Here is a 72,089-nt window from a genome sequence, read left to right as displayed (position 1 = left end):
TTTATAGCACTTTTTTCAAGTTGGAATTGTGTATTTGTACACACAAATTACCCAGCCCCTTTCTGTCTAGTACCATGCCCTGTGAATTCCAGCTGCCTCAGTGGCCTTGAATTCTGATCTATTTCCTCCCACTCCACACTGAGATCTGCAAAGTACTTCCAGGCTCGCCTTGTTCATTTCCCATCTTTCAGGGATCATATTTTGTCTGTTGTCCAACATCTGAAAACAGTTATTTCATATGTCTTGTCAAGTTTAATAATTTTAAGAGGAAAAGTTTCTCTGTGGTGACCAGAAGCATTAGTTGCTCTGTTGTGTCTGACTCTTTGCGACCCCATAGACTGTAGCCCGCCTCTGTCCATGGGATTTTCCAGGCAAGAATACTGCAGTGGGTTGCCATTTTCTTCTCCAGGTGGCCAGAAGTGGGAGTCCTTTTCCATTTTTAGTCCTCATTGCTTTACCACAGGGTCTCTACAATGAAGAATCTCACCTCAGTGCTGCAGTGGTGAGAAATTTGCTTTCACACCATATGCTTTGATCAAGTCTCTCTTATGACTAAGGGTCTGAGCAGGACAGGTGTTGGGTATGGATCAGAGAATAAGTCTGTCATTGAGAATAGAACGAAATTAACTCATCAGTAGCTGAAGGAGTACATGTAGCTGTGTGCTTGATATATTTAAGATTCCAGATCATATAGATGATAGCCTATGTGATGGGTTCATTTCTGAACTCTTTTCTAATAAACCTTTATTAAAAACAACTTACTGATTATATTGGTGGTAATTGAAATCATTGTAATCTATGCTTATTTCCATGCTCTACAGCTAGAAAGGCTTGAATCTTTCGGAAAGGACAGGGCTTTCCTATGAGCAAAGAACCTGCAAGGCACAGAGTCATGCAAGAAGGCTTATTTTCTTTAGTCGTCATAAGCACATTAATTATAACGAAATAAGCTAATAATATGGGGCTTCCCTGGTGGCTCAGTTGGTCAAGAATTCCCCTGCAATGCAGGAAACCACCTGCAATGTAGGAGACCAGGGTTTGATCCCTGGGTCAGGAAGATTCTCTGGAAAAGGAGATGGCAACCCACTCCAGTATTCTTGCCTGGAAAATTCCATGGACAGGGGAGCCTGGTGGGCTACATTCCATAGCGTCACAAGAATCGGACACAACTTAGTGACTAAACCAACCAATCAACAAAGCTAATAATATATTTCTATGCCAGTTTCTTCATGTATTAACTTGAGTGAAACAATCACATATCGATATCTTTCATAAAGGCGTATGAATAAGAATGGGCTATTTCTTCCCACAGTATGACTAGGTAAAGAAAACTGCAATAAAATATGATTTAAAGGGCCTAGAGTCTTTCAGTCATCTTTTTGCTTAATATATAAAAAAATAATATAAAAATTGAAAAAACTCAGGAAAGATAATTAGTTTGTTTTTCTTCTTGGTAGGTGGTAGGGACCCACTGGTGAGAAAATGTTCATTAGTAGATTTTTGCTGCAAAGAATGTTTGCTGGCATCAGTGTAGAATGTTTATCTTTGCTTGCAAGTGATATTGCCTGTATCATGAATAACTTTGAGGAAAACACAAAAGGAAAATTCCTAAATTTAAATTTGCGTATATATTGCAGTTCTGTGTTTCAAGTGTCTAATGCTATTAATTCAAATGCCATGATTTTCTTTTCTTCTCCATGATCATTTTGACTTGGATGAGTTTGGAAAAACATTTGCAAGAAGATAAAACATCTTTGTTTTATGACTGGTCTGTGGGTCTACTGACTCTAGCCTTCTTAGGGCCCTGAACTCTGAGAATTTCCTATCTATTTGGAACTTTAAATAATCTTTAAAAAGGAAACCGCTTTGATGTTTGCCTTTTCATTTTTTTGAGTGTGTAACTTTCTTATGGTAATCGTCTATATAATAATGTGCAATCATCTAATGAAGACGATGGAGTAGTTGGTATTATCCTCCTTTTACAGAGGAGGAATCAGAGGTATGGATGGAAGGATTTTGGGATTTGCCCATTGTCACCTACAGACAATTAAGTGTCCTGATCAGAACTGGGACTAAAGAGTGGGTCTAGTAGAATGAGCACTGGTTGAATAGGAGGAAAGGACTTCATTGTAGTTCTTTCCCTGTCCTCAATTTAGGCTAATTCCTTATCTGTGCCTTATTTTCCTCATTTACAAAATACTGGGATAGGATAGGCAAGCTCCCAGGGCCTTTCAGCTCTGACATGTTATGGTCATTTGACTCCCTTTGACTTTTCTCCAGAGTACATTACTTCCTTTGCCTTTTATCTGTAAATGTCTGAATCATGTTTGATTTGCATTTCTCCACTCTGCCTGTGCCCCAGTGATACATTTTTTTTGACTGTAAGTAGTTTTTCTGACAGAGAAGCAATGGCAACCCACTCCAGTACTCTTGCCTGGAAAATCCCATGGATGGAGGAGCCTGGTAGGCTGCAGTCCATGGGGTTGTGAAGAGTCGGACACGACTGAGCAAGCAACTTCACTTTCACTTTTCACTTTCATGCATTGGAGAAGGAAATGGCAACCCACTCCAGTGTTCTTGTCTGGAGAATCCCAGCGACGGCAGAGCCTGGTGAACTGCCATCTATGGGGTTGCAGAGTCGGACACGACTGGAGTGAACTTAGCAGCAGCAGTTTTTCTGAAGAGCTTAAAAGAAAAAAACATTTAGTCACATAGCCTGTGTTAACTGTGTGATTTAGAAGCTGTCTGGTTGACTTTCTCATTGCTCTTTTAATATTTTACTATTGTAATATATGGTATTTTTATTACAAATTTACCTATGCCTATGTAGTTCAACTAAAGTATGGGAGAAGCCATCACTGTATTTTCAGATACGGTCACCTGCAAATCCGTAAGGATTCACCATTGTTTTCATTACTAATCACTTTTGTGATCATGGGTCTCATACTAGCCTTATTAAAATGTAACAAGGGAAGGTAATCAATAACTTACCTTCCTTACAAAAATGAGGCTAGAACAGAAAACTAAAGAATGGTTATTTCCATGCTGTTTTTTTTTTACTCCTGAACTTAAGGACATTATGTTGAAGTATTTCAAGATAAAATATGTGCTTCAAAGTCTTCAAAATAATTAAAAACTATAATTGCAAAATAATGAAGAACTGCTAAGACTATTGGACCTTTCAACTAGGTTATGAAATGCATACCAAAGTTTGGCCTTTTTGGAGCCCATTTCCGGACTTTTCTGTGACTGATAAGTCTCTACTTTGCTATTAAAATTGTGATTTCAGTTTCAGACAGTTGAGCCATAAATTGCTGAGATCTGGGATAAATGGCCAATTATATTAGAACAAATGTCTATTGTTTTATTCGGGGAAGGGGAGAGTTCACTGTACCACTTACTTAGAGTGATTATTTCAAATTTTCCTCCTGAAGAAAACGTCCGTGCCATATTTGTGGAAATGGTTAAGTGACCACAGGAACGAAGAATTCGGGATGATTTAGTGCAGATCGTCTTGCAGGTTCCCCGGCATGTGCATTTTAAACAGTCCTATGTCATGTCCAAGTTTGCCAAAGTGTAATCTGTGAGCAATTGAGGCAAAATCAAAATCAGAAACCTAGGAGAGTAATATTGTTTTGGAATTGTATGCAGAAGACCTTGGTTTAGGTTGTTACGTCTGGAACCAAAATGTCACATGTGGCATACATCACTTGAAGTTTATTATTTTAACCTTTAGGCCTCCTTGTTGAAAATTTATGCTATTCAGTGCCTTGCATCCCGGTATAAGCATTTCTAGTCTATTGTATGTGAGTCTGTGCCAGCTACATGGTGAGCATGGTGAAACCATAGCTTGGATGGCTAGAAGGGCCCCTCTGTGGTTCCACCCTTTTACTGGAACTGCCAAACCCAATAGGTTCGAGGGGGTGCTTAAAAATGAAAGCATGGCACCAGGTAATTGAAACCATTCCCTGCACATCTGGGGAAAAACCCAATCTAGTCACACTCTCTCCTGAAAAAGAAATCATCCCACGCTATTGACAGGAGTTGTAGGAAAGTAAAAGTGGTGTCATTTTACGTTTACAGAAGCATTTAGCATTTTCTCGGACGGACTCAAAAGCTTGTGGTTACAAAGTGTGAAATTCTTATTAAAATTCCTCATGAAATCAACAGAACCCATATCTGGCAATTGTTCCAAGGCCTCCTTTCTTTCCATTTGTACATTGTGGCAGTTATCCTACTGATCCATTCTCTTCTCCGTAGCAAAGAAACCTACCCCGCTTTGCCATTCATTTGCTGATTTGTCCTAGTCAGGAAAATTTTAATTTGTCGTTCATGGTAAGTTCACCCTCAATGCCATGGCCTCCTTCAAGCTGGCAAGAGGCAGATTGCCCTCTGGGATTAATCAATGGTTGTTACCCCAACAGAAGAGCTAGGTATGATGATAGGGAGTGTGTGTTTTGCTTTTAAATCTAAATAAAGATTTACAGATTCAGAATTTGATATCCTTGTGCAGAATTGTGAACCTTCCACCTGCGGTCCAAAGTTACTTGCCAGCAATGGACTTCTCTGTCCTCCAACATTTCATGTCACTTTCAGTGAGAATAGTGATATGACGCTCTACTGTTTCTGAGCTTCTTTCACTCTCATGGTTATTCTTACAGTAATAGCTTTGGGGACAGATGGGGTAGGAATTATTTCTTTGAATTATTTCACTTTGAAGATGAAGATCTTGAGGCTCAGAAAAGTTAAAAGCTTACTCAAGTTTGCACAGCTTGTGAAAGTAGGACTTGGCTGTCAAACAGGCCTTCTCGCTTTGAATCCTATGTTCCTTCCATTAGCATGTGGTACCTCTTAGGTTTCTTACATCTTCTCACCAAAGAAAATTTTATTTTGGACAAGTTTCCAAAGCAGTTTTGATGGAATGTGTTCAAATGCTGTTTACATGGAACCGATAGCATGGAAATGTGCGATTTCTCAATCAGGATGGTGCTTGTTATCTTGGAATCCTGAAACTGTCGAGGATCAGTGTGAAATGGTTTCACACTGTCTAAGTGCAATGATTTGCCTGTTCTTTTGCTCTTGTACATCCTTCTATTTTATAATATAGGTAGTCTTGTATCTGTATATTTCTACATCTCAAATGTAAGCACCCGATGCCCAGTTATCATCGTATTCATCTTTGTATGCTTCATTGAACTTTTTTCCAGTGTCTTGCATGACGTAAATACTCAGTGAATATTTAGTGAAAAGAATCAAAGATGAGATAGCAGGGTTTCAAGAGTCCAGATGTACTTCTGTGTACCATTTATATCAGTCCTGCCCAGTATAGCTTTCTGCAGTGATGGAAGTGCTTCATATTTGAGCTGTCCAACACAAGAGCCGTTAGTGGCTAATGTGATTCGGGAACATAATTCTTTAATTAATATAAAGTAATTTAAATTTAAATAGCTGCATGTGGCTGATGGTTACTGTATTAGACAGTGTAGTTCTAAATTTTCATGTATTTGAATGTTGTTGGAGCTCTCAAATCTGACTGTATTTAGATCCCTCCATATATACAGGTGGTTTTCATTATGTTTTTGGTGGGGTTGCCAAGCCAGTAAGGTGATGAAGGGTGCACAGAGATTTTCTCTTGCACCTGAGCTGGAGGTCCTCCCTGCCCTTTGAGCCTCCCCACCGCCCCTCCCTGTCCTGGAGTGTTTTCTGGAAAGCGGGAGTGACTTGTCTCTTGGAGTTGCAAAGTGTTGGAATGGGCTCAAGGAGATGATGGTGGGGATTTCTTAGTTCTTAAGGGTCAATGTTACTTTGTCTGGATCTGTAGGAAAGAAAATGTCCATCATTTCAAAAAAAGAAAAAGCAAATCTGCAGTCAGAAGAAAGAGGAGGGTAGGCAGCTAACATTTATCGAACAGATTTCCTCATACATAATCTGGGTGGCGCACCACTTGGGCTAAGAATCTTTAGGCTTTGCCTCTCTCCTTAACACAGAAGGAGGTATACATCACCTGTAAGCATTAATCTCCATTTCTTCTTGTTATGAAACTTTTAAATTTCTGCTCTGAAGATGTCAGCTAGGAATTAATAGAAAAATCTCCCCCCATTACCCTTCCCCAGCAGTAGCAGAGACTGCCAGGAAGAGAGAGATGCTGTTCATGCAGGGTGGACCCTTTTGATCTCCCTGGCTTCTGAGAACCTCCATTCCTCATCCTGCGGCTTCAGCTAACTGCTCTGGAGGAGGCAAAAGGTTAAACAGAGAGAGGCAAGAGCGAAATGGCAGCCAAATGGGAGCGCCCAAGTGGGTCATTGAATAGGCATCTATGAGTTATGATGTGATTCTGGTGAGGAGTCCTTTCTCAGGATGTAAACAGGGTTATAAAAACAGAGTTTTGAGATCTGTGTGCTCTGTTAGAAGTAAAACAAATATTTAGGAAATGGCAATAGGTGCATTGTTAGTAGCTACTATCAGTGAATCCTAAATTTCAGAATTAAAACTTGAGATTTAAGGACTGGCATCATTATTTGTGAAAGGACTCAAGAGTAGCTACTGAGATTCAAAAAGCAGGATCTGCCCTGAAGTGCTTACTAGCTCAGGCTGACAAAACCAGTAGATATTAATATTCTGTATTGTATATGAAACTGGCACTGAAAACAGTTTTTCCTTTTAAAAAATATGTTCAGATTAACATTTTAACATTTTTCCTTTTTCTGGTGGAGGTGGGAGGTAAGCATTATCTGTCCCTTTAGGCATAAGACAAAAGCAAATCATAGAAAGGGAAGTGACCTGGCTAAGCTCTCAGAGTAGTCATGTCTCTATCTACACTGGCATTTGAACAGGGAACTTCAAACCCAGCAGCCACCAAGCTGGCCTTTCTCCTCAGGAGTAAGACGACAGCTCCAGTCTCTTAGCAGATGTAAAGGATCTTGTATAGATAGAATACATGAGTAAATGCGCGGAGGAGGGAAAGAGACTCAGTCTGGTAAAGCTGATGGAGGGAAGACAAATTACCTGGGCTCGGTTCTGATTCACTGAACTTTTTTAAAAATAAGCTTTTGGTTTTGAAATAATTTTAAATCTATAGAAAAGCTCCAAAGATAATGCAGATGGTTCCCATATAAATGTCATAGTTTCCCCTGATATTAGCATTTTATATTTGATTTCTTTAATTTTGCAGTCATTTTGAATGCGTGCACGCATGCCTGTATGCTCAGTCTCTCAGTCGTGTCTGACTCTTTGCGACCCCATGGACCTGCCAGGCTCCTCTGTCCACAGACTCCTCCAGGCAAGAATACTGGAGTGGTTTGCCCGTGTCCAGGGGATCTTCCCTACCCAGGAATCGAACCTGTTCCCCCTAAAGGCATGAATACCCCTTAAATAGAGCCTTGTCTACAAGTGGGTTTGTTTCTATCACTTTCCTATAACATTTTCCAAAAATTTACTGCCAAGAGAGACTAACCTACATATCTGATAAGGATTCAATAAATGAACACTAAAATTGCTATTATAAAGTCACTGGAGTGTTTTACCCACAGCTACCATTGCTACGAAAGAGGAAGGAAGAGAAGAAAGAAGAATATTTGATAGCGTAACAGGAGAAATAACTTTCAACTAAAAGGAGAGCCTTTTCTGGTAACTTTCAGTCCAGAAGGCACTTCTTCCGCTCAGGAACCATTGAGGCTTTATCGCAATGTGGCAATGACAGACAGTTTTTCAAATAGCATTTTACTAAATAAACATCAAAGAAGATGTACATTTCCCCAAATCCTTGGATTTGTTGAACTATAAATAGAAACAGAATTAACTAGGACTAGAAAACTGTGGTTGATGGTGAGGGTTCAGGAGGGAGGAGCCGTGGGTGTACCTATGGCTGATTCTTGTTGATGTTTGACAGAAAACCACAAAATTCTGTAAAGCAATTATCCTTCAATTAGAAAATAGTGTGGCAGAAAAAGTTAAAAAAAATTGTTTGATAGTGATGCTCTACTTTCAAGTTGGGACTGAGCAATTGCAGATTGAGTGAGGAATTTCTACAATGCTTGCAAGGAGGTGAATCGTAGATGAGTGGAGGATATGGAAGTGCGTGGGACCCAAGAAGATCAGAATGCCGCAGAGAGGTGCCGCTGATGAAGAGTACACAGGAAGGACCCAGCCTGAGTTTATCTGTCATTCAGTGAGGAGCAACCGGCACTACGTATTGGACTGATACAACAATTATATTTGTTTGTTTTTTGAGTTCCTTAAATTTGCATTTCTGCTGAAGCAAAAAAACTATACAAGAAAGGATATGACATTTCTAATATTCGACCATTTTTATCCCTCAAACTGGGGCTTCCAAATTGTTTCCCCTCAGTTCAGTTCAGGCGCTCAGTCGTGTCTGACTCTTTGCGACCCCATGAACCACAGCACGCCAGGCCTCCCTGTCCATCACCAACTCCCGGAGTTTACCAATACCCAAGTCCATCGAGTCAGTGATGCCATCCAACCATCTCATCCTCTGTCATCCCCTTCTCCTCCTGCCCTCAATCTTTCCCAGTATCAGGGTCTTTTCAGATGAGTCAGCTGTTCACATCAGGTGGCCAAAGTACTGGATTTTCAGCTTCAGCATGAGTCCTTCCTATGCACACCCAGGACTGATCTCCTTTAGGATGGACTGGTTGGATCTCCTTGCAACCCAAGGGACTCTCAAGAATCTTCTCCAACACCACAGTTCAAAAGCAGAAGTTCTTTGGTACTCACCTTTCTTTATAGTCCAACTCTCACATCCATACATGACCACTGGAAAACCATAGCCTTGACTAGATGGACCTTTGTTGGCAAAGGTCTGCTTTTGAATATGCTGTCTGGGTTGGTCATAACTTTCCTTCCAAAGAGTAAGCGTCTTTTAATTTCATGGCTGCAATCACCATCTGCAGTGATTTTGGAGCCCCCAGAAACTAAAGCCTGACACGGTTTCCACTGTTTCCCCATCTATTTGCCATGAAGTGATGGGATTGGATGCCATAATCTTAATTTTCTGAATGTTGAGCTTTAAGCCAACTTTTTTCACTGTCCTCTTTCACTTTCATCAAGAGGTTCTTTAGTTCTTCTTCACTTTCTGCCATAAGGGTGGTATCATCTGCATATCTGAGGTCATTGATATTTCTCCCAGCAATCTTGATTCCCGCTTGTGCTTCTTCTAGCCCAGTGTTTCTCATGATGTACTCTGCATATAAGTTAAATAAGCAGGGTGACAGTATACAGCCTTGATGTACTGCTTTTCCTATTTGGAACCAGTCTGTTGTTCCGTTTTTCAAGAGGCAGGTCAGGTGGTCTGGTATTCCCATCTCTTTCAGAATTTTCCACAGTTTATTGTGATCCACACAGTCAAAGGCTTTGGCATAGTCAATAAAGCAGACATAAATGTTTTTCTGGAACTCTCTTGCTTTTTCGATGATCCAGTGGATGTTGGCAGTTTGATCCCTGGTTCCTCTGCCTTTTCTAAAACCAGCTTGAACATCTGGAAGTTCACGGGTCACCTATTGTTGAAGCCTGGCTTGGAGAATTTTGAGCATAATTGTGCTAGCATGTGAGATGAGTGCAATTGTGCAGTAGTTTGAGCATTCTTTGGCATTGCCTTTCTTTGGAATTGGAATGAAAACTGACCTTTTCCAGTCCTGTGGCCACTGCTGAGTTTTCCAAATTTGCTGGCATATTGAGTGCCGCACTTTGACAGCCTCCTCTTTTAGGATTTGAAATAGCTCACCTGGAATTCCATCGTCTCCACTAGCTTTGTTCATAGTGATGCTTCCTAAGGCCCACTTGACTTCACATTCCAGGATGTCTGGCTCTAGATTAGTGATCACATCATCATGATTATCTGGGTTGTGAAGATCTTTTTTGGATAGTTCTTCAGTGTATTCTTGTTACCTCTTCTTAATATCCTCTGCTTCTGTTAGGTCCACACCATTTCTGTCCTTTATTGAGCCCATCTTTGCATGAAATGTTCCCTTGATATCTCTAATTTTCTTGAAGAGATCTCTAGTCTTTCCCATTTTAGTGTTTTCCTCTATTTCTTTGCATTGATCGCTGAGGAGGGTTTTCTTATCTCTCCTTGCTATTCTTTGGAACTCTGCATTCAAATGGATATATCTTTCCTTTTCTCCTTTGCTTTTCACTTCTCTTCTTTTCACAGTTATTTGTAAGGCCTCCTTAGACAGCCATTTTGCTTTTTTTGCATTTCTTTTTCTTGGGGATGGTCATGTTCCCCCTAATGCCTAGTAAATTAAAACTGGTTAATTAAAAGATTTTTCACTTGTTTTCACTTTATGTTTTTGTTCGTTTCTTTTAACTTGAGAGTAAAGAGCAGTTATTTGAGCTGGAAAAATCCAACTGATATTTGCAATGAGAATACCTAGAATAGGCAGACAAATGAGCAGACCCTTTGACCAAATGCAGTCTTCCTGTGTGTCATACCATTGATATTAATTTTATATTTTCTTCCCAGGATTAAATTGGTTGTGTGTATTTAGATTTGTGAATTTTACTGATTTAGCAGTATGTACCATTTCCCCCACCCCCAGGGGTCTAAGAAAGTGTATCTGAAAAAATGATTACTTATCATTACATTTAATTCTCAACCATAAGGTGGCATCACATCACATGTTATGTCAAAGAAACCGACTTCTTCTGTTCACTTAAATGACTAATGCTCTGCACATGCCTTCAAGTTATAGGTGTAACATATGGTTGAATTTTGAAGTTTAGAAGCAACTATTGGAAGCTGGCATCTTCATATAGGTGTTTAGCATTTTTGTCCTTATATTTGATCTTTTTATATTATGTCTGAGAAGTTAGTAATAGAATAAGCTATTACTATATTAGCTAATGCTATGTTTTGCCTCATTAAAACATGTAAGGCAGTTTCTTGCATATATAGAAGCTTCTCAAAAATGTTCACTGCATGATTAAATTAAAATATTCCTTTAATAGGCCTTACCCTCAGGAATTCGTTTTCTCATTTGTCAAGTTGAATTTACAGCACACTTTTATTGCTATGACCCATTTCTTATCAGAATAAGAAGCTTATTTTCATGAAGAAGTTAAACCCAACTGAACACATTTAATTTCCCTACTACCCTTTAAAAACACATTGCTTTTTCAAAACCATGCCACTTTCTTTGCTTAATTAGAAATGTCCAGGATTTGCAAATTATATAAATATGCTGGTTAACTTGCTCTAGTTGGTTCATTGAGAATTATAGTTTAGTTTTGAAAAACTGAATAGAAATTTTCATTTTCCTCTGTAAAACATCTTGTACCTTTATAGAAAACATTATAAACACTTTCTATATAAAACCTCTCTTTCTTCAGATGGAGTGATTTTGTTCTTGGAACTCGTGTGTGTGTGTGTGTGACAGAAGTTTTATTACAGTGAAAAAGGACAGAGAAACCTGACACAATCATCAGAAGAGGAGAGTGCCCCCCACCACGCTAGTCTTGTCGGTTCAGTTCAGTCACTCAGTCGTGTCTGACTCTTTGCGACGCCATGGACTGTAGCACACTTCCCTGTCCATCAGGTTTCCCTGAGTGTCACCAACTTCCGGAGCTTGCTCATACCCATGTCCATTGAGTCGGTGATGCCATCCAACCATCTCACCCTCTGTTGTCGCCTTGTCCCCCTGCCTTCAATCTTTACCAGCATCAGGGTCTTTCCCAATGAGTCAGTTCTTTGCATCAAGTGGTCAAAGTATTAGTTTCAGCTTCAGCATCAGCCCTTCCGATGAATATTCAGGACTGATCTCCTTTAGGATGAGCTGGTTGGATCTCCTTGCAGTCCAAGGGACTCTCAAGAGTCTTCTCCAACACCACAGTTCAAAAGCATCAATTCTTCAGTGCTCAGCTTTCTTTATAGTCAAACTCTCACATCCATATATGACCACTGGAAAGACCATAGCCTTGACTAGATGGATGTTTGTTGGCAAAGTAATGTCTCTGCTTTTGAGTATACTGTCTAGGTTGGTCATAGCTTTTCTTCCAAGGAGTAAGCGTCTTTTAATTTCATGACTGCAGTCAGCATCTGCAGTGATTTTGGAGCCCCAAAATAAAGTCTTTATTCCCATGGCTAAAGTTGGTAGTCTTATCAAGGCCTTATATACTTTTACCAGATCCACTCCCACAACATACATCTTAAAGCAAGATTAGTCAGAAGGTTCTTGTTAAGAAGGAGAAAGGTCCTCAAGCAAGTTACATTGTTATATAATCATTAGTACAGAGCTTAAGGAGAAACATACCCTTGAGCAAGATGAGTTGTTTTGTTGTCTGATCATTAGCTCTGGACTTAGAGAAAAAGTGTCTTTTCTGACTAAGACAAAGGGATGTAGAAAGAAAAGTTTGTCCTTCTCCCCTTTCTCCTCCTTGAGAACCCTGTACCCATTCCTCCTTCAGGGCCTCAGACTCCTTATCAGCCTACTTAAGAATTTTTCTTGGAACTCTTTGTTTCTGGTTTTGTGGGAAGTTAGTGCCACTTGGTTTGCATTGAATGCTCCCACAAGGTGTGTTGCAAGGCACCTTACAAGTTTAGTTAGGAATTTGGAGGTTGCAATAATGAGAAAGTGAAGTTGCTCAGTCGTGTCTGACTCTTTGCAATCCCATGGACTGTAGCCCACCAGGCTCCTCCATCCGTGGAATTTTCTAGGCAAGAGTACTGGAGTGGGTTGCCATTTCCTTCTCCAGGGGATCTTCCCAACCCAGGGATTGAACTCGGGTCTCCCGCATTGCAGGCAGACGCTTTTACTGTTTGAGGCACCAGGGAATCCCAGCAATAATGAGACATCTCTCTAAATGAGTGAGAACAATGTTTCTATTACATTGATTGAATTGATTCCAAGAATTGAGGTTTGACTGTAACCATTCCAGGTGGCCCTAGTGATAAAGAATTCACCTGCCAATGCAGGAGATGCAAGAGATGTGGGTTTGTTTCTGAGATCGAGAAGATCCTCTGGAAAAGGAAATACTGCAACCCTCTCCAGTGTTCTTGCCTGGAAAATTCCATGGACAGAGGAGCCTGGTGGACCACACTCCATGGGGCTGCAAAGAATAGGACACAAATGAGCACACACTGGATATTAAATCTCCCTTTTCCCCCCTCATTGGAGCTATGATTTTAAAATAACTATTTCTCTCTTCTGTAAATAAAAGGCATTATATCCATACTATTTTTTGTTCAGAGCTTAAGTGAAAAGTCAAAGTGAAACAAACAAGGTAGTGTAAAATAGACTGAGGAGGTATTTGTAGGAAGAGGTTAAGGTTAGAGAAGGCATGTTTGAAAAGATGAACTTGGTATAAGCTGAGTTAGAGCCAGCCCTGTATTTGGCCTTGATTTGGTTGGGTGGGCATCCGGTCCCATCACTCCACGGCAAATAGATGGGGAAACAGTGGAAACAGTGTCAGATTTTATTTTTTTGGGCTCCAAAATCACTGCAGATGGTGATTGCAGCCATGGAATTAAAAGACGCTTATTCCTTGGAAGAAAAGTTATGACCAACCTAGACAGCATATTCAAAAGCAGAGACATTACTTTGCCGACTAAGGTCCATCTAGTCAAGGCTATGGTTTTCCAGTAGTCATGTATGGATGTGAGAGTTGGACTGTGAAGAAGGCTGAGTGCCGAAGAATTGAAGCTTTGAACTGTGGTGTTGGAGAAGACTCTTGAGAGTCCCTTGGACTGCAAGGAGATCTAACCAGTCCATTCTGAAGGAGATCAACCCCGGGATTTCTTTGGAAGGAATGATGCTAAAGCTGAAACTCCAGTACTTTGGCCACCTCATGCGAAGAGTTGACTCATTGGAAGAGACTTTGATGCTGGGAGGGATTGGGGGCAGGAGGAGAAGGGGACGACTGAGGATGAAATGGCTGGATGGCATCACTGACTCAATGGACGCAAGTCTGAGTGGACTCTGGGAGTCGGTGATGGACGGGGAGGCCTGGTGTGCTGCAATTCATGGGGTCGTAAAGAGTCGGACACGACTGAGCGACTGAACTGAACTGAACTGGTTGGGTGGAGGATGCAATGGTTTTGGTCAAGGAGAACATTCCAGAAAGTGACTAGCCTGTATGAAGGCTGTGTGTTGGGAAAGAGCTTAGTATGTAACAGAGAGAAGAAACAAAAATAAGGACTGTGTGGCTAGAGCCATGGAATTACAGAAGCTGGGATTGTAGGAAGGTGAGTGGGTGGGATGGGTTAGTACCATGGTAAGAACTTCAGTTCAGTTCAGTTCAGTTGCTCAGTCGTGTCCAACTCTTTGCAACCCCATGAATTGCAGCATGCCAGGCTTCCCTGTCCATCACCAACTTCTGGAGTTCACCCAAACTCACGTCCATCGAGTCAGTGATGCCATCCAGCCATCTCATCCTCTGTCATCCCCTTCTCCTCCTGCTCCCAATCCCTCCCAGCATCAGGGTTTTTACCAGTGAGTCAACACTTCTCTTGAGGTGGCCACAGTACTGGAGTTTCAGCTATAGCATCATTCCTTCCAAAGAAATCCCAGGGCTAATCTCCTTCAGAATCGACTGGTTAGATCTCCTTGCAGTCCAAGGGACTCTCAAGAGTCTTCTCCAACACCACAGTTCAAAAGCATCAATTCTTCGATGCTCAGCCTTCTTCACAATCCAACTCTCACATCCATACATGACCACTGGAAAAACGATAGCCTTGACTAGATGGACCTTTGTTGGCAAAGTAATGTCTCTGCTTTTGAATATGCTATCTAGGTTGATCATAACTTTCCTTCCAAAGAGTAAGCGTCTTTTAATTGCATGGCTGCAATCACCATCTGCAGTGATTTTGGAGCCCCCCCCAAATAAAGTCTGACACTGTTTCCACTGTTTACTCATCTATTTGCCATGAAGTGATGGGACCAGATGCCATGAGCTTAGTTTTCTGAATGTTGAGTTTTAAGCCAAGAACTTAGAATCTTTTAAATGCAATAGAAAGCAGGTGAAGAGTTTTACTTAGGGACGTTACCTGATCTTATCTACATTTTTAAAAGATCGCTCTGGTTCATCCAACAGTGGAATAGATAAAGAAGTTGTGAGACTCATACAATGATATACTCTCTGATATACTCATAGCAAGAGAATGAACGGTTGCTGCTACACACAATAGCATGAAGCAACAAGCCAACCCAAGTGCACTGTCGAGTGAAAAAAATCAAATACAGTAAGGAGTGCACTGTATGGCATTATCAAGGTCTTTTCCAATGAGTCAGTTCTTTGCTTATTACTGTTTCTCTATTAAAAATGCCAACTCTTGGTTTTATATATCTTTCTTTATGATATTAATAGTAAAAACTTGAGATTTTACCTGGGGACAGATACTGAATCCCTTCTATTCAAATAATCACATTACTTTTTCTATGATGAGTTATATTATTTTTCTATTTTACCTATTCTAGGATTCATGTCAAAACTAGGAGTAGTAGGAGTATCTGACTATTTAATTAACATAATAGTATTATATTCTGCTGTGCTGTAAAGGTGGTGAAAACAGGTAAAAAAGAGCTGTTTAAAAATCTGCGATGTTTTCAAAGTCAAGACTTAAGTCTTTGTGTCATCATATAAAGTATAAATTGCATTTGATCATTTGGATGTTAAATAACAAGTTTATCAGCCCCCCTCACTGCCCTGCTTAAGAAATAAGGTAAGTTTTATGTCTGTTTAGGTAACCTTGCATGGCTTGTCAGATTTCTGAAGAGAGGCATGGGATGAAGAGGCCCCTGACTGGTACAGTAGGGGTTCTTTAAGTTGTGAGCACTGAAGTGTCTTAGCTGGGCTGCTGAGATGTACAAAGACGGCTGCACAGTGAATTCTGACCCTGTAACCTTTTCTATTGAAATTGAATCTTCAGATTCATATCAATCAAATTGACGTGTGATAGTCTGAGGAGAAAACAATGTTGGAAATGGTCTATTGAAAGTAATTTACTCCCTTGTCTATCCTGTTCTCAGATGGTCTACATTTGAGCAAAGCAGTAGGCATATAATACCCATATTCTAAAAGTTGCGAAGGCCTAGGGAAGGGGACTTTCATTTTATTCTTTCTTTCTCTCTCTCTATATATATTCACACAAACATATAAAGTAAAAGTAGAAGGGTAAATGACATTTTAAATTTATGTTAAATTTATATTTAAGTTTATATATATGTATATATAAGCGCACACACACACACACACACACACACACACACACATATGTTTTAACCAGACTTGAATTCACTTCCACATATCAGAAAAGGAGAAAATTATGCCTCCTGGTCAGTATTAGGTTTTCAGAATGTACAGATGGAAAATAGTTAATGGAAACCACCCCAATCAGATTTATTTTGCATCATGCTTCACTGAGTACAGAAGTCATTTAGAACGCATTAATTTTTTTCCTTTGAGACTATCATAAAACATAACCCCCCAAACAGGGGTGGGGTGGATGCGGGGAAAATGATCTGCAAATGTTTGCTTGAAAGATGCACTTTCCTGCTTATAGAGTGAAATCAATACCAACCTCCAGATTTGTTGACCTGTTCGTGAGATGAAAACTAAAATGTGATAGAAAATGGAAGTACTCCCCAATGATAGATTTTTTCCTCTTTCACATGCAGCTAGTGTGAACAATCTAATGACTTGCAAGATCCACAGACCTCTATATAGTGCTGAGGAATGTCGTGTGGAGAGAGGGCATGCCTTACCTATATCACTGTGCCTTAATCTTCTTAGATTTTTCTACAAAGAAATCATATTAATCAAATCGCCTTTCTGCTGTATGAAAGGTGAAGACTGACTAATACTTGACTTTGGGTGAAATTGGATATAGAAGAAAATCCTGACTTGAAATAATACCAGACTTTTTATAATCCTGTGTTATTGGAGTCTTAGTTCAGGATTGCAATTTTCACCTCAGGTTTTGTGAAATTGCAGAGTCCTGCCAGCGAGCCAGATAGATACTGCACACTTTTTAGAGGCAAAGCAAAACAAGACAAAACAATAACAAAACTCGAAACAAAAAGAACAAAACAAAACACTAAATGTATTGAAACATAAAAAGAAATATTTGTTTGAAAATGTTTAGGTTTCATTATGTATCTTCAAATCAAATAAAGAACAGCAATTGTATGCTGTCAGTACAAAAAGGCAGAAACTGCTGTTCATCTGGTTCATAAAATTTACTGTTTACAACTGAGATACAAAATGTCTCAATTCTGAGTTTTGAAAAACTTAATTCATAATCTATATATGTAAAATATGGTTGCTTCAAAGTGCTTTTCCTGGGAAACTATCTGCTTATTTCAATAATTCACTTTTTATTTTTGGAAGGCTGTGAAATTTTTTTTAAATCTGTTAGCATATCTGAATAACTTTTGAGGGGAGGCTGACTTTTTGAAAAAGCATGAAGTCATTAAGAATTGAGAGCCCAGTATTGCTGAGAGTGAAGTAAGTCAGAAGAGAAAAAAACAAACATTGCATATTAAAGCATATATATGGAATCTAGAAAAATGGTACTGATGAACCCATCTGCAGGGCAGGAATAGAGACGCAGGCATAGAGAACAGACTTGGGACACAGTGGGGCATGGAGAGGGTGGGACAAATTAAAAAAGTAGCGTTGAAACATATATATCACCATAGATTAAACTGATAGCTAGCAGGAAGTTGCTGTATAACACAGGGAGCCCAGCCTAGTATGCTGTGACAACCTAGGGAGGTGGGAGTGGGTGGGGAGTGGAGGGGGATTCAGAAGGGAAGGGACATATGTGTACTTACGGCTGATTCACTTTGTTGTATGGCAGAAGCCAACACAACATTGTAAAGCAGTTATCCTCCAAATAAAAATAAGAATTAAAAAATAAAGAATTGAGAGCCCAGGAATAAACCCAGGCATATATTATCAACTTATCTTAGATAAGGGTGCCAAGAATACACAATGGGAAAAGGAGAGTCTCTTCAATAAATGGTGTTAGGAAAATTGGATATCCATATGCCAAAAATGAAATCAAATCCTTATTTTACAAAATACACAAACATTAACTCAAGGTGAATTAAAGACATAAACATAAGCCTCGAAAGCATAAAACTCCTAGAAGATAACATAGGTGAGAGTGTTTCTTACCATTGGTCTTAGTAATGAGTTCTTGGATATAACACACAAAAAATTGGCAACAAAAACAAAAGTAGACAGTTTGGACTACATCAAACTAAAAAACTTCTGCACAGCAAAAGAAACAATCAAAAAATAAAATAGATAAAAATGTAACCATTTGAGTGGGAAAAAATATTTGCAAGCTATCTATCTGATAAGGAGTTACTATCCAAAAAATATAAGGAACTCACACAATTCAATACCAAAACACCAAATAAACAATTAAAAATTGGGCATAGGAACTGAATAGACATTTTCCCATGTGGCTTGCAGGTGAAAAAGTGTTCAATATCGCTGATCAGGGAAATGCAAATCAAAACCGCAATGAAATATCACTTCATAATAGTTGGAATGGTTTTATCAAAAAGGACAAGAGATAACAAATGTTGGCAAGGATGCAGAGAAAAGGAATCCTTGTACACTGTTGGTGGGAATATAAGTTGGTGCAGTCACTCTGCGATACAGTATGCAGAGCCCTCAAAAAAACTAAAAAATAGAGCTATCATTTGATCCAGCAATCCCACTTGTGTGTATATATCCTAAAGAAATGAAATCAATATCTCAAAGAGGTATCTGTATTCCCATGTTCATTGCAGCATGATAGCCAAGTTGTGGCAGCAACTTAACTCCATCGGCTATGGGAATAGATAAAGAGAATATGGTGTGTTTGTGTGTGTGTACACATCGTTGTTGTTTAGTCATTAAGTCGTGTCCAACTCTTTGAGACCCCGTGAACTGCAGCATGCCAGGCTTCCTTGTCCTTCATTGTCTCCCACAGTTTGCTCAAATTCATGTCCATTGAGTCGGTGATGCTATCTAACCATCTCATTCTCTACTGCTCCCTTCTCCTTTTGCCTTCAGTCTTTCCCAGCATCAGGGTCTTTTCCAATGAGTTGGCCTCTTTGCATCAGGCCAAAGTATTGGAGCTTGCACTTTAGCATCAGTCCTTCCAATGAATATTCAGGATTGATTTCCTTTCAGTTGGCTGGTTTGATCTCCTTGCAGTCCAAGGAATTCTTCAAGATTCTTCTCCAACACCACAATTTGAAAACATCAATTCTGCAGCTCTCAGCCTTCTTTATGGTTCAACTCTCACATCCATACATGACTATTGGAAAAACCATAGCTTTGACTAGACAGACCTTTTTTGGAAAGTTACGTCTTTGCCTTTTAATATACTGTTTAGGTTTGTCATATCTTTCCTTACAAGGAGTAAACATCTTTAATTTCATGGCTGTAGTCACTATCTACAGTGATTTTAGCCCAAGGAAACAAAATCTGTCACTGTTTCCACTTTTTCCCCTTCTATTTGCCATAAAGTGATGGGACTGGATGCCATGATCTTAGTTTTTTGAATGTTGAATTTTAAGCCAACTTTTTCACTCTTGTCTTTCACAGTCATCAGGAGGCTCTTTAGTTCCTCTTCACTTTCAGCCATGAGAGTAATATCATCTGCATATCTGAGGCTGTTGATATTTCTACTGGCCATATACACATGTTATTCTGCCATGAGAAAGAAGGAAATCCTGCCATTTGCAACAACATATATGAAACTGGAGGATATTAGGCTAAGTGAAATAAACCAGACACAGAAAGATAAATGCTGCAGGATAACCACTTATATGAAGAATCTTAACAGTCAAACTCACTCAAGCATTTAGTTGTAGTGTTTCTTCCAATCTAGGAAGTTCCTGATACCCTCCCTTTTTTTTTTTTGGTCTTTTATGCTCATGATACTTTTTAAGAGTACTGGCCAATTATTTCATTGAATGACCTTCAGTTGGGTTTGTCTAATATTTCCTCGTGATTAAATTCAGGGTTTGCTTCTTCTTCTTCTTCTTCTTCTTTTTTTTTTTGCCAAAATGCTATACAAGTGATGTTGTAAATCATATCAGAGGTACATGATTTTGATTTGCCTATCACTGGTGATGTTTGATCATTTGGCAAATGTGGTGTCTGCCATATTTGAAAATAGACCATTTTTGCCTTTGACATTTGAAAGAGTAGTTCAAAAAAGTGTAACAAGAGTATACACAGTCTTTCAAGGCAATATTACAGGACCACTCACTGAAGGTAGAGTTTTATTTGTTAAAGAAATCTCATTCTTTGCTGTCAAATTACATTTTGAGACAAATTTTCTATTTCTCATCATACTCTTGCCTTGCATTTTGGCATCTGTTAGCGATAGTTGCCTGAAACAGTAAAATAGTGGTGCTTGCTGTCTGGTGACTTTTCCACCATTTCTTCTACAATTATTAGTGGAATGCCATTGCAAGAAAGTGCTGTCATTATTTATATCAGCAGAGACTACATGACTTCTTATTTTATTCTATGGGTTATATCTATTACTGTATTTTGTTGCTCAAGTATTCCCCATGTTAGCCAAAGGGAGACCTTTTAAGTTCAGAGTCCTTATTCTGAACCCTTGCTCTAAACTCCTCCTCTATATTTGTACCCATTTACTTCAGAAAGGCTCCATGCAGTCCAATGTGAATAGACTGTCATTCACATGGATAACAGGATGTTTATATTGGCTTCTAAATATAATAGTGTGTCCTTCCTAAGGAAAAAGAAAGCAATTTCTAATCTGTCATTCTCCTGTCTCATTTGTTACTCTCACAATTTTTGCTACAGACTTTGCATGTGGACATTTTTCAACCTCGTAATAAATATCCTATATAGGCAATAGGGATTCAACTGTTTTCAGTACTTTTAATTATCTTCAATATGATTTTAATCCAACAAACGTTTATTTCAAATGGCAACATTTGAAATAAACATTTCAAATAAATAAACGTTTATTTCTTACACTGGCAAGAAAAATTGGAAAATGAAACCTATTCTCTGATCTCAACCAATTTGCTCTCCAGCGAGGGAGATCAGGGGCTTCCCAGGTGGCGCTAGTGGAAAAGAACCTGGGGCTGCCAATGCAGGAGATGTAAGAGACGTGGGTTCGATATCTGTGTCAGGAAGATGCCCTGGAGGAGGGCACGGCAACCCAGTCCAGTATTCTTGCCTGGAGAATCCCGTGGACGGAGCAGCCTGGTGGGCTGTAGTCCGTAGGGTCACAAAGAGTCGGACATGACTGAAGTGACTTAACATGCACAGGGGAGGTCAGACATACATGCAATTATGGTATAGCTATAGCAGGATATGATAAGTATTTGAGCAAAATGTTATGGGAACATAAAGAAGGACAGGATTTATTCCAACTTGAGGGTAGGGTAGGGTGATGGAAAAGGGTTGGGCAAGGAAGAGGGGACATGTGAGATCTTTGAGGTTTAGTAAAGAAGACAAAGACATTAATGTTAAGCTGAAGAAAGTATCTGTCACATAACTTATTTCATTTGCCATTTGGTCTTTATCTTCATTCTTTCTAGAGTAAGTTGCTTTTTAGTTTCAAAAATTCCGAAAAGCAAAAGTCAGAGAGGTTTACATTTTTACAACTATTGCTGAGACATGCCACCGATGGTGACCGAGATGTGATAACCTAGGAGTATAATGAGAATAGCTAAAGTCTGTGTCACTTTGCATTGTCTAGTCTTGAGAATGGAGAATCAGAGCAAACCTGGGTTACAAATGTCTTATATAACCCCTGAATTATTCCCCTTTGCTCTTCAGTTCTTTTGGCAGAAGTAGAACCACCTCTCATTCTATCTAACTGGGTTCAGAAAGAGGTCCTGTCATGATAGCCCTTTAGATGTTATCCAAGTAGGGAAAAGAATGATGAATTCCAAGACAGTGATTGCAGTTTTGAGTAATAAGCGAACATGAAGAGACAGTCTTTGGAAGGTGATGGTAATGGTAGTGAGGGAGTCTCATTGTGCTTTATGTAAACGGTTGTTTTGAAGGGGCTTTTCTCTTTTAGCCTGCAGTGCATCCGTTGTTGGTATTCCCTTTCCTGTGCTGTTTCTGGCACCCCAAAACACTAGTGCTTCTGAACACCAGGGGTGAGGCTGTTTGACTCCTAGAGGTTCTCATCTCAAGTTTTTGATGCCCTAAATTTCTTCAGGTCTGAGACCTGCCAGAGAGAAAGGCAGAAAGCAGAGCAGCCTGGATGAATGAACACTCATGTGAGCTGTAGAAGGAGAAAACGTCCTCTCACAATCTGGTGGAAAGTAAAATAGGAAATGCTATGTGCTTTTGTGTAGAAAATAATAGTGAAGCGACTTAGCATCACGGAAAACTTTTCTTGGTGGGGTGTGCATTTCCTAATTCATAGCTGAATGACAGGAGAACTTAATACACATCAAGTACTGGAAAACAGTTGGTTCTGAAAAACTTCTGAAGGTTATTTATTGCTAAATGCTTTCAATGCTGCTGCCACCTAATGATATGAGAATTGTCCCTTCTTATACTCATTTTATGAAGAATGTAAACACCCAGAAATGTGCATATATGTAAATAATGGTTTTTCTATGTATAATTTATGTCCAAAACTATAATTTATATTCCAACTAAGACTGTCTGGATGGGAATTTATTCTGATCCTCTACTGTTTGCCTTCTTCCATCTAAGCTTATTCAATAAACATAGAGAATTAAATGTGTACTTTGTGGAACAAAAGAAAGACAAAATTTTCTCAAACTTTCCCTCAAGTGGTTTAAAAGTTGTCACTGACATTAAGTCCTGAGTTAAAGTTTTTGTTATACATATGTGGGTATATGTACGCACATAAATACAGACTCATCTGAAAGGTGAGGTATAAATGAGCCTACAAGAAAATAACAAAACTGGTAATACAATGATTATCAAAGCTAGAGTTGCCTCTGTGGAGTAGTTTTACATTCTATTTGTATCACAATTACCTCTGGGAACTCCTTTCTACTTGGATACATCAGGAACAAGAGGCTGCTTGCTTCTTAGTTCCTTAGAGAGTTAGACTGTTTGGCCAGAGTTATGGAAAAGGGATTGTGTCGCAAGTCAAGTTATGGTTTCAGGACTGCTTCCAAATATTCCTGCTTTGGTTACAGGAGTAAAGAGCTGCGGATTCTTGAAGCAGTCTTTTTGGTCAAACAGTTTAACAGACTGTGGGTCTAGTGCCAGTGATTCCATTTCTAAAGGATTTTCCTTTGAAGTGTTTGTTCCTCAATGTGTTTTTCCAGCCAAACATATGCCTATGATTTGAAATCAGCTTAAGAATTTTCTTTCACACTTTAGTGTTCATGTTTAGTTTGCTGGCATTAAATGATGCGAAATAAACTTGTTTGGCTCCTCAAATCCCTCCAGTGATTTTGCCACTCATGGTTATTTTAAGAGGTGGCATTTTGTTTTCTCTGACTCTAGATGACACTTGAGAGTTACTTTTTCAGTTAATTTATTTCTGGGAAAGGGTTAAAGGAAAATATGCTCAAGCTGTATATACTTTGCATTTCTTTTCTAGAGTTTCTTAGAAAATTATTTCTTATTTGTTAACAAATATCTTAAAGGATTTCACTCCATCATTTATGTAGGTGTTCTTCTTGACCTGTATTATGTTTGGCTTATGATGTGAAATTGGGCTCACTGGATTAGATTTAAGATTCATTGAACAGTTCCATTCAGTTCAGTCCCTCGGTCATGTCCAGCTCACTGTGAACCAATGAACTGCAGCATGCCAGGCCTCCTTGTCCATCACCAACTCCTCGAGTCCACTCAAACCTATTTCCATTGAGTTGGTGACGCCATCCAATCCTCTGTCATCCCCTTTTCTTCTGCCCTCAATCTTTCCCAGCATCAGGGTCTTTTCAGATGACTCGGTTCTTCACATCAGGTGGCCAAAGTATTGGAGTTTCAGCTTCAACATCAGTCCTTCCAATGAACACTCAGGACTGATTTCCTTTAGGATGGACTGGTTGGATCTCCTTGCAGTCCAAGGGACTCTCAAGAGTCTTCTCCAACACCACAGTTTAAAAGTATCAATTCTTTGGTACTCAGCTTTCTTTATAGTCCAACTCTCACATCCATACATGACCACTGAAAAAACCTTGACTAGATGGACCTTTGTTGGCAAAGTAATATCTCTGCTTTTTAATGTGCTGTCTAGGTTGGTCATAACTTTTCTTTCAAGGAGTAACCGTCTTTTAATCTCATTGCTGCAATCACCATCTGCAGTGATTTTGGAGCCCCCCAAAATAAAGTTTGCAACTGTTTCCCCATGTATTTGCCATGAAGGGATGGGACTGGGTGCCATGATCTTAGTTTTCTGAATGTTGAGCTTTAAGCCAACTTTTTTCACTCTGCTCTTTCACTGTCATCAAGAGGCTCTTTAGTTCTTCTTTGCTTTCTGTCATAAGGGTGGTGTCATCTGCATATCTGAGGTTATTGATATTTCTCCCAGCAATCTTGATTCCAGCTTGTGCTTCATTCAGCCCAGCATTTCTCATGATGTACTCTGCATAGAAGTTAAATAAGCAGGGTGACAATATACACCTTTGACATACTCCTTTTCCTATTTGGAACCAGTCTGTTGTTCCATGTCCAGTTCTAACTGTTGCTTCCTGACCTTCATACAGATTTCTCAAGAAGCAGATCAGGTGGTCTGTATTCCCATCTCTTGAAGAATTTTCCACAATTTGTGGTGATTTACACAGTCAAATGCTTTGGCATAGTCAATAAAGCAGAAATAGATGTTTTTCTGGAACTCTCTTGCTTTTTCCATGATCCAGCGAATGTTGGCAATTTGATCTCTGGTTCCTCTGCCTTTTCTAAAACCAGCTTGAACATCAGGAAGTTCACGGTTCACATATTGCTGAAGCCTGGCTTGGAGAATTTTGAGCATGACTTTACTAGCGTGTGAGATGAATGCAATTGTGTGGTAGTTTGAGCATTCTTTGGCATTGCCTTTCTTTGGGATTGTAATGAAAATGGACCTTTTCCAGTCCTGTGGCCACTGCTGAGTTTTCCAAATTTGCTGGCATATTGAGTGCAGCACTTTTACAGCATCATCTTTCAGGATTTGAAATAGCTCAACTGGAATTCCATCACCTCTACTAGCTTTGTTCGTAGTGATGCTTTCTAAGGCCCACTTGACTTCACATTCCAGGGTGTCTAGCTCTAGGTGAGTGATCACACCATCGTGATTATCTGGGTCATAAAGATCTTTTTTGTATAGTTCTCCTGTGTATTCTTGCCACCTCTTCTTAATATCTTCTGCTTCTGTTAGGTCTATACCATTTCTGTCCTTTATTGAGCCCATCTTTGCATGAAATGTTCTCTTGGTATCTCTAGTCTTTCCCATTCTATTGTTTTCCTCTATTTCTTTGCATTGATCGCTGAGGAAGGCTTTCTTATCTGTCCTTGCTATTCTTTGGAACTCAGCCTTCAGATGCTTATATCTTTCCTTTTCTCCTTTGCTTTTCATTTCTTTTCTTTTCACAGCTATTTGTAAGGCCTCCCCAGACAGCCATTTTGCTTTTTTGCATTTCTTTTTCTTGGGGATGTTCTTGATCCTTGTCTCCTGTATAGTATCATGAACCTGTGTTTACAGTTCATCAGGCACTCTGGGCAAAAGCTAATAGAGTTATGCCAAGAGAATGCACTGGTCATAGCAAAATCCTCTTCTAACAACACAAGAAAAAACTCTACACATGGAGATCACCAGATGGTCAACACCGAAATTAGATTGATTATATTCTTTGCAGCCAAAGGTGGAGAAGCTCTATATAGTCAGCAAAATCAAGACTGGGAGATGACTATGGCTCAGATCATGAATTCCTTATTGCCAAATTTAGACTTAAATTGAAGAAAGTAGGGAAAACCACTAAACCTTTCAGGTATGACCTAAATCAAATCCCTTACTATTATACAGTGGAAGTAAGAAATAGATTTAAGGGACTCGATCTGATAGAGTGCCTGATGAACTATGGACAGAAGATTGTGACATTGTACAGGAGACAGGGATCAAGACCATCCCCAAGAAAAAGTTCCTTTTACATGGGCCAGCAAAAGATTGAAAATATTGAGATTCATATGTTTCCTGTCTTATTTGGGAGAGGAGACATTTGTGTGCAATAAAGCATTGTGTTCAGGGAGGATAAATTACCTATGATTCCGTTGGTTTTGTGAATGGTCACTGAAATTCAAATATTGAAGGGTGGAGAAAGAGGCCAAAGTCAGAGTGTTATTTCATTTTCTAATTATTTGTAATTGTTTATTAATTATTCTTAAGTGTGGTCAGATCTCCTGGGAAGGAACAAAGGAAGGCTTATGTTCTCTACTCTTGGCTTGTTCCAGTGAACTGATTTTCAGATCATGAAGGACCAGTTTTGAGCAGTAGCTGCTGCTGCTGCTGCTAAGTCACTTCAGTCGTGTCTGACTCTGTGTGACCCCATAGATGGCAGCCCACCAGGCCCCTCTGTCCCTGGGATTCTCCAGGCAAGAGTACTGGAGTAGGTTGCCATTTCCTTCTCCAAAGCATGAAAGTGAAAAGTGAAAGTGAAGAGACCTTTCTAAAGCCTTCTCTTGATGACTAAGAATGGAAAATCCTTTAACTGAGTCACACACTGCTATGGACTGAATGTTTGTGTCTGTTTCCCTTGCACCCGACTCCTCCCAACCCATTTCAGATGTTGAAGCCCTGATCGTCAATGTGATGGCATTTGGACATGGAGCTTTGGTATGCAATTAGGTCATGAGAGTGGAAATCTCCTGAGTGGGATTAATGCTTCATAAGAAGAGACATATGGGAATTGATCTCTCTCCCATGTGAGGATCCAGAAGAAGGCAGCCATCTGCAATCCTGGAAGAGGGGTCTCACCCGATACCTTGATCTTGGACCTTTCAGTCTCCAAAAGTGTGATAAGGTAAGTATGTATTGTGTAAGCCACTGGTCTGTAGTGATATTTTGTTATAGCAGCCTGAACAAAAACAGATTAATTTCAGGTCATTCAACATTCAAATAATTTTTCGATTTCTTGGACTAAGGTAACTTCTCAGATTACCTTTGTCCAGGTAATTTAAAATTTTTTATTTTTTTGTGATTTAAAAATTATTTATTTTTAATTGGAGGATAATTGCTTTATAATATTATATCAGTTCAGTTCAGTTCAGTCGCTCAGTAGTGTCTGACTATTTGAGACCCCATGAATCACAGCACGCCAGGCTTCCCTGTCCATCACCAACTCCCGGAGTTCACTCAAACTCACGTCCATCGAGTCAGTGATGCCATCCAGCCATCTCATCCTCTGTCGTCCCTTTCTCCTCCTGCCCCCAATCCCTCCCAGCATCAGGGTCTTGACCAGTGACTCAACTCTTCCCGTGAGGTGGCCAAAGTATTGGAGTTTCAGCTTCAGCATCAGTCCTTCCAATGAACACCCAGGACTGATCTCCTTTAGGATGGACTGGTTGGATCTTCTTGCCGTCCAAGGGACTCTCAAGAGTCTTCTCCAACACCACAGTTCAAAAGCATCAATTCTTTGGCACTCAGCTTTCTTCACAGTCCAACTCTCACGTCCATACACGGCCAGTGGAAAAACCATAGCCTTGACTAGATGGACCTTTGTTGGCAAAGTAATGTCTCTGCTTTTGAATATGCTATCTACGTTGGTCATAACTTTCCTTCCAAGGAGTAAAGCACCTTTTAATTGCATGGCTGCAATCACCATCTGCAGTGATTTTGGTGCCCCCCAAAATAGTCTGACACTGTTTCCACTGTTTCCCATCTATTTGCCATGAAGTGATGGGACCAGATGCCATAATCTTAGTTTTCTGGATGTAGAGCTTTAAGCCAACTTTTTCGCTCTCCTCTTTCACTTTCATCAAGAGGCTCTTTAGTTCTTCTTCACTTTCTGCCATCAGGGTGGTGTCATCTGCATATTTGAGGTTATTGATATTTCTCCCAGCAATCTTAATTCTAGCTTGTGCTTTTTCCAGCCCAGCGTTTCTCATGATGTGTTCTGCATATAAGTTAAATAAGCAGGGTGACAATATACAGCCTTGACGTACTCCTTTTCCTATTTGGAACCAGTCTGTTGTTCCATGTCTAATTCTAACTGTTGCTTCCTGACCTGCCTATAGGTTTCTCAAGAGGCAGGTCAGGTGGTCTGGTATTCCCATCTCTTTTAGAATTTTCCACAGTTTATTGTGATCCACACAGTCAAAGATTTTGGCATAGTCAATAAAGCAAAAATAGATGTTTTTCTGGAATTCTCTTGCTTTTTCAATGATCCAGCGGATGTTAGCAATTTGATCTCTAGTTCCTCTGCCTTTTCTAAATCCAGCCTGAACATCTGGAAGTTCATGGTTCACATTCTGCTGAAGCTTGGCTTGGAGAATTTTGAGCATTACTTTACCAGTGTGTGAGATGAGTGCAATTGTGCTGTAGTTTGAACATTATTTGGCATTGCCTTTCTTTGAGATTGGAATGAAAACTGACCTTTTCCAGTCCTGTGGCCACTGCTGAGTTTTCCAAATTTGCTGGCATATTGAGTGCAGCACTTTCACAGCATTATCTTTTAGGATTTAAAATAGCCTCAAGTGGAATTCCAACTGGAATGCTATTTCAACTGGATTTCTACTTTATGTGTGGTTACCCAGATGATTTAGAACATGCTTACTTCAGATTATCAGTGAAATGAATACTGTATCAAACGAACAGAGATCATTCTGTTGTTTTTGAGATTGCATCCAAGTACTGCATTTCGGACTCTCTTGTTGACCATGATGGCTACTCCATTTCTTCAAAAGGATTCTTGCCCACAATAGTAGATATAATTTTCATCTGAGTTAAATTCACCCATTCCAGTCCATTTTAGTTCACTGACTCCTAGAATGTTGATGTTCACTCTTGCCCTCTCCTTTTTTACCACTTCTAATTTGCCTTGATTCATGGACCTGACATTCCAGGTTCCTATGCAATATTGCTCTTTACAGCATCGCACTTTGCTTCTATCACCAGTCACATCCACAGCTGGGTATTGTTTTTGCTTTGGCTCCATCCCTTCGTTCTTTCTGGAGTTATTTCTCCACTGATCTCCAGTAGCATATTGGGCACCTATCGACCCGGGGAGTTCCCCGTTCAGTATCCTATCATTTTGCCTTTTCATACTGTTCATGGGGTTCTCAAGGCAAGAATACTGAAGTGGTTTGCCATTCCCTTCTCCAGTGGACCACATTCTGTCAGACCTCTCCACCATGACCCGCCAGTCTTGGGTGGCCCCACACGGTATGGCTTAGGTTCATTGAGTTAGACAAGGCTGTGGTCCGTGGGATCAGATTGGCTAGCTTTCTGTGATTATGGTTTCAGTGTGTCTGCCCTCTGATGCCCTCTCGCAGCACTTACCTTCTTACTTGGGTTTCTCTTTCCTTGGATATGGGATATCTCTTCATGGGTGCTCCAGCAAAGCATAGCCACTGCTCCTTACCTTGGACAAGGGGTATCTCCTCATGGCTTCCCCTCCTGACCTTGGACGTGGAGTAGCTCCTCTCGGCCCTCCTGTAACTGCGCAGCCGCTGCTCCCTGGACGTGGGTTTCTGCCATACAATGTGAATCAGCCGTAAGTATACATATGTCCCCTCCCTCTTGGACCTCCCGCAACCCCCACCCCATCCCATCCTGATTCTCAGTCGTCCCAGAGCACTGCACTGAGTTCCTAGTGTTGTACAACAGATTCCCACTGGCTATTTAGTTTACGTATGGTAAAGTATATGTCTCCCTGCTACTCTCTCAAATCCCACCCTTTCCTACCTCCCACCCCCTGCCCCACCCTGCTGTGTCCAAAGTCTGTTCTTTATATCTGGATCTCTGTTCCTGCTCTGCATTCACCTAAATGAGATGACTGAGAACTTGTGGCTCCCATGATAGGTGGGAGGTACCTTGTTTCTTTCTTGTCATGAAATCACTGTTGGTCTGGTGGATGGACAATGACTGGCTTCAGTGCTGGAGGCTGGAGAAAGAAGCCAAGTAGGAGCAGGGATGTCTCACTCAGGAGATCTGCTTAGCCTGAGGACTCTACTGAGTTCTCATTTCTTCTCAGTGCACCTGCACCGTGCTCCATGGACCCACTGACACCGGAAGCCAAGACGACATACTACTGTGGATAGCTCACCACATGCTGACTCAGATAGTAGCTTTGTCCACTTCTCCACGCTCAAGCCGTGGAAGGCCAGAACTTTCAGAATGATCACATTCATGATGGGTACTTTTAAAAAAAATAATTTCATTTATATTTGGCTGTACTGGGTCTTGCTGTTGGGCTTTTCTCTGTTGCGGTGAGCTGGGGCCACTCTCTCCTTGTGGTGCTTGGGCTTCTCATTGTGGTGGCTTCTCTTGTCGCTGAGCTTGAGTTCTAGTGTGTGGGGGCTTTAGGAGTTGCCGTGCGTGGGCTCAGTGGTTGTGGTTCACAGGCTTTGGAGCACAGGTTCAGCAGCTGTGGCACACCAGCTCAGTTGCTCCGTGGCATGTGAGATCCTCCTGGATCAAGGATTGAACCCATGTCTCCTGCATTGGCAGGTGGACTCTTGACCACTGAGCCACCAGGGAAACCTCTTGATGGGTGATTCTAAGCATACAGTGTGTGCCTACATTTATGAGTTTTATTAGTTCATAAAGCTGGTATTTCGGAAAAAAACCTAGATTTGTTTTCTCCATTTTCCTTTTTTTTTTTGACATCACATTATCTCATCTTCCTTTTCAGCTAAATCAGATCTCTATTCCACCGATCCTCTTCTGTAAAGACAGTCAGTTGGCATGATTGTCAAATTTGGTGTAGAGTTTCCTTCTTACAAGAGATAGTCTTAATTTATGATATTTATTCATTCAGCACACATATATTTATAACTTCTGTGTGCTAAGGTCTGTGTGAAGAGGTAATCATGTAATGATAAATATGTTATGGATTTTTGCCCTCAGATAGATTATGACCGAGGGAGACATGACATAGTAACAATTAGCTCTGCTATAATGCATGTTGTTGTTGTTTAGTCGCTGAGTTGTGTCTGACTCTTTTGTGACCCCATGGGCTGTAGTCCACCAGGCTCCTCTATCCATGGAATTTTCCAGGCAAGAATCCTGGAGTGGGTTGCCATTTTCTTCTCCAATGGATCTTCCTGACCCAGGAATTGAACCTGGGTCTCCTGTGTCACAGAGAGGTTTTTTGTTTGTTTGTTTGTTTGTTTGTTTTTTTTTTACCACTGAGCCACCAGAGAAGCTGTCTATAATATGTAAAGTGATATATTAATAACACAAATAAAACGCTATAGGGACTCAGAGGAACTATGTCCTTTCTTGCTTGGTACCCATCTTTCTGCTGGGTGACTGTTTCCTGGCAAGGCTGCCGGTGGGAGACAACATCTGAAGCATATCCAGACTATGCTATGTTACTACAGGAACTATAGCCTCACCTTTGAAAGACTGAGGGTTAGTCCAATCATAGTGACCCATCCTGATAAGTATATTGTTGTTCCCAGATTTTGAAGGAAACTAGTTACAGTTTTTTATTTGGAATGAGGGAGTTTTAAGAAATACAGAGATGAAAAGAGAAGAAAAAGAAAGAGTACACAATGGTTCTAGAATTTCCATGTAGGACATGCTTGGGGTGGCTGTCAGGGAGGGGAACAGGGGAACTTCCTATAGTATTTGTGTAACCAACCCAGTTGTTTACTTAGGATTGTATATTTATTTGGGGTGTCTTGGAAGAGGCTGTTGAATATTATGGTTGGGGAGGGGATCGCAGGTCTTTTCTTAGTATTTCCACTAGTGGTAAGTTGCTCAAAAAGGGGAAAATAACTCTTATTAAGAGGTAATTTATTAAGGAGCATCTTTATAACAGGACCTTTTTCCAATTTTAGCACTGAAGCTCTGGCATAGAACTTTATTATTTTTATTTATTTATTTATTTATTTTTTTAAATTTTAAAATCTTTAATTCTTACATGCGTTCCCAAACATGAACTTTAGAAAAGTCCTGACATGAAGATTTGTTGAAAGGAACTGTACTTGACTCCAAAAGAATGCCAGTGTCTTATCTCAGATATAATTTAAATAGATGAGTTTATGTAGTTCAAGGAAACAATTTCTCTAGCCTCAGGGGAACAGAATCAGGTGGTGCCCAATCAACAGTACAATTATCCTTCTGTCTTCCTAGCCCACTACCTGCTCCATGCTTTTTGTCTCAGTGCCTGCAGTGCTGGTGGCAAAAATGAAGAGTGTCGGGGGCCAATGCTTTTGGATCCTTCCTGAAAACCTCCTGGTTAGATGAATCATTAAATGTCTCTCCACTCGGCCTGCTCAGGATTGCACTGCCCTGGATCGTATCTGCAGTCCTACCTTTGATTCTAAACTGAAGTTAGATTTGCTTGCTCCTTTTGGCACATTTTCATATCAGGAGCACAGTCTGTGATATGTCCATCTGCACGGCTATCTAAATAAGAGCAGACTTGTGGGGAGTGTGGCCGAGAGTTCACTTAAGACCCTTCACAGGCTCTTGCTGGCCTCTTCCAGACTGGCAGCTGCAAAGGAGGTTAATCATGAATGTATCAAATACGGTAGAGTGGTCTGGTCACACATTACACCTAGGAGTGTTGAGTCCTGCTTATAATCAAATGCCTGGTACTGTTTTGGTGACTTGGGCTTTGACTTGTGTTGACTTGTCAGTGGAACAAGTCAACAAACCTTAGCTAAATAGTTGTGGTATATATTAAGAATGTTAGATAAGGTAGTTCCATGTAGCTCCTATCATTGTGCATTCTTGGATTGAAAATAAGCCAGTCTCTCAGCAGTTTGAAGAGAATGCCTTAGAACTGGCCCTTTGAACACCATAAGAATGAAAATGATATGTGGAGACACTCTGAAGACACTCTGACTTGCTAATGTAAAAAATATGAAGGATCTAGATGTTTGCTAGGAAAATACAAGTGGGAACCAAACTATACTTAAAACATCTGAAGATCTTTCTGACATTTCCCAGATGGTTACCTAAGTAATTGAAGTTATAACTGCTTTAGTTTGATGTGTCAATGTATACTCTGCAAGCTATTATGGAACCCATGACATTCCCAGTCTGCAATCAATAGCAATATTAAGAAAAAAGAAAAAAGAATTAATTGTTAGCATTGATAAACATTTAATTAAGGCTTATTAAAAAAAGCAGTTGCTCACATGCACATGATTCATTATCAGATTTTTATCATTTCATGATCAAATCTCCAAAGAAGCACATGCCAGTTACAAACTAAACCTAGAAAGTTTTCCAAGGACCAGTCATCTATTTAATATCTTGCATAAAATCGATGATGATTTCATCAGCTCAGCCTAGTATATGGAGCAAAGTCTATGGAAGAAGAATTGGTGGATTGGAGAGGAGGAGGAATTGGTGGAATGAGAAGAGAGGGGTACACCTTGTCTAGATTCTTCTTCATATCCTCCCATTCTTTTTTCCAAAAAAGTATTTTTTTAATTGAAATAGTGTTGACTTACAAATTATGTTCGTTTCAAGTGTAGTACATAATGATTTGACAATTACAGTTATAGAATAAAGTAATTAAACAAATGTTTATTTATTTATTTGGCTGCATGGGGTCTTAGTTGCAGCATGCGGGATCTTTGATCTTCGTTGCAACATGTGAAATCTATTTCCCTGACCAGGGATTGAACTCAGGCCCCCTGTATTAGGAGTGCAGAGTCTTGGCTACTGAATCACCAGGGAAGTACCCCCCGCTTCCATTCTTATATTCCATTCTACTTGTATTTTCAGTTAATATCTCTAGTAACTGTCTTTCAGACCTATATTTTTGTCTCTAATTTCTATGAAACTTCCAGATGTCTTCTGGGAATTTCCACCTAAATTCCCAAGCTTCTAAAACCTGATATACAGTATTTCATCTCCCTTGCCAATATGAGTTTTCCTTTTAACTTCCCACTTGTGTTAATATCAGCAGTTATTAGTTACTGGCTTTGATATCTGAGAATCGTGTTTCACTGGCCATTTTCTCTTGTCCATATCCAAATAGTTCTTAAATCATACTTATTCTTCCTTATCATCATCTGTTTGATTTGCTGACTTCTTTCTAGTCCTGTGGTGACCCCTTCAAAAGTTTGCATCCTTACTATAACTTTTGATAACCTTCTAATCGGTCTCCCTACTTCTAGTTTCCCTTTCCACTAAATGGGCCAGTAACTTACCATAAAGCTCATTGTATGCCCGAATTTGGGCTTCCCTGGTAGCTCAGATGGTAAAGAATCTGCCTTCAATGCAGGAGAACCCTGTTTGATTCCTGGGCTGGGAAGACCACTGGAGAAGGGAGAGGTTACCCACTCCAGTATTCTTGGGCTTCCATTATGGCTCAGATGGTAAAGAATCTGCCTGCATTGCAGGAGATATGGGTTCCATCCCTGGGTTGGGAAGATCCTCTGGAGAAGGGATGGCAACCCACTCCAGTATTCTTGCCTGGAGAATCCCCACAGATAGAAGAGCCTGCAGGCAACAGTCCATGGGGGTCGCAAAGAGTTAGACATGACTGAGCAACTAAGCAGAGCATAAGTTCAGTTCAGTCACTCAGTCGTGTCCAACTCTTTGCGAACCATGAATCGCAGCATGCCAGGCCTCCCTGTCCATCACCAACTCCCGGAGTTCACTCAAACTCATGTCCATCAAATCAGTGATGCCATCCAGCCATCTCATCCTCTGTCGTCCCCTTCTCCTCCTGCCCTCAATCCCTTCCAGCATCAGAGTCTTTTCCAATGAGTCAACTCTTCGCATGTAGTGGCCAAAGTACTGGAGTTTCAGCTTTAGCATCTTTCCTTCCAATGAACACCCAGGACTGATCTCCTTTAGAATGGACTGGTTGGATCTCCTTGCAGTCCAAGGGACTCTCAAGAGTCTTCTCCGACACCACAGTTCAAAAGCATCAATTCTTCGGCACTTAGCTGTCTTCACAGTCCCAGCTTTCATATCCATACATGACCACTGGAAAAACCATAGCCATGACTATATGGACCTTTGTTGGCAAAGTAATGTCTCTGCTTTTCAATATGCTATCTAGGTTGGTCATAACTTTTCTTGCAAGAAGTAAGCATCTTTTAATTTCATGGCTGCAGTCACCATCTGCAGTGATTTTGGAGCCCCCCAAAATAAAGTCTGACACTGTTTCCACTGTTTCCCATCTATTTGCCATGAAGTGATGGGACCAGATTCCATGATATTCATTTTCTGAATGTTGAGCTTTAAGCCAGCTTTTTCACTGTCCTCTTTCACTTTCATCAAGAGGCTTTTTAGTTCCTCTTCACTTTCTGCCATAAAGGTGGTGTCATCTGCATATCTGAGGTTATTGATATTTCTCCCAGCAATCTTGATTCCAGCTTGTGCTTCTTCTAGCCCAGCGTTTCTCATGATGTACTCTGCTTATCAGTTAAATAAGCAGGGTGACAATATACAGCCTTGACGTACTCCTTTTCCTATTTGGAACCAGTCTGTTGTTCCATGTCCAGTTCTAACTGTTGCTTCCTGACCTGCATATAGGTTTCTCAAGAGGCAGGTCAGGTGGTCTGGTATTTCCATCTCTTTTAGAATTTTCCACAGTTTATTGTGATCCACACAGTCAAAGATTTTGGCATAGTCAATAAAGCAAAAATAGATGTTTTTCTGGAACTCTCTTGCTTTTTCCATGATCCAGCGAATGTTGGCAATTTGATCTCTGGTTCCTCTGCCTTTTCTAAAACCAGCTTGAACATCTGGAAATTCATGGTTCACGTATTGCTGAAGCCTGGCTCGGAGAATTTTGAGCATGACTTTTCTTGCGTGTGAGATGAGTGCAATTGTGTGGTAGTTTGAGCATTCTTTGGCATTGCCTTTCTTTGGGATTGGAATGAAAACGGACCTTTTCCAGTCCTGTGGCCACTGCTGAGTTTTCCAAATTTGCTGGCATATTGAGTGCAGCACTTTCACAGCATCATCTTTCAGGATTTGAAATAGCTCAACTGGAATTCCATCACCTCCACTAGCTTTGTTCATAATGATGCTTCCTAAGGCCCACTTGACTTCACATTCCAGGATGTCTGGCTCTAAGTGAGTGATCACACCATTGTGATTATCTGGGTCATAAAGATCTTTTTTGCATAGTTCTCCTGTGTATTCTTGCCACCTCTTCTTAATATCTTCTGCTTCTGTTAGGTCCATACCATTTCTGTCCTTTATTGAGCCCATCTTTGCATGAAATGTTCTCTTGGTATCTCTAATTTTCTTGAAGAGATCTCTAGTCTTTCCCATTCTATTGTTTTCCTCTATTTCTTTGCATCGATCGCTGAGGAAGGCTTTCTTATCTGTCCTTGCTATTCTTTGGAACTCAGCCTTCAGATGCTTATATCTTTCCTTTTCTCCTTTGCTTTTCGCTTCTTTTCTTTTCACAGCTATTTGTAAGGCCTCCCCAGACAGCCATTTTTCATTTTTGCATTTCTTTTCCATAAGGACGGTCTTGACCCCTGTCTCCTGTACAATGTCACGAACCTCCATCCATAGTTCCTCAGGTACTCTATCAGATCTTGTCCCTTAAATCTATTTCTCACTTCCACTGTATAATCATAAGGGATTTGATTTAGGTCATACCTGAATGGTGTAGTGGTTTTCCCCGCTTTCTTCAATTTAAGTCTGAATTTGGCAATAAAGAGTTCATGATCTGAGCCACAGTCAACTCCCAGTCTTGTTTTTGCTGACTGTATAGAGCTTCTCCATCTTTGGCTGCAAAGAATATAATCAGTCTGATTTCAGACATTACCATCTGGTGATGTCCATGTGTAGAGTCTTCTCTTGTGTTGTTGGTTGAGGGTGTTTGCTATGACCAATACATTCTCTTGGCAAAACTCTATTAGCCTTTGCCCTGCTTCATTCCGTATTCCAAGGCTAAATTTGCCTGTTACTCCAGGTGTTTCTTGACTTCCTGCTTTTGCATTCCAGTCCCCTATAATGAAAAGGACATCTTTTTTGGGTGTTAGTTCTAAAAGGTCTTGTAGGTCTTCAGAGAACTGTTCAACTTCAGCTTCTTCAGCGTTACTGGTTGGGGCATAGACTTGGATTACTGTGATACTGAATGGTTTGCCTTGGAAACGAACAGAGATCATCTGTCGTTTTTGAGACTGCATCCAAGTACTGCATTTTGGATTCTTTTGTTGACCATGATGGCTACTCCATTTCTTCTAAGGGATTTTTGCCCACAGTTGTAGATATAATGATCATCTGAGTTAAATTCACCCATTCCAGTCCATTTTAGTTCGCATGGCCTAATTTAGTGTCTGTCTCTTCATTTGTTGTTGTTCAGTCACTAAGTCATGCCTGACTCTTTGTGACCTTATGGATGGCAGCACGCCAGGCTTCCCTGTCCTTCCCTGTCTCCCAGAGTTTGCTCACATTCACATCCATTGAGTCCGTAATGCTATCTAACTGTCTCATCCTCTGCTACCCTCTTCTCCTTTTTGCCTTCAATCTTTCCCAGCACAGGATCTTTTCCAGTGAATTGGCTCTTCACATCAGGTGGCCAAAATACGGAAGCTTCAGCTTTAGCATCAGTCCCTCCAATGAATATTCAGGGTTGATTTCCCTTAGGATTGATTTATTTAATCGCCTTGCTGTCCAAGGGACCCTCAGGAGTCTTCTCCAGCACCACAATTTGAAAGCATCAGTTCTTCAGTGCTCAGCCTTCTTTAGGGCTCTTCATTATCCATTCAGTAAAATATTTATCCTTCAGCTTAGCATTCACAATTGCATACAGTCTGTTGCAATATCAATGCAGTTTTCCTTTTTTTCTATACTGGAGACTAATAATGAAACAAAGACTTTCCAAAAGAAAAACAGAGAGAATTTGTATATACATGAGAAGAAACACAAGAAGGAAAATGATTCATGATGAAGCACAAAATTATAGGAAGGAATGAAGCCCACCAGAACAAGTAAACATGAAGAACATTGACTACAGTGACGATGGTAAGAATGTCTCTGGGTTTTATAACATGTGGAAGTAAAATATATGGCAGGAGTAGCACAAAGGGCAAGAAGCGGGAAGGGGTGGTTCTAAGTTTGGTGCATTAGTAAGGACACGGTAAAAGTGTGAGTTCAGTGTATAATCATTCAAGAATTATTAAGATGATGTTCAGAAAGCTGATGTATCTACAGGACAGGGAGTTACTGATAAAGGACAGGGAGTTACTGATACGAAGGTCTGACTCCTTATTGCTTTTACTTCAGACATTAGATGGTTTCCTTTTTGCAGTAAATCATGATGGAAACATGGTATCTGTGTCAGAAAATAATGGAACACCTGTACGGTAAGCAAGACGACTTGATGAAGCAAATGTGTATAATATGTTGCATGAAGAAGGCAGAAAGGATTTTCTTAACAACTTACGGGAATCTATGATTAATGGAATTAACTGGAAAGACAAAACTCAGAAAAAAGTCATACACTTAATTGCTATATGTTGATGAAAACACCACATGATATTTTGGAAGACATAAACACTAGTACTGAAGTGCACTAGAGATAGGGAACCGTGCTGTGCTTTGCCGTGTCGCAGTCATGAGCTGTGATGAAGGAAAAAAAGAGATATTGCAGTTTCTATGTCAGCTACCAAATGAATAATATACAAAGCCAATAGAGGAGCTAAATATGAGTAAGTGACTAAACAACAAAAATAGCGACAAAAGCATACTTGATTAGTCCAAAAGAAGGCAGAAAAGGCAGAATAAAGGACAAAAAACAGAAGGGAAAAATATGAAAAGATAACCTAAACCTAGTATATCAGTAATTATATTAAATGCAACTGGACTAAGCACTCCAGCTAAAAGGCATATATTGTCAGTCAGTCACTTAAGTTCAAGTGGATTCTAAAGCTACATTTTTTGCTCCCCACCGTGTTTTGTGTTTTTGATGTCATATTTTACACCTTTTTTGTCTATCCCTTAATTGTTTGCTGTAGTCATAGTTGATTTTATTATTTTTGTCTTTTAGTCTTCATACTAACTTATTTAAGTGGTTGATGTATAGCCTTCACTATATATTTGCCTTTACCAGTGGGATTATTCCATTCCTATAATTCCTGATTTCTTCTTGTGGCCTTTTCTTTTTCACTTAAAGACGAACTTCTAACGCTTCTTTTAAGGTGGGTTTAGTATTGATGAAGTACTTTAAATTCTGCTTGTTTGAGAAGCTCTTGATTGCTCCTTCAACTCGGAATGATAGCCTTGGTAGGTAGTGTGTCCTAGGTTATAGGCTTTTCCTTTCTGCGCTTTAAATACATCATGCCACTCCCATCTTGCCCACACAGTTTCTCCTGAAATATCTGCTGAAAACCTTTTGGGGTTCCCTTGTATGTTACTCTTTTTTTCTCTTGTTGCCTTTAGAATTTTCTCTGTAACTTTTGTCGTTTTAATTATGATATTGCTTTGTGTGGGTCTCTTTGGGTTCGTCTTGTTTGGGGCTCTGTAATTCCTATACCTTGATGTGTCCTTTCTTATGTTTGGGAAATTTTCAGCCATAATTTCATCAAATACATTTTCAACCCTATTCTCTCTTCTTCAGGGACTCCAATAATGTGTATGTTGTTATGCTTGATATTGTCTCAGAGGTCCCTTATGCTATTCTCATTTTAAGAAAATTGTTTTTCTTTTTGCTCTGATTGGGCAATTTCCATTATTCTATCTTCCAGACTGTTTCTGTATAACCTATCCTCTTTTAATTTCCTCTAGTGTATTTTCTTCTTAATTACTATATTCTTCAGTTCTGGCCAGTTATCTATTTTTAAATAGTTCTTTATTAGGATTATCACTGGGTTGAACTATTCTTTTCTCTGTTCAATTAGCATTCTTATTACTATTGCTTTGAATTTTTATCAGGTAGGTTATTTGTCTCTGTTTCATTCGATTTTCTTCCTCAGGTATTTTTTGTCTTGTTCTTTAATTTGACTCATATTCCTCTGTCTTCTTATTTTGTTTTACTTTCTCTGTCTCTATAAAATTAAGTGAAACGGTTGCCTTGCCCCGCCTTGCAGTCGTGTCCTCTGTGGGAGCGTCCCTGCGTGTCTGCGTGTGCCCAGGGGCTGAGATGGGGCTCCTGGATCTGAAGTGAGCATGGTCTGCATCTTCCTCTGAGGTGTGCTCGCAGCCAGCATCTTGGTGGGACTGGAGTTAGAGCTGGAGGAGCTAGAGCCAGAGCCAGGTGCAAGCCAGGGGTTCTCCTGTGCTTAATGGCCATCAGTACCCTGATGCTTTCAAACTGTCGTGTTGGAGAAGACTCTTGAGGGTCCCTTGGACAGCAAGGAGATTAAACCAGTCCATCCTGAAGGAAATCAGTCCTGAATATTCACTGGATTCATTGGGAAGGACTGTTGCTGAAGCTCCAATACTTAGGCCATGTGATGTGAAGAGCTGACTCACTGGAAAAGACCTTGATGCTGGGAAAGACTGAAGACAAAAGGAGAATGGGGCAACAGAGGATGAGATGGTTAGATAGCATCACTGACTCAAAGACATGAACTTGAGCAAACTCTGGGAGATAGTGAAGGACAGGAAAGCCTGGCGTGTTCTAGTCCGTGGGGTTGTAAAGAGTGGGACACGACTTAGCCACTGAACAAGAGCAACAACAAACCCTGTTGAGGGCTGGGGCTTAGCACTGCGGAGCTGGACTAGGAGCCCCTGGGGATCTGGATCTCTCATGGGTCTCTGCTGGGACCTGGGGGCTTGGGACTACACCTCTGTGCTAGTTTCACTTTCCCCCAGGGTGTGTGCCTTGCTTAGAGGCGGGCTTGGGGCTGGAGGGGTTGGTGCTATACCACAGTCCTGGCCCTGCCGGCTCCCAAGTGTGTATAGGCATGTGTGTCCTGCGATGGTGGCCTCTGCCCTTTGGAGCATGTGCAGGGTGTCAAAGCTGGAAATGGCAGCCTCCACTCTGGTCAGAAGCCGGGCCAGGGTCCAAGCTGGCTCTGTTTCCTCCTCGTGTGTGCACTCTTATGGGCAATATTCGTCTCTCCCTTCGTGGAGAACAGCATCAGAGCACAGGGCCTGGAGCAATAGCTCAGCGTGGCCTGGGGAGTGCACGGGGGTGGTCCCAGCACACAAGCCAGAGTGTTCCTGGGAGGAAGCAAGTGTGTGTGCATTCTCTTCAAGAGCAGAGTCTCGGTTACTTGTAGCCCTTCAGTAAGCCCACAGGTTTTCCAGCCCTCTAAGAGGACTCATCTTCCAGATGTGGACCCCAGGACTGGGATACCTAATATGTCACTTAAATCCCTCCCTCCCCAGGGGGATCCTCTAATCTGTGATATTCCCCTCCTCTTCTGTGCTCCCTGCCAGGGGCGTGGGCGCCAACAGATTGCCTCTCCTCCCTTACTCCTAGACTGAACGTGAATCTTTACAGCCTTGTTTGTAGACATGTTCTGCTAATCCCCAGGGCAATTTTAGCAAGCTTCTCTCTATATATAGAGAATATATAGCAGTAGTTTTGATATATTCATGAGAGTTGGTTAGCCCAGTATCCTCCTACTCTGCCATTTTGATCTCCTGGTAGAACACTTCTTGATATATCTTGGATAAAAGAAGAAATTTAAATTAATATTAGAAACATTTTGAGCTGAATTACAACAGCAGCAAAAACCTACCAAGACTTGCAGATGCATCTATAATAGTGCTTGGAGGAAAATTAATGCATATGGTCGGAAAGTGGAAACATTGACAATCTATTTTGTAATCTCAGGAATCTAGAGAAAAAAGATCAGATTAAATCTAAAGAAAGTAGGAGGAAGGAATTAATAAAGATAAGAACAGAAACCATTGAAATAGAAAGTGTTTACTTGTTCCACAAGTTATTTAAGTTTCCTCATCTATAAAATAAAGATAAAGATCAAACCTACTTCATTGGATTGCTGTGAGGATTAGACAAACTAATACATGTAAAATAGCTTCAAATGGTGCTTTTCATATAGAAAACACTTAATAGTTATTACCTGCCGCTGCCGCTGCTACTACTACTGTGTCTACAGTTATTACAGGATGAGTTATTAGGCACGTATTCTTTCTTTTTAGAAAAAATGGTGATCACATGGGCTATGAGGAGTCTGAAGATTCTAAAGCAACTGGAACTGAGCTTGCCATTTTATCCAGGGACATTCCTATGCCATAGGAGGTGGTATATGATAGAGTACCCTGTTCACAGTAAATCGCATCCTATCACCCCTCTGCTGAACATCTTCCTATTACTTTTAAGGTAAAATCCAAACTCCTTATCATGGTCAACAGAGATGCATTATCTGACCTCTGCCTGTGTCTTTGACTTTATCTTCTTTCCTCTCCTCACTTCAGTCCAGATATTTACCCTTACAGAGTCTTTTTACTGTCTGTTTCCTCTGACTGGAATAGTGTTTCTTCATCTCCTTGCATAGAAAATTTCTTCTTTTTCAGGAGTCAGCTTAACTGTCATCTTTCCAGAGAGGACTTGCCTGACCTCCCTATTTTTGGTTGGTTGGATTTCCCTCTGCCCTGTGTTGTTCTCTGTCCTAGCAACTATTGGTTTCCTTTATAAATAGTCTCAAAAATCTGTAATTATTCGTGAGTTTACTTGTACATAGTCTTACCCACTAAATTGTTACCTTCATGAGATGGGGTTCTGGTCTATCTTGTTCAGCATGCCAGGATAGAGTCTGGTATGGTGCATTAAAAGTATTTCTTGAATGAATGACTGCATCTGATAGGATTGCTGTCTTGAGGGGATGGTTGTACTTTCTGGCATCTTTGAAATCTAAGACCCTGACTATTCTATTGCTTATCTGAGGGAGAAAAGTGGTAAAGTCTAGGAAGTTAGTCAACTTCCTCTATACTGGGGAATTTGTGATGCCACAGGTTTCCCTTCTTGGTGGAGCTGTCAGATAATAACACTGATCATCTTCCTTGAACACTTACTGTGATGCTTTGCTATGTAGGAACTGACCCCTCCCCGCATCTCCTTGATTTTACTATCTAATCCTAAAGGACTTTTAGCAGGCCCTAGAGAAGAAAGAAGGTATTAATTAAAATGATGCTCACCCTTAAATTTGACAAATAACAGGCTTCTGGCTGTCACTAACCAACACTGTTAGCACTAAATTAGATGTCTGTTATGGTTGTTCAGGCAAGTTGTTTCATTGATCTCAGCACTGGTTCTCCTGCTCTGGAAGATATAAATCATCGCTGAGAAAGATGCTTTTTCTTTTATGAGTCCTCCTGATATTAGCCTCAGGCTATGAGATGAAGACAGAGAAGTGTGCTCTTCCAGCAGAGAATTCTTCCTCCTGTTGTGTCTGAGTTTTTCACTCCCCACCAGTCATGTCATCCTCATCAAGCATGGACACTTCTGGATAAACTCACACTAACTGTACTGTTTGATACCTGACTCTTACTTCAGTGATTCAGTCTCTTTTCTTTTTTATAACTGAAGACGCCATATACCTGATGGTAGTTGAGTAGTTGCTCTAATTTCTGTGGAAACCTGTATTGTTCTAATAGCAGGGCATTCTTTTTTTCAGAACAAGATTACCTTAAAGAGTCGTATTTATGATGACTGACTTAAAACGATACTTATTTACCCAGGAGAGGTTTAGATACTGTTGAAATCTGGTCTGTATCGAATTAGGGTGCCTATTAGTCAGTTTGAATGAAAGAAAGAAAACAAAGTGAATTTTGGGAGAGGGAGCACAGAATAGTATGACCCACGCATTTGGATAAATGGAGGTCAACGCTGGTTTAACATGAGGCAAGCTACTTAATTTACTTCTGGGCCTCAAGCTCCCACAGTCCCCTAGCTGCACTGCTCTGGTATTTGAAGGCAAGTGATCCTGACACTTGTGGAAAAGAATCTTGCTTACATTGTGCACTGAGCCCTGGGGCCTTCCCACGTCGCTTTAGCAAGGGCAGCCATCTGCCTGGCTCCTTCAGCCTGTCGAGAGTGGCTTTAGACTAGAGAGGTTGAAAATGTGGTCAACTCACATCTGCAAAGCCCTATTATTTTTAGACTACCCTTTTTTATTAAATAAGCTTTAAGCTAAATTCCGTATTTGAAGAAATTAATTTTATCTCACAACACTGAGCTCCAAATGTAGGAGAAACAAGCTCAAAAGGAAAACATAACTTCTGTATGAAAACAGTCTTTTTGAATCTGCTAGTGAACCCATTAAAATTATGAATTTCATTTCTGAAAGGAGAGCATCTCTTTCACGTATCACTTAGGATGTGATTGCCTGTCATCTTTTAGATGGGTGTCTGCTCTCATTTCTGATTTTATTAATTCCAATTCCACTAACCCTGAAAAATCTTCCCAGTGGAAACTCCCTCTCTGGAGGTGGTTTTCATCTCTCACAGATGATGTGATTCTGTGGAAACTTTGTTATTCTGTCAGAGAGGGAAGGTGTAGGAAAGATCTATATGGATAGATCCTCCCAATTACGTGACAGATGGAATGAAGACCACAAAGCTTTGTCCTTGGAAAAGAAGGGGAAGTAGTCTTGCACCTTGATTCTCTTACCAAGTCATGGCTACTACAAGGAGCCTGGATTTTCAGTCAAGACTTACTGAGTTCAAATCCCAAGTGTGCTGTTGACCAGCTGTGTGATTTGGATCAGTTTGCACAAGTTGCTGTAAACTTCAGTGTCATTATTGTTAATTTTCTTAACATGTAACCATCTGATAGTGTTGTTGTGAGGATTAGATGAGACCATGCATAAAAGGGTGATGCAAATGGAAGGAATGGTTATTATTACTACAGGCTCTTTATAGCTCTAGCTGATTTTCTACCTTAAGTTCAGTGTTGTTGGATATTAGTTGTCTTCCCGTATTTTGCTGGTAGCAGCAGAAATAGTCAATGGATAAATGGGTCTTCAATTTCAGTCTTTTCTTGGGACTGACCCATAGCTAAATCCCTGCAATATATCTCTACACTACAGGCATTAGAAAAGATATAGAAAAATGCTACCAGTAAACCACAGGATCCCCTGGCCTGCGTCACCCTTGGTCTGCCAAATCTGGACTTAGAGCTCAAAATAGCATTTCTTTTAGACTTACAGACAAATTGAAAAGAAAAAGTAGCTCTCAGTTGAAGCCTGTGATGAATCAGTGCTTTATTTTATACTTTTCTTTTGAAAGTTATTTTTAAAAAGAGGCAAGTGATACTTAATAAAGCTTCCCATGCTTGCTCAATAACAGTTAACGGGTCCAGGTCTGTGACTATAATCTTTAATTGATGGATGTTTGGTTTCCATCTATCAATAGCTTGTCTAAGGGAAATTATATTTAGGAACAGTTATCTAAGAGACATGCTCCCTGGCTACCCACTTGCATATTTTATCTTTGGATTTAGTTAGATGACTGAAGGCATATGTTACTTTAGCTTCTAAAGAATGAATAGCCTTCCATGACCCATACCAATACATTATGTCCTCAGCTTTTTAAAAAAGTTGTTACAAGAAAAGGCATATGAAATCAACTTTTGATTTTAGTGAAAATGCTCTTGAGAACACTTAGGGTCCCCTATATAAAGTCATAGATGAGAGGGTTTTTTTTTTTTTTTTGAGAACTTAATACCAGGAAAAGCTTTGCCTTTCCCAAAGTACTCTAGTAAACAGTGTGTGCTCAGTTGCTGTCATGTCTGACTCTTTGCAACCGCATGGACTATAGCCTGCCAGTCTCCTCTGTCCATGGGATTTCCCAGGCAAGAATATTGGAATGGGTTGTGATTCCTTTCTCCAAGGGATCTTCCTGATGCAGGGATGGAACCTGCATCTCCTGTGTCTCTTGCATTGGCAGGCAGGTTCTTCACCACTGAACCACTGGGAAAGCCCAGTGAACAATGATACTTAAGTAATTACTTGGTGTACTTGCTTGCCATTCAGCTTCCAGAGAGCCTGAAGCAAAATTTGAAGTTCAGTGATGGCATCAATGTTTACTTTAATAGATAGCCTATTTACATATCACTTTTTAAAACCTTGCTAGATTGTTATTCATATCTTTTGCTGTAAGCCATATCAAATGGTTTTTGAAAAGAAGCATTATGTAAAGAGAAATGAAATAGTAGCTGTTAAAAAAGGACTTAAACAAGAGAAGAGGAAGAGGGATAAGAACTATCATCCTTATCATATTATCATAAGGGGGCTATAATTACTTATGAATGTAGGAAAAGAAACTAATGGTAACTTTCACTTGTATTAAAATGTTTTTTAAAAATTAGAAAACATGTGTGCATTAGAAAAATACAGAGAAAAATATAACATGCGCCTGTGTATTGTTGTTATCTAGTCACTAAGTCAGGGCCAACTCTCTTGTTATCCCATGGACTGCAGCCCACCAGGCTCCCCTGTTTAAGGGATTCTCTGGGCAAGAACACTAGAGTGGATTGCCATTTCCTTCTCTAGGGGCACCTATGTACCCATTATTCAAATTTAACATATATTAGTATTTGCCATTTTTTGTTCAGATTAAAAAAAAAGCAAAAATGACAATATAATCAAAGGTTATTTCTTTCATCCCCTCTCTGTCCTGAGGCTATCTGTGCTCTGATGTGAACTTTCTAACTAGGCATTTGTACATAACTACATGTATCTGTCTGCAGTTTTTTTTTCCCCCAGCAATGCTTTTGATTTTTATCCATGGAAATCAATGTAATTCATCTTAATTGCTAAATTCCCTCATATGATCATACCACAGTGTGTTTCATTCCTTAACTGAGGACAGTTAGGATTTTTCCAGTTTCCTAATATGGCGAGCAGTACTGCTTTGGTCCTGTTTGTTTGTACACAAGTGAGAATTTTTCTAGGGTATGTGCCTCAAAGGGAAATGGCTAGATCATAGGTCTTCATTCATTCAGCAAATAATGCAGTGTCCAGTATTTGGCATGTACCATTCTAGGTGGGCTTCTTGGTGGCTCAGTAGTAAAGGACCCACCTGCAATGCAGGAGATGTGGGTTTGACCCCTAGGTCAGAAAGATCCCCTGGAGGAGGGCATGGCAACCCACTCCAGTATTCTTGCCTGGAGAATCCCATGGACAGAGAAGTCTGCCTGGCTACAGTCCTTAGGGTCACAAAGAGTGGGACACAACTAAAGCTACTGAGCATGCACGCACCATTCTAGGCATCTTTTGTTGCCTATCTACAAATACTACAGTGAATAAGACTGCATGAACTATTCTGGGGGTGCACTGGAGGAAAAGACAGACAGTAATATATAAACAAAATAAATGTATGTTAGTGAAAATGCTCTGGAGAAATAATAAGCAGAGCAAGTAATAAGTATGTAAATGAAAAGGTTTGCAATTTTATAAAAGGTGATAAAGGGTAATTCATTATGATTTTAATTTTCATATCTCATGAGTGAAAAGAAGCGTCTTTTCATACATTTAAAACTGTTCATATTTTATGCACCCCTTAAAAATTCCTGTATTACATCTTGTTGATTTAAATCCTTTAATTTCAAGTGTTCTTTAAATATATATAAACTAAAACTAGACATAAACTTGTAGAACTTTCAGTTCTTATAGCTTGTAGTTCTTATAAAAACAAATGTAAAAATTGCATACAACTCTCTCCTCTGTAAAGGAAAAAAAACTTTAAGTTAGCCTACGTAGTTTAATGTTACACAAAGTATTAGTGACTGTGGCTCTTTTCTTCTGGGCTTGGTCTGCCTTTCCCACTGGGTGACACAAGATGATGCAATTCTCTCACCATTCTTCTTTCTGAATCACTGAAGCACCTTTGTTCCTCCAGCACACTCTGAAGTCGTCTGGCCCACAGTTGGTGCAAAAGCCTCATTTACCTCTGAAATCTATCTCTGTACATTGTTAATTAGCTGAAGACAATTAAAGTTGCAGACACAAAGACAGACTGGGCCTGTGAGGAGGCATTTAGTTGTGTGTGGTTCAGTTCAATTCAGTCGCTCAGTCATGTCTGACTCTTTGTGACCCTATGGACTGGGGCATGCCAGGCTTCCCTGTCCATCACCAACTCCCAGAGCCTGCTCAAACTCATGTCTATCACTTCAGTGATGCCATCCAACCATCTCATCCACTGTCGTCCCCTTCTCCTCCTGCCCTCAATCTTTCCCAGCATCAGGGTCTTTTCCAATGAGTCTTTGCATCAGGTGGCCAAAATACTGGAGTTTCAGCTTCAGCATCTGTCCTTCCAATGAATATTCACGACTGATTTCCTTTAGGATAGACTGGTTGGATCTCCTTGCAGTCCAAGGGACTCTCAAGAGTCTTCTCAACACCACAGTTCAAAAGCATCAGTTCTTTGGTGCTCAGCTTTCTTTATAGTCCAACTGTCATATCCATACATGACTACTGGAAAAACCACAGCTTTGACTAGACTGACCTTTGTTGGCAAAATAATATCTCTGCTTTTTAATATGCTGCCTAGGTTGGTCATAGCTTTTCTTCCAAGGAGTAAACATCTTTTAATTTCATGGCTGCAGTCACCATCTGCAGTGATTTTAGAGCCCCCAAAATAAAGTCTCTTACTATTTCCATTGTTTGCCCATTTGCCATGAAGTGATGGGACTGGATGCCGTGATCTTAGTTTTCTGAATGTTGACTTTAAGCCAACTTTTTTCACTCTCCTCTTTGACTCTCATCAAGAGGCTCTTTAGTTCTTCTTTGTTTTCTGCTATAAGGGTGGTGTCATCTGCGTATCTGAGGTTATTGATATTTCTCCCAGAAATCTTGATTCCACTTTGTACTTCATCCAGCCTGGCATTTCTCATGATATACTCTGCATATAAGTTAAATAAGCAGGGTGACAATATACAGCCTTGGTGTACTCCTTTCCTGATTTGGAACCAGTCTGTTGTTCCATGTCCAGTTCTGACTGTTGCTTCTTGACCTGCATAAATATTTCTCAGGAGGCAGGTGAGGTGGTCTGGTATTCCCATCTCTTTTAGAATTTTTCACAGTTTGTTGTGATCCACACAGTCAAAGGCGTTGGCATAGTCTGTAAAGCAGAAGTAGATGTTTTTCTGGAACTCTCTTGCTTTTTCAATGATCCAACGGATGTTGGTAATTTGATCTCTGGTTCCTCTCCCTTTTCTAAAACCAGCTTGAACATCTGGAAGTTCGCGGTTCACATACTGTTGAAGCCTGGCTTGGAGAATTTTGAGCATTGCTTTACTAGCGTGTGAGATGAGTGCAATTGTGTGGTAGTTTGAGCATTCTTTGGCATTGCCTTTCTTTGGGATTGGAATGAAAACTGACCTATTCCAGTCCTGTGGCCACTGCTGAGTTTTCCAAATTTGCTGGCATATTGAGTGCAGCACTTTGACAGCATCATCTTTCAGGATTTGAAATTGCCTCAACTGGAATTCCAACTGGAATGCTATTTCAACTGGGTTTTCCGTTTATGTGTGGTTACCCAGATGATTTAGAACATGCTTACTTTGAAGTGAAATGAATGCTTACTTACAGTGAAATGAATACTGTGTCAAATCTTGAAAAATATATTTCAATGAGAATATGCCAGTCTCCCCAAATGGGTCAACCTACCCCAGTGTGAGCAACTCTGATCTAACATAGATTTAGAGCCCAAGATGGATTATGAACTAGTACTAACATGGTTTCTGGAATAGGCCGAATATTTTTAGGGTCGACAGTTACCCAGATGGCTGAGTCATTTGTGTTAGGAATCTCTGGAGTCTTTTTCCTTGGTTTGCCTAGTTTGGAATTGTACCCTATGTGAAGCTCAGAATGCGCTTCCCTTCATTGTAGAGAAGACCGGGAGAAATTTCCTGTGCGTCTTTCTTTCTGTGATGTGCACCTCATTACCAGACTTCCTTCGGGCTACCCTTCCCTCTGAGGTCCAGGTATGCGACAGTGGCCTATTTTATTATTTGATTTTAATTTATTTTATTTTATCTTATGTTCATTATCTGAAACTCTTGTATCTGTTTGTTTGTACTTTTGCCATGTGAATGACAAATTCAGTGAAGAGATGACTCAAGACCTTCAATTTCGTTCATTCCTGATTGCTGGTATTATAGATTGCTGGTGTGGATACCTAAAGGTGAGGGGCTGATACAGCTGTCCATCTGAATATGAATCAAAATCTTTGTTTCATTATTCACAACTTGAATCATCAAATATTCTTTTTGGCAAGTCAGGGTCATTATATAGATACTGAGAACAGACTTTATAGTCATACATATTAATAGTGTTGATAGAATTGGCCTTATTGAGAATTTATTACTGCCTGCTAAATGTTAATACAACTAAAAATTAACACAGCTAGGGGATTTTGCTCAAAAAAAGGTGAGAAGTTTTACATTGAACACACGTGTGTGTGTGGTTAAATCATGTTAAATTGCAGCTTTCACGGGTCAAAAACAAATATAAGCAATATAATATGGTTCATGTATGCCTTACCAAAGCAGGAACAAGGATAATAATGTCTAGTTTTTTTTTTTCTTAAAAACCAATAATCAAGCAGGTCACCTGGGTCTTAAAACAACACTTTCTTTACGTAAAATATTTTAGTCTTGTGGGGTGGGATGCAATAAAAATATCCTGTCTACAGAAAACCTAGAATGCCTGTGTCCTTCATCTAGCAGAATTCTTCCAGCACCCGGAGCTAATCTGTTCATAAAAGCTTCAATCACCATTCTCGTCCACAGGGAGGGTTGTTTCCTGTGAACTTGATGATTTTCTGCTTTGCTACCATTATTTTTGTTAATAATTCTGTATTACTTTTTTTCTAAATAAATTGTCAACTCCTTGGGGAGAGAGACCATTCCTTGACTCTTTATGGCTTCCAGTAACTGTTGATTTGCCTGAGCATTTGACTTGGGGAGGGTATTCTGATAGGATTTAACTATTTATTAAGTTGGCGGAGTAACGAAGAAATACTATTCAGAGGACTAGGAATGTTTCATTTTGAGAAACCAATCAAGGATAATCCTGCCACAGTCTCCTCTGGTAGGCAATGCAAAGCTGAGATTCTCCTTTGGGAGAAAATACACTTTGAGACTCTCTTGGCTGTTTGAAATTCTCTTAACTGTCTGTTCCAAGTAGAATGGTCAAGAGAAGCTTATCCCACCAGATTGAGTCTGTGTTGGCTAAATTGAGCACAGAGATCATCATCTATTGATTTTAGTATGGTGATGATAAACATTGAGCATGTAGATAAAGTCAGCCAGATAGCTGGTTTGTGTACTTATGCTGGTAATTGGGTGACATTTTCTTCAATGGATAAATATGGATAAATCTTCAATGGAAGATGTATTTGAATAACCCACAATATAAAAAATACGATTTTTAATGTGTCTTTATGTTCACCAGTACCATCTTCAACAAAACTGCCCCCATATCTCAAAAGTTAATGACAGTTTCTACCACAGCATAGAAAGGATCTTCAGGTAATTAATGACAGCACCTCAGGCAACAGTTTTTCCCTTTTGTCCTTTCTGTTTTTATAAGAGAACTCAGTGCTAAAGGAGAAGAAAGATAATGGTTCACAGTCAATGCTCATGGACCAGACACTTAATCTGAACTTAACCAAAAGTCAATATTTAGCTGTACCTTATCAGTGTGGAAATGTCAAGCATAGCAAGAGACATGAACAAATTTCTCATTCCTGTGCTTCAGTGTTCAAAGCTGTGTGGCAGAGTTTCAACAGCAGATAAGACAAAATGGCCTTTGGGGAAAAAAGACAACAAATGACAACACTTGCAGCTGCCGAGACCCAAGTTTATGAGAGGAACACAGTCCTCTCATTAGGGAGATGCATCCTAATCTGTCTCAACACATCCCCTTAGTCACCTTGTGGCCTGTGTGATGCCAGCACTTGATCATTACTCACAGCAGGTAGCCTTCAAGAGACTGCAGCTTGCTGAGTAAAGTCAAAACTTGTTGCCATGTAGGACAATTGACACAAATTATTTGCCTTTTCGGTTTGTGTGGCTGGGAAGTGCATCAAGCATGGCTGTGGACCATAGACTGTGGGTCTGCCAAGCAGGCGTTCCCCTGGGGCCTCCCTGAAGCTATGGACAGTTCAGGTTTAGAACAGAGGTTTTCAGTCTTTTAAGAGCTTCCACAGGACTTCCCTGGTGGCTCAGTGGTGAAGAACCCACCTGCCAATGCAAGAGCCACAGGAGACACAGGTTCGAGTCCTGGGTCAGAAGATCCCCTGGAGAAGGAAATGCCAACCCACTCCAGCATTCTTGCCTGGGAAATCCCATGGGCAGAGGAGTCTGGCAGGCTACAGGCCATAGGTTCACAAAAGAGTCAGACATGACTGAGCGACTAAACAAAAACAGCAACAACAATAAGAACTTCAGAACCCTTTCAGAATTCCATCTCACTCTATAGGACTCCAGCTGAGCTCACCTGTGTAATTGCTGTTGAAAGTTACATTTTGTTAAAAAAAAACAGTTATGTTGGGAAAACCTGTAATGATACTCACATTTAATGAGGTGGTTGGACTCTCTGTCCATTTGGTTGTGAAGAAAAGGAAATAGTGTAAGAAAGAAAGCTGGTGACTTACATGGCTAAATATGCATTGTTACTGACTTTTTAAGGACTTGTGGGTGGGTCTAGCATTTCATGGAACATGGATATCTAGAAATTGCTGAGAGAGAAAACATTTCTTCATCTCGAAGTCCAACTAGAAGGGACCTGAATCACCTAGATTCACAGAACACTGAGGCCTTAGAATTCACTAAGAGCAGGGACCTACTGTCCCAGACTATTTATTTGAGTCACTTAGGTGCTTGTTAAAAAATACAAATTCTGGTTACTTTCCTCCTAAACATTCTGATTCAGGGAGACTATAGTGGAATCTGGAAGCCTGTCTTTTTAACAAGAGTTCAAAGAGATTAAAAAAAATTTTTTTTAAATTTATTTTTGGTTGTGCTAGGCCTTTGTTGCTACACTTGGGTTTTCTCTGGTTGTGGTGAGCAGGGGCTACTCTTCGTTCTGGTACATGGGTTTCTCATTGTGGTGGCTTTGCTTGTTGCAGAGCATGAGCTCCAGGCGTGCAGCGTTTAGGCTCAGTAGTTACAGCACACGGGCTTAGTTGCTCCACAGCTTGTGGAATCTTCCTGGGAATCCACTGTGCCACCAAAGAAGTTCCCCAAAGAGATTTTATCTTCCGACAGATCCAGAAACATTGCTCTACTGTGTCCTGGCATAATGCACACTACAGGGTAGATACTCAGTAATGGAATGAATGAGCGAGAGGAAAAAACCACAGTGAACATGCCGAAAGGCAGTCTCAGCCCCCGATGTTGCTGCATTCTCATTCAGTGTGCCAGGGCTTGTGGCCTTGCACAGCTCACTCCAAGTTGTGGGAGAATGACCTTCAGAAACAGTTGATAAAGGTTAGGTTTTTGAATGTCACAGGGAATAATACTCCTTCCCCTTTGTCCTTTGTTGGAATGTCATAGTGACACACACACGAAAATACTATGTCCTAAAAAAGGAATAAAAGCTAAATGTCATAAACAGAAAGAAACTTGTCTAAGTCTCCCTTAGGAAGAAATCTATTTTGTGTGTTCTGCCAAAATAGGTCCCACCAGGCGTAAACCATTCTGCCTTTTTAAGCTGTTCCTCCCTGGTGGCTCACTGGTAAAGAATCTGCCTGCCAATGCAGGAGACCCGGGTTGAATTCCTGGGTCGGGAAGATCCCCTGGAGGAGGGCATGGCAACCCACTCTAGTATTCTTGCCTGGAGAATCCCATGGACTGAGGAGCCTGGCAGGGTAGAGTCTATGGGGTCACAAAGAGTTGAACACAGCTTAACAAGTAAACAACAACAAAATGCACAAAGGTGGAATGGTGTTGGGAGCAGAATTCCTATCTCCATGTAGATAGTGCCACTTATGATTTCTGTACTCAGTTCAGTTCAGTCACTCAGTTGTGTCTGACTCTTTGTGACCCCATGGACTGCAGCACTCTGGGCTTCCCTGTCCATCATCAACTCCCGGAGCTTATTCCAACTCATGTCCATCGAGTCGGTGATGCCATCCAACCATCTCATCCCCTGTCGTCCCCTTCTCCTCCCACCTTCAATCTTTTCCAGCATCAGGGTCTTTTCCAATGGATGAGTCAGTTCTTCAGACAGGTGGCCAAAGTATTGGAGCTTCAGCTTCGCTCCTCCCAATGAATATTTAGGACTGATGTCCTTTAGGATGGACTGGTTGGGTCTCCTTGCAATCCAAGGGACTCTCAAGAGTCTTCTCCAACACCACAGTTCTAAAGCATCAATTCTTCAGCGCTCAGCTTTCTTTATCATCCAACTCTCATGTCCATAAACGACTACTGAAAAAACCATAGCTTTGACCTTGTTCCTCCTTTTCTAAAATTGTATGACACATTAACTTTGTTATTATGGTTCCCAGGGGAATAATTTTGTAAACTCCATACAATTTATAAAACTTTGCTGTTGCTGCTGCTGCTGCTAAGTCGCTTCAGTCGTGTCCGACTCTGTGCGACCCCATAGATGGCAGCCCACCCAAGTCTCAGAACTACAGGAGCAGAGGACATGGGCTGTAAGTGAGAGAAGGAAGGTGGAAGCTGTGTCTTTATTCCGCTCACTCTAAGGTTCTCTGACAGAGCTTAGGCACATGGCAGGTATGGGACTGGACTGAGAAAGCCCAATCGTCTCTTTTTGTTCAATTTCTATGACTACATGTCATCATCATGGGATTTATTTAGAGTCATTTGATTTCTGCTGAGGAGAAGATAGACAACATGCTGGACAGAAAGAGCCCCAGTGCATTTCTTGAAACTTGTCATGCTCTATTTCTGTGACTTACTGAAAGCTTTAGTAAGTATTGTTGGGGGAAAAAAGAAACAAGGCAGAGTTAAGGAAGGTTGAAGGCTGGCCCAGTAGTGGTTCTTAACCTTCTTTGCATTGTAGAGTATGGGCAAGTTAAAAAACTCTAGTATCTAGGCCTTGTCCCATACCAATTCAGTCCCAATTTCTGGGGGTGTGATGTAGGTGACACTCAGAAAAAAATTTCCTAGGTAGTTTCATTGTGCAGCCGAGTGGTGATTCCTAGATTGTTCATACACTCTTCTTTTCTAGTTATATGTTATTCCCTCTGCCTGAAATGACCCTCATTCCTTCTCCTGTCGAAGGCCTACTCATCTAAAAATTTACCACACAGATACCTTCCATTGACGGAGTTCACTTGTTTGTTCAACAAATATTTACTGAAATGCTTTCTTCTCCATGGTGATGGCACTCAGTGACAACACAATACATTTTGATGATTGTAAGTTATTTATTATTATCATTGTTTTCATTCATAGAGTTTGAGCTTTTGAAGCCAGGGATTGCAAATTATTCATCTTTGCATTCTGTAACACATTTCCCTTTATTTCCATTCCCCCACATTCCCAGAGCTTGGTGATGATTGTCCCACAGATGTTCAGTATTGCATAATAATGGCTTTTCAAAGGTGTGGTTACCATACTCAGTGGATTCAAAATTGCTATGGCTTGACTTCAAATTAAGAGTTTTGTTTTAGTAATGCCCAGATTTGTTTGTAATGGTCTTCTTAGAGATGCCCATAATTTTGTGAGTCTTTATTTGCAATAACATTGAATGATGCTTTCTTGGAATGATATGAGATTGCTCCAAGGTTTATCTCCCAGACAGTACTTGACATCATGAGATTTTGTATTTTATAGGCTTTGTTTTTATCCTCACCCATCCTCAAGTTCACCTGTCTTTTTATTTTACTCATTCCTTTACCTGACACTTCAGGCCCTCTAGGCTCAGTGAAGTGTTAGTCACTCAGCTGTGTCCGATTCTTTGCGATCCCATGGACTATAGCCCACCAGAATCCTCTGTCCATGGGATTTCCTAGGCAAGAATACTACAGTGGGTAGCCATTCCCTTCTCCAGGGGGTCTTCCTGAGCCAGGGATCGAACTCAGGCCTCCTGCATTGCAGGCAGATTCTTTACTATCTGAGCTACTCCTGACTCTAAAACCTAACTCTCACCTGCCCAGGTAAATCTTCTGGGCTTGTTAGACTGGTCTTCTTAATGCTTCCCAAGTATAGGGTTTTTTTAATCCTTCTTGCCCACTACTATTCTGAATTGTTCTGGTACTCCAAAGACTCACTTCCTCCATGAATTTTTGCCTGAGTTCTCCAGCTTTTTCATAAGATCTACACCATGCAATTTAGCCCTAGTCTTGATGCTGCTGCTAAGTTGCTCCAGTCGTGTCTGATTCCGTGCAACCTCAAAGACGACAGCCCACCAGGCTCCTTCGTCCCTGGGATTCTCCAGGCAAGAATACTGAAGTGGGTTGCCATTTCCTTCTCCGCCTAGTCTTTATATAGTTTTGTTTATTTTTTATTATTAATATCATTCCTCACAGATGACCTGTCTCTTTACCTGACTGTAGGAATTGTCTCATGTGTAGCTTTCATAGGTTCTGTGGCACCTACCACAACTGAAGGCTATTGTCTAGTTACTTAATACATGTTTGATTCTTTAGAGATTGAGTTCAGTTGTATCTGCCATTTGGTAAAGCTGGATTGTTTAATACACAATTTAGAAAATTTGGAATGGTTTTCTGTGCAGTGTAAGCCCAGCTCTGGGGCCCTGTCATGGGCTGAATTGTGTCTCCCCAAATTTATATGTTGAAGTCCTAACCACTCAGTACCTTGGCATGTGACTGTATTTGGTATATGTGGAGAGAGGGCCTTTAAAGAGGTGATTAAGTTAAAATGAGGCCGTTGTTGTGGGCTGTAATCTCATCCTACTGGTGTCCTTTCAAGAAGAGGAAATTGGGATGCGCAAAGGGAAACCACACACATAGAAGAAAGATGTGAGAATGCGTCAAGAAGAGGGCCGTCTACAAGCCAAGGAGAGAGGCTGCAGAAACCTAGCCTGATGGCACCTTGATCTGGAAATCTTAGCCTTCAGAACTGTGAGAAAATAAATCTGTTGGTTCAGCGGCTCAGCCTGTGGTATTTTGTTATGGCAGCCTGAGCTGACTAACACAGGCCCTATATGCTACCTGTCGAGAGTGACAAGGAACCTCTCATGGATGGATTTCCCATTTCCATCTTCTTCCTGCCTCAGTTGGAAGATTCTAGATCATGTCTCCCTGACAGAGAAGATGAAATTGAAAAGCAAAGAGTTTCCTCCTTCTCACGCTTTATGCTTCCTGGTTCTGTGAAGGGTACCCCTGCCTAGAAGCATTTCCATCTACTTTATCTTGATCTCAGATCACTTCCCCAGTGATGAAGCTGGGTGAAGGTAGGGTCCTCAGCTCTCTGAAATTAATGTTTTTTCCCCCTTCAAAATTCTGCTTTCCTGTGCATAAATGTAATGGGTTAGTTTGTATTTGAGGAAATTCTTACCTAAAAGAAGATGTCTTAGTTTGAGTTTTCTGTAAATCAGATCCTAAGACAAGGGTTTGGGGGAAGATGGTTTATTTTTGAAGTGGCCCCAGGAGGCCCTGAGAGGAGTAGGTATGTAAGAGAGAGACAGGAGGAAAGTGCAGAGCGCTTTCAGGTGTGGTTACCCCGTGGGAGCCTGGGGCCCCATCCTGTCAGGGACGCTATGGGAGACTGTAGTCACAGCAAGGGAAGCTGAGGCATTTATCCACCATCTTCTGCTGCTCATGAGTGCAGGGCTGGTTCTGGAGGAATGAACTAGCCACCACTCTGACTTAACCTGGGAGTCGGTGGATCAAGCTCCTGCAGGCAGAGGAAGTCCAAGGGCAAAGAGACATGGGTACTTGATGTAGGAGCTCATTGCCTTGTGAAAAGAACTGTCCATCAATAACATAGGCAGTCAAAGCTATAGAAATGTGTCAAGAGGTATTGAGAAGGCATCACCTGTCTGTTGCTGAACACTGGTTTTTAGATTTGAGGAAGCTGGACTTAGGTTCTCTGAAGTTATAACTCACTCTGTTAGGTACCATAAAAACAGATCTTTACTGCTTTGGGCTTTTTGTGGCTGATTCCTTCTCATCCCGTAAATCCCCATTTTAGAGCCATTCTGCCAGAACTTAATTTATTCTTGTAGTTCTACAGCAGCTTTTCTTGTGTTGACCCTGATCATCATCTCCTGGTGATCTACCAGAGGGTACCTTATAGTATGCTCCATCCAGCCCATGCCGTCCCCCCGCCACCCCTTGCCAATCTCCCAACAAGTTGGATCAGAAAACAGGGATTTAAGCACTCTCCATCCCTGCCCCAATATTCTTATTTCCTAGTAAGCCATGTGTTTGCATGGAGAGAGGGGTGGATGTTAGAACATGGCCATAAGCCTACCTTCTGTTGAGGTTCAGCCATGTTCTGGGCTTGTTAAGTTACTGGTGGGCAGGGTCTGTCAGCAGATTGAAGATCATCCTGGGAGGTAATCATTATAAGAGATGAAGAAGCCAGGGTTGATAGCTGGATCCAGTAACAAGCCTTAGTTATGAGAGGAGAGGGGCCATTCTGAGAATGGTGTGGTGTCTGTGATTCAGATTTGTTCCTAACCTTCCTTTAGACCATGTCTCAGTCCTTCAGAGGTGAAAGCTATAAATGAAAAGAGTTTTGTGGTAAAACTGTTGGACACAAAGGTACAAGCAAGATAATTTAGGGACCCCTCTGAAAGAATATAATGCAATCAAAACAGAGGAGAGGACTTCTCTTCCAGTTCCAGTGATGTCCATGGAGAGTGCTAGAAAGGGCAGGAGGGATAAAAAGCTGTGTGGTGTGTGACAAGGCTTGTTCCTTGTGAGATTCCCCAGGGATTTACCAGAGTTACTTGGAAAGTACTTGACTGATAGGTGTGTCCTGATAAGTTGAGGGGGAAAGTCATAAAATCTGAGTCAGCTGATTAATGCAACCTCTTTCATTCCCATAAGCCTATGTTGTTGTTTAGTTGCTAAGTCATGTCTGACTCTTTTGCAACCCCATAGACTGTCACCCACCAGGCTCCTCTGTCCCTAGGATTCTCCAGGCAAGAATACTGACGTGGGTTGCCATTTCCTTTTCCAGGGGATCTTCCTGACCCAGGGATCTCATCTGCGTCTCCTGCATTGCAGGTAGATTCTTTACCACTGATGAGGACTGAGCAAACCCTAGCTGCAGATGAAACTTTCTGGTTGATAGAGACTAATTCTTTTATTTCTTTCTACAGTCAAGTTTAGGATAGTTGTATACTGCCTGGTCCCTAGTGGGTGCTCAAAATTTTTCTTTGAATGAATTATCTTTATTCGCATTTGATAAGCATCAGGAGTGAGCAGGATTGGGACTTCTTTGGTGGTCCAGTGGTTAAGACTTTGCCTTCCCATGCAGGGAGTGTAGGTTTGGTCCCTGATCGAGGGGCTAAGATCCCACATGCCCTGGGGCCAAAAAACCCAAAGCGTAAGACAGAAGCAATATTGTACCAGATTCAATAAGACTTTAAAAAAGATGATCCACATCAAAGAATTTTTTTAAAAAAAGTGAGCAGGATTGGAGAACTGATCTATGATAAATTCCTGGGGTGAGGAAGCCATGGGTTCTTCCTTACATGCTATGTCTTACAGAAACAAGTGCATGTGTAAGAAAACATAGATAATGAAATGACTTTGTCACTATGTAAACTTCAGATAAATCAAGTTATTGCTGAATAGTTTTTTAACTGATTGCTCTTAGTTTGCTAGCACTGTGCCTTTGGCCAGGTTGTTTAACATCTCCCAACCTTGGTTATTCTGTTGAACTGAGATAATATTGCCTACGTAGTGATGCTCTTGTGAGTACGAAAGTTAATGTATATGAAGTGCTTAGTACAGTGCCTGGGATGGGGCAAGCATTGATGGTGGTGATGATAAGGAGGAGGATTGTTATCATTATTATCATATATTAGACAATCTATGTTGTTGTTCAGTTGCTAAGTCATGTCCTGCCCTTTGTGACCCTATGAGCTACAGCACCCCGGGCTTTCCTGTCCTTCACTACCTCCTGGAGTTTGCTCAGATTCATGTCTGTTGAGTTGGTAATGCTATCGAACCATTTCAGCCTCTGCTGCCTTCTTCTCCTTTGCCTTCACTCTTTCCCAGCATCAGCATCTTTTCCAGTGAGTTAGCTCTTCACATCATGTGGCCGAAGTATTGGAGCTTCACAGCATCAGTCTTTCCAGTGAATATTCAGGGTTGATTTCCTTTAGGATTGACTGGTTTGATCTCCTTGCAGTCCAAGGAATTTTTCAAGAGTCTTCTCCAACTCCACAATTTGAAAGCATCATTTCTTCAGTGCTCAGCTTTCTTGATGGTTCAGCTCTTACATCCATACATGGCTACTGGGAAAACCATAGCTTTGACTATACAGACCTTTGTTGGCAAAGGAATGTCTTTGGTTTTTAATACTCTGTCTTGGTTTGTCATAGCTTTAAAATATCCATTAAAAGCAGATAATCTATGACTATGTTATATAAGATCCACTGAGGGAATTACCTCTATTTTGTTCTTTGGTTTTTAGTTGGTTTTCTACGAATACATATTTAAAGTAAACTTTATAAGTTTAAAATAAAGCCTTTGGTATAGACTCTCATGGGCTTCCCTGGTGGCTCAGATGGTGAAGAATCTGCCTGCAATGCAGGAGACCTGGATTTGATCCCTGTCTTGAGAAGATCCCCTGAAGAAGGGAATGGTTAACAACTCCATTGTTTTTGCCTGAAGAGTTCCTTGGACAGAGGAGCCTGGCAGGCCACAGTCCATGGGGTCACAAAGATTGGACTTGATTGCACAATTAACACACACACACACTCTCATTAAGGTTTCTGGAACTTTAGATATATTCTCTATGTTCAGTAATTTTGCCTTATCTATTTTTGACTACCTCCAGGAGAATCAACAGATTAGTGAAGCCTCATTTTCTCTTATATCAACTAGGTTGTATTTTCTGCTTTCCAATATCAGCATTTGCTTGTTTGCATCTCTGTCAGCTAAACCAGAACCTAAAACTAGGGTCTATTGTGTATTTCTCTTAGCATCTCCTTTGTAAGCTGCTTGAAGAAGGTTTGCTAGAGCTGTATGAAAGTGCATATTGTTTAGAAGACAGAACTATTTTTAGCTTGAAGGTAGAACTGGGTTTTTCTTTCTTAATAAATTCCTTTTCTTTTGATGAAAGCCAAAACTTGAAGCCAGTGGTGACAGATCAGGGTTCTAATTGCTGTGTTGTTGGAAATAAAGAGAGATGTTTATTGATAATCAACTAAATAGCAAACCAGATTTCATCAGTGTGGTAAGATGAGCCCACTCAGTGGGCTGGTCTTATAAAATACTTTTTCTAGTGAGCCTGGGAAAACTTGTAAAGTGGTAATAATAAAAGCAGCATCTGGTCTTTGCAGGAACTTTGTCATACATAAGCAATGCATCATGGGTGTGGTAATGAACATCAGGTGTTTTTGGCACATGACTTCTAAACTTGGGGAAGAGGAATTTTGCTTTTTTGCACATACTGGAATGCGTTTTCACATTTCTGGTATTAAAAAAATAGCTTAAGAACTACGTTATTTTTTTATTCCTTATTTGGAAGCTATACTGGTCAGCATAAGAAAATACTTAACTTCAGATCTTCAAAGGCATGTTGTAGAGGTTTGGAAAGCATTTGGTTTGGCTTGAAGCAAGTTTGGCTAGTGAAGTGACAGGCACACAAGAAAGAACAACAGGTGAAAAAATGTGAAGTTTCTTTCATCTTTCAAAGGATTTTCTTGATGAATTGAAACAGCCATGAAAATAAGCACTGGCCTTCGTGCCCAGTGGCCTAAAAGTACTTAGAATGGGCCAAATAAGAATCAGGCAGGGACCTAATGAAAATCAGGCAACAAGCCTAGGCTAATTAAATATGTGCTGCCTTCCCCCACTTTTTAAAACTCCCTTTGGCTCAATTTTTAACAAAAATCTGGTTTTATGTTAGATATTTCTCTTGCTTAACTCAGATATTGTAGAGGCATGAGTTATTCAGTAGAACCAGTGAAATTTTTTGTTGGCTAAGTTGACTTTCTTTCTGGCCTCTTTCTTTTGAAAACTGCTTATGAAAATTAACTAATTAAATTTCTGGGCTAAAGTAAACAACATCTCTTGAAGTGGTTGACTGTGAGTCAGAGACAGAATTCTTCATTTTGTTTGGGAGAGATAGTGCATTTGATTGTAACAGTGTTTTTAGAACAGCTTTCAGAGCTGTTGATGGAGCTTCCGTAGTTTCTCTAGCTTGTTTAAAGGAGTCTTTGGGATCTATTGAGTCATGAATAATTATCTGCTTAAGATCAGAAGACACATGTCCCCAGAGAATTCTGCAAAAACATATTTTTTTGGGTGAAAATTGACAGAAGAGTAGAACATTTGTTCTAATGTCTGTTTATGGTGTGAGTATAGAGAGGACCTGGGACTGAATCACACGCTCTCAGGCCCTCTTCAGTGACTTTTTTTTTTGCCAGTACCTCCCATGAAGAAGTCGCTGCTTAGTTTAGCATTCGAATATGAATAAAAGTTTTATGTAACTCAAGAGATAACATACTTAATTTACTACAGTCCATTTATAAAGTCCTAGGAGATGTCTGAATTATAATAACTGGTGAGTCTGTTTTGTGTCTTTCTCCAAAGCCTTTGCTTAGGGAGTGACTTTTGAAGTTCAGTGATGATGCCAGATTTGGAGGAGTTCTAGTGGCATGTGTATGGGGAGCAGCATGGTTGAGAATCATATCGGATCTACAGACGGTAAGACGTTACAAATATGAATGTAAAGGATGACAAGACAGTCAAATCCTATGACAGATCATTCCTTTTAAGGAGAAATATCAATCCAATACTTAGCCACTGTCAAAGGGTAGTCATAAACACCACCACCAACAAACCATATGCTTTCAAAAGAAGCCTAGTAGCCTGTTTTCCTTTTGAAATGCTTAATGAAAAAGCTGCAGAGAAAAATTTCTGTGGATTTGAGGATTTTGGAATAAACAAGCTTCAGGAGCAGAAGCCCACGTGCTCTGTCTTTTCTTGCTTTAATTGTTTTGGTTTCTAGCTTAGCAGCAAAATATTCTTGCCAAGTGACTGTACGTGTGCATGGGATGTTTTCGGCTTTGCTTCACTAGGGCGTTAGAAGAAAATGCCCTGGTTTATATCAGTCAGACATCATTTTAGTGTAAGAGAAAACACGCCCCTTGAAACAATTAAGGGATCGAAACTTATCATTAGGGTGAATAACAAACTGCAATGTCTATTTAGAATAGGGTTTCAGAAATTAATTACTGGGGTAGGTCACAGCATCCTTCACTGTTTTCTAATGATTAAAAACTATAATTTTGATAATTGGACTGTGAGAAATTTGTTAGGGCAATATATTTATCATTTATCACTCCAGAAAGAGGTCGGCAAACTTTCTCTGTAAAAAGCCAGACAGTAAATATTTTAGGCTTTGTGCCTTTGTAGTATGAAGGCAGCCACAGACAGTAAATGAATGAGTGTGCCTGTGTTCCAATAAGACTTTAGGTATTATATGTTAGATTTCATATGATTTTTAACATGTTCTTCCTTTGATTTTTTTCCAGCAGTTTAAAAATGCAAAGTCCGTTTTTAGCTCTGGGTTGTATAAAACCAGGCAATGAGCCAAATTTGGCCCAAGGGCTGTAGTTTGCTGACCTCCTGCTTAAGAAGAAAAGACCATGTTACTATTTACACTAAGACATGTGAGTATTATTTTAGAGAGCAATGAATTTTATTCAGTTCACAATTACTTTGTAAATCTGATCTGGTGATCACTGTGTTTAGAATGCATCATTTGTGTTGTGTGAGGACTGCATATGAGGGCTAGCTGAGTGGCACAAGATTTGACAAATGGATTTCTGACTGTTCCTCTCATTAGGTTCCAATTCCCGTTCATCAGTTAAAGGAACTTGTATCATTGCCTCACTTGTTGCAATGAATAAATCTGTATAATTTTACAAAAGAACAACTGCATGGATTCTTTTGCAGCCTGAAGACTTGAGTGTTGGGCTCCTCTTCATAAAAGTTTCCATGACAATCTGGCCTGAGAGAATGACAGGTTTGCCCTCATGGGGAATTTCTTATTAAGGAAGCTTTTCTTTTACCAGGAAGCTTTATGGGGACTTAATAGGGGGTCAAACAGAAAGGACCAAATAGGACCCTTTCATAAACCATACCTTCTACTCTCTCTGGCCTGAAAGAGAACTTGTTTCCAACTGTGTGTGGTGATGGGCTGATGTTCAGAAGCTGAGAGGTTAGAGAGGACCACCATGCTACCCTGGGGTCTTGCTTCCTAATGGTAACCAAGAGACCCAGACGCAAGCATGAGCTATTAATATACGGGCTAAGCCAAGAATTATAGGCCCCTGGATTCCTCTGTTGAAAGGCCGTATGTGGAGTAGTGAAGCAAGTGGTTCTGAGCTTGACTCTGAGCTTTTCTCTTGGCTCTGCCATCCACTAGCTGTGTGACTTTAATTCTCTGCACCTTACTTTCCTCCTCTGAAAAGGGGGCAGGATGATAATAGATAACAACCACGCCAGGGTAGTTGTAGAGATTAAGTAAGTTCATACAGTTGGCCCTTCTGTTTGCAGGTTCCACATCTGCTGAAGTTGAGGGCCCACCATTATACAATTTTTTACAAGGGACTTGAGCATCCACAGATTTGGGGATCTGTGGGGCTCCTGGAATTAATCCCCTGTGGATATGAGGGACAACTATGTAATGCATTTTGGAACAGCACCTGTCATGTGGTAGCAAATAATAAATAAGAGCTATTGTGAAGATTTTCTTTCTTTTTGGACTGAAAATAACACAACATTTGCAAACTCTTACTTAAAGGGAGATTCGTTTCCTCAGGCATAATCACTATGAAAATATCCTTTAATCTCTTGCCTTTTCTTTCTCACCTATTATCACCCCATAATTTTATTGACTTACACTTTCCAGCCACCTCAGCCACCTCAGCCACCCTGTCCTAACACCCTTTTGGATCTTGGCCTTTATTCTCTTCCTACTCACTACACTTGTTATAAACTCAGTGATCTCCTGGGTCTAAATTGGCTCATATGTAAGAGGGAAGCATAGTTCATAAGGTGTCACTTAATATATTGCCCTGTAGCTGTGGCACAGCTCAATCTCAGTTTGGTTGATAATCTGTGGGTTTTCCAGGAAAGTTTATTAGTAAGCTGCTTATGCCCTGCTTAGAGCTAAGATATTGAGAGAATAGAGCCCAATGGGGAAAATGGGGAGTGTTCTGAAAACAGGATTTATGTCTCATCTTTTTCAGTAGGGTTCCCCAGGGGGGCCTTAGAGGATATTCTCTATTCTAAAGACCTTCAAGAAAGACTTTGTGCTTGACTAGGTATATTGGGCTTGGGCTGCCCTTCCTGCCAGCTGCTTTCTGGGCTGGAAAAGACGAAGTCTTAAGTGTTGCCATTTGTTGTTGCTTAGTCATTCAGTTGCGTCTGATTCTTTGTGACACCGTGGAGTGCAGCATGCCAGGCTTCCCTGTCCTTCCCTGTCCCTTGAGTTTGCTCAAACTCATGTCCATTGAGTTGGTGATGCCATCCAACCACCTCATGTCGTTCCCTTCTCCTCCCGCCCTCAATCTTTCCCAGCGTCAGAGTCTTTTCTAATAAGTTGGCTCTTCAGATCAGGTGGCCAAGTACTGGAGCTTCAACTTCAACATCAGTCTTTCCAATGAGTATTCTGAGTTGATTTCCTTTGGGATTGACTGGTTTGCTCTCCTCGCAGTCCAAGTGACTCTCAAGAGTCTTCTCCAACTCCACAATTCGAAAGCATCAATTCTTCGGTGCTCAGACTTCTTTATCGTCCAGCTCTCACATCCGTACATGACTACTGGAAAAACCAGAGCTTTGACTATATGAACTTTTGTCAGGAAAGTGATGTCTCTGCTTTTTAATACACTCTCTAGGTTTGTCAAGTGTTACTATAAGTGTGAAGTGTGAGTCGCCCAGTTGTGTCTGGCTCTTTGTGACTCTATGACTAGAGCCTGCCAGGCTCCTCTGTCCATGGGATTCTCCAGGCAAGAATACTGGAGTGTGTTGCCATTTCCTTCTCCAGGCGATCTTCCTGACCCAGGGATCAAACCCTGGTCTCCTGCATTGCAGGAAGATTCTTTACCACCTGAGTCACCCGTGTTGCTATACACTGTTTTAAAACCAGCTAAGTCTTTGTTGTCTTGCTTCTTGGGCCCATGCTGTGCAACAGGGCAGGAATGTGGTCAGTTGTTGAGGGAAGCTTTTTTTTGCTTAACCATTATCCTGAATTTGGCTGTTCCTATTTTCTTGGAATAAAACTGAGATGTCATTGTTTAGACAACTCAATATAAAGAGAGTATGAATTTTCTTTCCCCCTAGAGAGGTTTCATTGTGTAAGTTGTGGACAAAAGCAATTCTGAAACATTTTAATATGTTTGCATAAGGGAAGGCCACAGTGCATGAGGTTTACATGAAGTCTTTTGGTTTTGTCCTTTTGGATAATTCTAAAATGGTAGTTCTCAGCCCAATAAGAAACAACATCTGTGTTAAAAACACAATACAGGCCTAGTTTTCCCCTCATGTTTCTTTACTCTCTAGATATCTCATTCATATGAAACATTCTCCCTGACTTCTAAGGGTACTTCATGTAGGTGAGAAATACCCAGAGAGTAGAGGGGAATGAGGCTGTGCCCCAAATACAGTTTTGTTTAATTGAAACAATTCTTCCAAATGACATTTGCTAGTGGTAAAGAATCTACCTGCCAATGCAGGAGATGCCAGAGATGCAGATTTGATTCCTGGGTCAAGAAGATCCCTTGGAGCAGGGGAGCAGGAAATGGCAACCCTCTCCAGTATTCCTTCCTGGGATTGCAAAGAGTTGGACATGACAGCATGCTTAGGGTGGTGTATTAATTGCTTATACTTTAGGCTCACATAGAGTTTTCATTTATTTATTCATGCCCTTCCTCCAGCATATGAGGTGCCTACTGTGTGCAGAGGGCAAAACCAAGACATACATTTGGACTACAAGACACACAAATGCCTGTTTGTGTTGTTTGCTTCAAAAGTGAAATATTGTCTTTAACATTTTTACTGCAAGTTTTCTGGAGTACAACCAATGGTATTCATGACGATTCTGTTTTTTTCTAAGGAAAGAAGAAATAAGAAAACTGCTTTCTTAGTGCTTACAACATGCTAGGCATTGTACATAATGTGATTTCATTGAATCTTTGCATTAACCCTTCAGCATAACGATTATTATTCCCTTAATATAAATGAGAAAACTAGTTTGGGATTTAAGTCAGTTACCCAAAGCCACATAATTGGTAGGTTGTAGAAAACTAGGATTTATAACCAGGTCTGTCTGTTTTCACTAACCCAGTCTGCTTCCCTTCAAGCAGAGATGAAACACCTGGCAGAACATGCTCACTTGTGATATAACACTAAGTGTCCTCTGAAGGGACTTAACTTAGAAAATTATTATAGAATTAGGTGGGAAAATGTGTTGCTTTTCCAGATTTTAAAAAGTAAAAACTTGAAGCTAAAATTATGAAACCTGGGCACAATTATTTAATTAAAATAAACTAATAAAATAAAAAAAAGTATGTAAGTCCATACTCCAAGAATTAGTCATTTAAAATGATTATTCCACCAAACTAATAAGTCTACAATCTTTGTCAGACCAAGACATAATTTAGTAAGTACAATATAGACTTAAAAAATGAACAGTTTCCGGTTTAGGTCTAAATATAACAGTGGTGATCATATTTTAGAATATTTTAAAATTTTAATTATGAAAAAATTGCTGATCCAGGAATAAGAACCAGAGGTTCTTGCAAATGCTTAAGAGCAACCACAAGTTCTTGCTGCCAAGCAGAGACGAAACAATCTTCATTTTTTGTGTCAGAATTTCCTTTTGGCTCAGATGACCAGATCTACAAAAGACAAAATGGGGAGATTTTTGCTATTCTAAAAAGGTTTTCCAATATACTTAGGGAAAAAAATTGTGTGAGATTTATGAATTCCTCTAAAATAGTGTAGCTGTGGGCCATCTATCCTATTACTGCACAAAAATCTCTCACCGTTCTCAATCTTGGTTTCTAGTTTTGTCTACAAATAGTGACAACTTCCCTATCTCAGTCAGGTATCCAAGATGGTGGAGTAGAAGGATGTTGAATGTTATGAAAAAGTACTTTGGAGTGGTTCAAGTGTTATTCATATGGAATGACAAATGCATGCAAACAATACTTTAAACAATTCTCCCATGTATTTTCCCCTTGTAGAAATATAGGTCCCCTTCCATTGCCTTTCCTCCATTATTGCCCAGAGAACAGGGAGAATGTCATGCAGGGAATGGGAGAGGATAAAAAAGGGAGATCAGTCTTGTCAGTTGAAAGAGAGACATTGAAAACTTCAAATTCTAAGAGGCAGGGAAGAAGAGATAAAGGAAAGAAGGAAGGAAGGGAGACGAGGAAGGAGGGAGAAGGCAAGAAGTCAGCATTTGTGTATGGGCTCCAGGCATGAAAACTCCCATAGAGTGGGTAGAATCATCCAGAAAAGTTTTAGGAGAACCTGAAATTCCCTTTCTCCTGAGGGGAGAATGAAAGCCCTTAAGAGAAGTTCTGAGGTCAGCCTGGCCCTCTGTGATGTGGAAACAGTAGACCAGGATTATGAGGGAAAAGTCTGCATAGATGGTTCTGAGATAGTATTTCAGGTTGCCCAGGGCCTGTATAGGGCCTTCACTGGTAGCTCAGCTGGTAAAGAATCACCTGTGATGCAGGAGACCCTGGTTCGATTCCTGGGTCGGAAAGTTCCCCTGGAGGAAGGATAGGCTACCCACTCCAGTATTCTTGGGCTTCCCTGGTGGCTCAGACAGGGAAGAATCTGCCTGCAATGCTGGAGACCTGGGTTAAATCCCTGGGTTTGGAAGATGCTCTGGAGGAGGGCATGGCAACCCACTCCAGTATTCTTGCCTGGAGAATCCCCATGGACAGAGGAGCCTGGCGGGCTACAGTCCATGGGGTCGCAAAGAGTTGGCCATGACTGAGTGACTAAGCACAGGGCCTGTATAGGATCTGGAAGTCCTCATGCACCGAAAGGAGAAGGTGCAAACATTTGAGAGAACTGGTAGACTAGAATAGCTCCCAAAACTTTGTACCAGCCATTAGACAGATGAACATCAGAAAGGCAGGTAGTACCAACTATTGCTGAAGGAGCTGGGAAGCCGTTGCCCTGTTAGTGTAGGTCTAACGTGATACATCTCTTTGGGGAAGCTTTCTGGCAGTGCTTAGAGACATTTGGTCATATATACTAAGACTCCCATTCTTTGAGTATGTGCTGTGGAGCCACTCTGACACAGGTCTATACGGGAGTATGAGTATGTTTATTTGGGAAGGCAGAAAGTTGGTGGTAAGTGAGGTATCCATTGCTAGGGGAATGAATTAGTGAATTATAGGATATACATATATAGTGGAATTCTATGTACCACTCAGTTAATTGTCTAGATGTACATAAAGCAACGTGTGAGGCATGCCCAGTCACTCAGTCATGTCTGACCCTTTGCAACCCCATGGACTGTAGCCTGCCAGGCTCGTCTGTCCATGGGATTTTCCAGGCAGGAGTACTAGAGTGGGTTGCCATTTCCTTCTCCAGGAGATCTTCCCAACCCAAGGACTGAACCCACATCTCCTGCATTGGCCGACAGCTTCTTTACCACTGAGCCACCTGGGAGGCCCATAGCACAGTTGGAAGTGTATAAATTAAACACCTCCAACACAAACAGCATTACATATTTCACAAAGACACAAACATACCTAAATACAGTTAGGTTTTATAAACATTTTTGTGGATGCCTCTAGCAGCAAGGGAAATGGAAGCTATAATGAGAAATTAAGGGGAAAACAATAAAATTAATATAACACAGTATAGGCCTGTGAAATTAAATGATGGTGTACCATGAGCTAAGAGATAAAATTTAATCTGAACATTGTTAAAAAAAAAAGCTGCATTTTGCATATTTGAATCACAGTGAATACATATGGTGATTTCTTGTGATGATTATATTCAAGAGAGGTGGTCCTGGGAGGAGCGGCAAGGAGTGACCAGTCTCTAGGAGTAAGCTTCATATCCAGATTACATAAACAGATGATTTCAGGACCAGGATGGAATTTAGTAAATTGCTTGTTATTCCGATGCCCTGGAAGATGAAACATTTACCCCCTGAGATTAATTTTTCACTGACTGATCAAACTCAATGTACTGTTTATGTTCTCTGTAACAGGAATTTTAAAGTACATAAATTTTTAAGTGAAAGTCTGATATCCAAAAAGATACATTACTTTCATCTGAAGTAATTTGATGTTCAAGTGGGTGAAATACGGCTACAATTTAAGCTCCTTATTTATAAAATATGGATCCAGTTAATCAGATTTATGGTGTGAAGCTGGAGCTCTCTCTGATGACTAGAGAAGGAAGTTTAATGTATTAGAACATTATCCCCTCTGGTCTTCATTATTTACCAGCTGCAGGTTGGCCATCACTTTACCTTTTTAGATCTCGGTTTCCTCATCTGAAAAATGGTTGGGGTAGTGCATCACTCCCTCAAAATGCTATGATTTCACAATAGCAAAAACAAAAAAGAGGATTAAAACTCTGCTAAATAGAGGGTTCTCTCTGCTATATTACCAACAGTTTACTGAGATAGTCTCAGGGCGAAGAGAGGTTGACAAGCACTGTCTTCAAAGGTGGGGTGAGTCAAACTCTGTTACCACATTGTTATCTTTAGGTCACCCAGTGCTTTTCAGAATCAAGCATTTAAAAGATTCCAGTGAATTACTCTTTGAATTATTTTTAAGAGTAGAATTGGAGCAATAGATTTTTATGCTGCTACCTCAGTATAATCTGTAAAGTTAGAAGTAAGATTATTTCTGTAAGTTTTTTTGGGTGCTTCCAGTATAAAAATATCTGTGATTTTCTGGGATGGTTTGCAAGATGGTCTTGTAATATAATAATGACAATACCTAATGTATTATAGTACATGCCCAAATACTATGATAAGTGATCTCTGAATATTAATTCATTTTCACAACAACCCTGTGAGATAGATACTATTATATCTCCTTTTATGGAGGTGGAAAGTGAAGCATAGAGCAGTTAAGTAAGTTGCTTAAAAATTTTGGCTAAAAAGTAGGAGAAATGGGATTTGAACCTAGGCTGTTCAGCTTAAGAGTTCATGCTTTTAACCTGCAGGCTTACTATCTCTCTAATTTTTAGTGAAGTTCCATTTTGCATCAGAATTTTTACAGTATACTAGAGATTTGTCCCGGAGAAGGCAATGGCACCCCACTCCAGTACTCTTGCCTGGAAAATCCCATGGACAGAGGAGCCTAGAAGGCTGCAGTCCATGGGGTCGCTGAGGGTCAGACACGACTGAGCGACTTCACTTTCACTTTTCACTTTCATGCGTTGGAGAAGGAAATGGCAACCCACTCCAATGTTCTTGCCTGGAGAATCCCAGGGACGGGGGAGCCTGGTGGGCTGCCGTCTATGGGGATGCACAGAGTCAGACACGATTGAAGTGACTTAGCAGAGATTTGTCTGCACTGTATATTCTGAAAATATTCCCATTACTCCATTGATGGTCAGTTCTTGGAGAAAACTAATCAGAAATCAAACAAACAAAAACCCCCATCAGCTTGACTCTGTGATTCTTCCTTCAACCCTGCCTCTTTACAATAATAGTGTATCTAATATTTATTCAGGTCCTCCTCTGTACCAGACTAAGTGTGTTATTTTTATTAACTTGATGATTCTTTATGACCCATATGCGGCTTACATGATTATCAGCCCCTTCTTATTGTTAAGCAAGCTGAGGCTTACAGAAGTCATATATGTTGCCTGTGGTCGTATGTCTAGAGAGTATCCAAAGGGACAATCTCTGGCACCAGTGCTCAGCCCTTTGTAGGATTGCTTCTAAGCATTTGTGGGCCTGGGTTTCTCAACCCTAAAGTGAATTGTTTAGATGTCTTCTAAGGAACGTCCAACTTTACTT

The sequence above is a fragment of the Ovis aries genome, chromosome 4 (assembly GCF_016772045.2).
Source record: "Ovis aries strain OAR_USU_Benz2616 breed Rambouillet chromosome 4, ARS-UI_Ramb_v3.0, whole genome shotgun sequence".
Classification (NCBI taxonomy): domain Eukaryota; kingdom Metazoa; phylum Chordata; class Mammalia; order Artiodactyla; family Bovidae; genus Ovis; species Ovis aries.
This window is presented reverse-complemented; position numbering follows the sequence as displayed.